Below are 72089 nucleotides of genomic sequence, written 5' to 3' on the forward strand. Positions count from 1 at the left end.
AGTGTAAACAATATCATCTTCTTTTGGATTAACATTATACATAGGTGGAAGGGCACACCAAACAAGAATTGGTCCAGTCAAAAGTTCGAAACATAGCATGCCTTCTCTGAACATACCTCTGGGGTCATTCCCTTCATTCCCTCTCTTTTTTATGCAAAGAGAAACACTTTTACCATAACAGAGAAGCCCCTATTTACATCTCTGAGCCCGGACACAAACCGCAGCTGTATGCTCCACCAGGCTCAGGGCAGAAATCTTTCATGCAGTTACATAGCTATATATCTCTACAAGCGTGCAGACACCTATTAAACACTAGATAACCATGTTTATCTTTCCTATTCTCCCTCACAATACCTAGCTGTTCTCTCATCTCTTGTTAAGTCAAATATTATCCAGTTTCCTCTCTCTCTCTTCAGACGTTCTCTATCCTCTTGCTTGCTTGTTAATTGCGACGAGGCAAAGGGGGTGTGTAGCTGGGTGACCATGACCTGCTTTAAGTTACAATCAACTAAACACTGAATACAGGAAAAAAAGGCATGGGAGACATAAGGCAAACATCAATAAGTTGGTTAAAGATAATTATAATAAATCCTGTAATGCTTTTGAGTCATGGCCCAAAGTTTCCCAGCCGTGAGAAGAGACCAAAGGCATCCCGCCCCTGGCTCTGTTGCAGATCTTTGTTTTAAGGCTTTTGAGTTTTGTATACTTTTGTAAATTAATTCACAGTGGTCACTCAGATTCATGTAACACATCCTATCAAAGTCTTCACACTTGTGTCCCTGTGCTAATAATAAAAATCAATAGCAACTCGGTTCTGTAGCAACATATGATGGACAGAATCAACATCTGTTAATAAGCCAGAAAAAAAAAAGAATAGTATTTGTAGTATTACTTTGTTTAGCAAGCTATCAGCCTAATTTACTAAGCAAGTTAAAAGTGTGTACTATTCTTACAGAAGAGATTAGAGAAGCAAAAATCTGTTATGCTGCATTCCAGAACTCAGCCTGAGAATTACAGTCTGCTGTGAGTTCTGCGTTACAATCATTTGACACATGTTGGGGTTGTGATTGTGAAAGTTGCCCATTTACAATTTTCATTGGCATTATCACAGCTAGTTGTTTTAAAAGCAACCCTTGAGCTTCCTGATGTTCGACTTGTTGCAAAATATTCTGAAGCCAATCAATAAAGTTAGTATTAAAATTAGTGACTCTCTAGGACCCGGCAAGACTGTGGCAAGACTCCCGCATCCGGACTGCCTTAAAAGCCATCTCATTCATTTGCAAACAGTTGTCCCTGGCATACCTTGCCTGAGTCACAGAATCGGCACAGTTAATTGCTCCAGCCAACTGCTCATAGTTAACAGCAATTCCCCGATTAAGGTTTTCAGTCAAGGCCACTACACATAGCTCACAAAAATCAGATAACCACATCATATACTGTATCAGTTAGTACCATACAAAGCAATGAATTCCAATCATGCAGTGTGAGCGTATAAGGCTCTGCCATCACTTCAAGAAGGGACATAGCAAAAGTACTATGAATCCCCCCTTCCCGCAAGTCTTTGCTTAGCACTTTAACAGCCTCGTATTGCACAGGCTGCCACTCTGCAGGTTGATTTGTCTGACAAAATACTGAACATGCCATAGCGACTCCCAAAATCAATCACTGAAGTGTTTCCCACTTGCATTCCTGTCACCAATCCCTCAGATTCCCTTTCACCCCCCCCAAAAAATACAATCAATGCATCGGGAGAGACAAGGGGGTGGGGGAAAGGTCTAGCTCCTTTTCCAGATCTATAGGACCTGGATCAAAAGGTTTATCAGTGTCAATGGAATCATTGTCCGAGTTGTCCTGTTCCCGTGCTTGCTCCTGTGTTGTGAGGGTCCCTGCAATCAGTGACAGAAGCTTTGGGGGCAGAGGAGGTGTGGACGGAATCGCCATCGCTGACGGTGTCTTGAGAAGAGTCGCGCTGTCGGTGGAATTTACAGCTTCCTCTGGTTTAGCACCGTTAGTAGAATTAGTCCACACTTGGCAAAGAGTAGTCAGAATTTGCCACCAAGATGTTAAATGCATTCCCGACACGGAGTTCCCCTCCGCGGCAGCATCATACATTTGGCTGCTGTATGTACACACTTTCATTCTTTCAAAGTCTCTAAAGTTTCTTGGCTGCTCACCCGTCTCGATGAATACAGGTTTTATCCTCGGGGTTTAGGTTGTCCGCCTGGTCCAGACAGCAAGACGATCGTTCAGCCAAGCCGTCTCCTCCGGAACGCAGCCCTCTTCCACGAGCTGTCTTTTTTATCGACCAGTTCCGTCCTTATTCTTCTGAGGCTTCGGAACACCACCATAGGGGTCACCATTTGAGGAGATTGAGGCACGGACTCCCAGATCTGACTAGAAGACCCTTCATGAGTCCATATATGTCTCTTTCTGGGGACGAAGCCTGATTCCCTGTTACGGATTTCCCACAGCTCACCTCTGAACTCCGGAGGGATTTCTGGCCAGCTCCTGCTTCCTTTCAGCAGATCATTCAAAGTTCTGTGGGATTCGCTGCATGTCGCTCAGATAGGCCATTCGAGAGCCCTTCACGTTAGATCCTTAAACGCATCACATCGGGGTCACCAATTTGCGGCGAATGAAGAGACGGGATGCAGCTTGATGCAAGCAAATGCCAATTTATTGTACAGAAGCACGAGTTTTTATACACTTTCAGAAGCTGCGCATTTTAAACAGATTGGTTCTTGAAGCTAAGCCTTGCATACTAGGCAATCCTTGACTGGTGGTTAACTACCATCAATCAACAGCAAGGTGTTACCTTTCCTTGGCGCCATCCTTGGCGCCATCGGTCTCCCACTCCCCTGTGCTCTGTAAACATGTCTCATCATGTTAATTGTTGTCTAGACAAGCTCGAGCACATTCCCCTCAGCTAACTGATTGCCATGCATGGTCCTAGTTTCCAGCCCACTCCTGCATGCCCCCAATACTGAGCCTTAGGGAACACCACTTGTGACTGGGAACACACAGTATGACCAATTGCACAATAATCATTAATGGCAGCTATGCCAGTTAAAATGCTGCCTTTATAATTTAAAAAAAATAAGAAGCATTGTCCCAGATCATTATCATCATCTCTAATTCTCAAATATTAGCACTGGTGTTATCTAGTATTATTGTTAGCTATTGCAAGTCAGAATTGCCTGCTTGCTGCTTTTAAAAGCTGAATTGAATTGTGTCCCTTTGTTTCAAGAGGGAGCTCAACTTTCGAAATGGAGTAATCCTTGGTAGCTGACTTGTCCTTTCTAAAGTATAGAGCACTAAGGGGAAAGTATGGTTTTGCAGAAAGAAAAAAGAACAACTTGGGACTCTAAATCACACAGACCTTTTGGAAGTTGTGTGCAGTGTGTTGAATACTACTGAATCAAGAGCAGATTCTAGTATTTTATGTGTTGAGTGGAAAGCCTTTCTGCAGTGGTATTAAAAAACAAAACAAAAAAAATCAAAACAAAAAAAAACCAAAAACAAACCCAAAAACAAAACCAAAAAAACCCACCAGCGTTCAGTGTTTTTCAGCTTCTGCTTTTTTCATCTGTAGTAGGAATAGTTTCTGGAGTTTGCAGTGTTGTAGAAGCTATAAATTATGTAGCTTTTTCCTAACAGTACAAAATAGTACAGTATTTCCAGCGTAGTATTTTGTTTACCTGTAGCTGCCACTTTTGAAGTGCAGAGTTCTTTCATGCAGTCCTTTGTTGTTCTGCTCTAAGCTGACATTTACATGTTACAAAAAATAATTAGTACCCAAACTTTTAAAAGTTTGAATAATTTCTGTTTCCCATAAAGACTATGGCTTTTAGTTGTAGTGGAAAGGTTTGGTTAGGGTTTTGTTGTTTTCTTTTGTCTCTTTTTTTTGTTGATAGTTTTTGGAGGTTGGTTTGGTTGTTTTTCAAAGCAGAATTCCAAAATTTTTGCAGTAAGGGAGAATAGCTGCCTGAGAGATAAAAGTATATTGTATGCTGATGCTAAAAAAATCACTACCAATATTTCCAAAACCCTTCCTGGTATGATGGTTAGAAAATTGGGTCATCTGTGTGCTTCATTACTGTGCTTTGATTTATATTGCCTAATTACAGCTAGATTTCTGGGACTTTAGAATTGTTCATTCCATTAAGAAAAACAGTAGGTTTCCATTTAAAGAAGAAGAAAAATTTCTGGCAGGAGGCAAGAAAGGCTGTGTATACATCTTCATAAAATTGTCACTGAAAAATAAATGCCTGTATGCATACTTAGAGGCCATTGTTGTGGGTTCCTGGCTGGAAGCAATTTGAGTCCTTGGATAAAATACAGCAATCACTGAAACTGAGTTCCTCAGTACAATCTGTTTTGTTTGATTTTTATTTTTTTTTAATAAGAATATGGTGGCTGCATTCATTCTTCAAGAGAAACGGGGAAATAATTGATGAATTTAATAAAGGGACTTCACAGGGTCTCCTGGTTTCAGCTGGGATAGAGTTAATTTTCTTCTTAGTAGCTGGTACTGATACAAAGATCAGCAGCATCCAAACCCCCTTGCTTTCTAACCTCACCAAAGTGGGAAGCTAGGTGCGGCTGGGTAAGGAGTCTGATATAATAAAACTCAATAACAGCAGACTGTTATTAAGTAAGGTATTCCTTATTGCAGCACTGGGGTAGCACTGGGGATAGCTCCTCCATAAGTGCTCCAACAATCTGACAAACTTTTAGAGACTATATACCATAAAGTTACACATATTCATAAGATTTCCAAGAACTCATTTACATAAACATGAGATTTCCTGGAACTCATTAACATATGCAAATGTCTGGTCTGCATGCACAGTCATCTTCCCTGGTGGTCTTTGGGTGATTGTTGGGGTCTTTAGATGAAGGCCTGTAGTCTTCTTCACTGGGCCTGCTGGCTGATTGACCTTTACTTCTGGGCAAACTCAGTCCTGGAATCAACAGACCATATCCTAAGAGGCTATTGTTGCCATTCTCTTGTAACTTTCTTATCTCTATGGTCCTGTGTATCCTTTCTCAAGATCGAGTTGTTTACCATGAAATTATGGGGTCCCCCCTTGTTTTACACCCATCCCTTATCTTAGTTGACTAAGTATCTAAGGTACTTAAAACATCTTCCTTGTCTTTGGGAACTTAACCCTTTCAGTACAGTGCTGTGTTTTGGATTTAGTATGAGAATAATGTTGATAACACACTGATGGTTTTAGTTGTTGCTGGGTAATGTTTATACTAAATCAAGGACTTTTCAGTTCCTTGGGCCCTGCCAGTGAGAGGGCTGGAGCGGCACAGGGAATTTGGGAGGGGACACAGCCAGGACAGCTGACCTAAACTAGCCAAAGGGATATTCCATACCATATGACATCATGCTGAGTATATAAGCTGGGGGAAGAAAAAGGAAGGGGGGGAAATTCAGAGTGAAGGAATTTGTCTTCCCAGGTAACTGTTATGCATGATGGAGCCCTGCTTTCCTGGAGATGGCTGAACAACTGCCTACCAATGGGAAGTGGTGAATTAATTCCTTGCTTTGCTCTGCTTGCATGTGTGGCTTTTGCTTTACCTATTAAACTGTCTTTATCTCAATCCACGAGTTTTCTAACTTTTACTCTTCTGATTCTCTCTCCATTCCACTGGAGGGGAGTGAGCAAGCAGCTGTATGGTGCTTAGTTGCCGTCTGGGGTTAAACCATGACACAGGGTTTAATTTTATAATAAAACATGATTTGAAAGTTTTGATGTGTGAATTGTACATCTCCGTTTCTCTTTGTGTTCAAAGGACTTATTTGGAAAATAAAGTAGATGCCTTAGAGGGCAGCATAGGATACAATGGAGTACATATGGTCAGGTATAAGTTGGAGTTAATTTTCATTAAATTTTAGTGTTGAGTTCTGTATTTAATTTTGTGCTGTCACACATTATGGATAACGTCTCTGAGATGATGGGCATTAATGTCAGCCCAAGCTTCAGCTTCCTGTTTTAGCATGCTGATAGTATATGAACAGAATACTTGGCACTAGGAGGAGGCAGTGTAGCCCAGTGGCCTGACCACTGCTGGTGAGCATCAAGGACTGACTGTGGTATGTGAAAATGGTGATTTATGATATGGAGTCTTCTGCAACACTTTTATTTGGGTATGCTGCTGTTGTGTGTGTTTGTTAGGGCAGCAAATTCATGGTTTTGTGTACAATTCCTCTGTGGATATCAGAGGTTGGAGGGAAAAAATTATGAAGGAAGATAAATTTCTAGGTTGTCTCACTTCTGTAAATTTTCTGGGTTTTCATATTAATTTTGGAGGAGACAGCTGGAAACCTTCACTCCAAGAGTGCTATAACTCAACAGGCAGCTATTAGTAAATGTGCAGAGGGGAACATCTGCAGCAACCACAAGATGGCTTTCTGTGCCTTTCCTTGAGACCTAGCTTCTATTACAACTTCACTTACAAACTATTAAGACTTTGATGTAGAAAAGAAGCAGATGTAAGATATGATCCTTCTGAATTATTAGTGGGTATTACAAAGCAAAAGAGATACAAATGGCTTAGGAGCTGTTTTCACTTAGCCATAACTTCTTGTGTAACTTGGTGGTGATGCTTTAATCCAGAGAGGGAAGAATATGAGATACTCTTCCACTAATACAATGTAAATATTTGTGCAGAAGAAAAATGATTATGCAGAGTAATATTCTGTGGTATTGTAGTTCCCAAACATAGAATCACAGTGATTATCTTAAAAAAAAAAAAAAAAAAAAGGTTTTGTAAGCTTAATTGGCTAGGTCTCACATATACGTGAGCTGCCTGCATGATCTTTTCCAGGCCATTGATATCTTTTTGTTTTGTTATTTCATCCACTTGCATGCTTTCTGTTTTCACCATGCTTTCTCCCATCTTCAGATAGAGCATAGGGCACTTTCTCCATTTCTCTTGTTTTCCTCATCAGTTTGTCATCATTTTCCTTTGTACTTCCAATGCCAGACAAACTGGAGACATTTGCTTCTTTTATCCATAGCTAAATGTTATGGATCTTAACAGTGAAGTGAAGAATGACCAACAGGACGGGCAGGCTGAGTGGCAGGTTAAGCTTCTGCAGTTGCTCCAGTCTGAGAGCACTCGTGATGAGTTTTATAAAAGACCAGATCAGCCAGCAGCAGCAGAGCTTTTGTTCAGAGGAAAAGGTACATGATTACAAAGAACTGACACCTTTTCTTAGAGACTGAAAATTCTTATCAAAGGTTTTCTAAAAGTTAATGCAGGATCTTTTTGAGAGAGGAGATCTTGCAATGCAAATTTGTTTCTTCCTAAGGATATGCTACAGAGATGTGTTGATAGGCAGATAGGTTTAATATCTGTGAGACAGTGTTAAGAGCATCCACTGGCAAAACCTTAATTACTTGTCTTGCTACTGTTGTGGATCAGTGGTCCATGTTATGATACTGATAGGCCAAGGTCAACCTCACCCTTACAGAAGTGTATGATGACTTGTATAGTGTGTTTTTTAAGTATCTGTGAACTGGTTCTGCATTCTTCTGTTTTATCTGTCTGTTAAAATGTTCTCATACTAACTATTGAATGATGTGATTTAAGGTTTTGATTAACATGTCAAAGTTTTTCCTGTTCTCAGAGCTCAGTTCTTGGCTTTAAATGCAATTTTCAAAAACTCACAAGTCTGGCTCAGATTTTCTCTTGCAGCTTTGAAATGTAAAATATGGCTGGACGCGCTCCTCCCCATAAAGTATTATGGGAAGTGGATTGAACTGGCTAAATCCTGCCTTTGCTGGAACTGAGAGTAAAATCTTACGCATCTTCCAAGTCTGTATTCAATATTGTTAGATTAGGGCTGAAACCTATTTTGTCTGTACATTCAGGTCCTCCATGATGAATAGGAATGCAGCTGGTTGTCTGTGGTCCTGGGCAGTCTTGGGGAAAAAATGTTGACTTCGGACTATGAGGAATGTTCTGCTTAATTTCCATGTCCTTCCCTCTCTGGCCTTCAATTTCTTTGCTGAAATACATTGCTGATTAGTTAATTTCTTAGGATTTCAATTTTTAAATCTACCTTCTAGGCATCAGCTTAGAATACAGTAGGGCTTCCAAACTATCCAGGAAATGTTTTCACATTAGCAAAATCTTGTCATGACAAAATGCATGTGCTAGTGAGTACTTAGTGCTGAAAATAAATGTCAGTTAAGTTGAATAAGTCATTACAAGAATTTGGAACCATGTGACAAACACATCTGAACCATGTATTTTGGCCAAATAGGCAGTGAAATGTCTACTTCAGACTCTTGGACTGGAATAATTCTGCTTATCCCTTTACTTCCCTGTGTAACACTTTCACTAAACTTATTTATTTCTCAGTTCACATTAAACCAATGTTTTTATGTTGAAAATAATTGGGAAACTGTCTCCAGATATTTTACCTACAGATTAATGGGTAAAAACTTTGTTTCAAATAGATTTTTATTCTCTGTTTCACAGTTGAGTCCATAAATAAACTTGAACAATCTGCAGTTTAATCAAGCTTAATCTTTCCCCTAGCATCTGCAGGAACTGACAGTGATGCAACATTTTGGAATTCTATTGTATATACAGTGTTACCTAAATCTTTTCATCTCTCTTGGAGAAATTCTTTCCTGTCTGTTATCTGAAAACAAAAATACTTCCGTTAGTATCAGCTATCCCTGAAGGGGAAAAGGAAAAGGTGATTTATTTTATTTAGATACAAATTTAGCAATGCTCTTCTTATTTTGCTGGAAGCCAAGTCTCATTGCTTTCTTTATTATGTGCACTTATAGACACTTGCAGATGTACTTTGTTTTTCTATACAATATACATCTGCAACATGTTTACGCGGAAGGTTCGGACACAACTTATACGACCAATGTGATCAAGTTAGTGCCACTTTATTAAGGGATACACAGCAATTTATACACTAGCACAAAGCACACACATTGCTTCTAGATTGCTAATAGGCTAAAGCTGCTTGTCTATTCACTCTCCTGCACTCTATGATTGGTCATGGTGTGGTATCCATGCTCCTCGCCTACATTCTGTTTTGACATTCTATTTTCTTATTTTTCAGTCCAACTCCTTTATCTCTTTCCCATGTACAGTTCCTTAATAGTCCAACTTTTTTATCTCTCTGCCAGTACACAGTTTCTTTGTCTCTCTTGGCCTTGCATATGTCCTTCACAACAGCTGCAGCTTGTTGCCTACTTGGCCTGCTATTACAACAAAGTTACTTGGTCTGGATTGCTCATAATATGTCCATTGTCTTCCAGCCACTCCACAGCAACATTTATTAATTTTCTTAATTACATATTTATTGCAGCTGGAACTTTCAGATCTTTCCACATTAATTCTTTAAAACTCTAGGAGGACATACTTTGCATTTAGGATTAGTAAACCCAGCTCCCATGGCTTAAAATATTTTCAATTATGTCTATAATAACAAAATGTGGTGGGTTGACCTTGGCTGGATTCCAGGTGCCCACCAAGCTGCTCTATCACTCTCCTCCTCAGCAGAACAGAGTGAGGGGAGAAAATAAGATGGAAAAAGAACCCATGGGTCAAGATAAAGGCAGTTTAATGAAGCAATAGCAAAGGCCGCATGTGGAAGCAAAGGAAAACAAACGATGTTATTCTCTACTTCCCATCAGTAGGTGATGTTCGGCCACTTCCCAGGAAGCAGGGCTTTAGTACGTGTAGTGGTTACTCTGGAACACAAAAATCATAAATAACGAACACCCCTCCCTTCCTCCTCCTTTCTCTTAGCTCTTATTGCTGAGCAGACGCCATATGGTATGGAATATCCCTTTGGTCAGTTTGGGTCAGCTGTCCCGGCTACATCCCCTCCCAAGATCTTGCCCACCCCCAGCCTAGTGGTGAGGGGGGGAATGTTGGAGAGAGCCTTGCAGTAGTGAGAGCACTGCTCAGCAGTTGCCAAAACACTGATGTGTTATCACCACCTTTCTAGCTACCAATACAAAGCACAGTACTATGAGGGCTGCTATGGGGCTCAGCCAGACCCAATACAATCTGGTCACAGCAGCCCTCATGCTCAGTGTCAGAGCCAAACAAAAGTGGGGCTGTTTGTCCAGAGCCAGAGGTGCTGCTTTTCTGACCACCTCACAGCTGTTATTTTCAAACAAAAGCATTATGAGTGGGTGCTGCATCACCAACACTTTTTTTGAGATAGGTTGTCCTGGTTTCAGCTGGGATGGAATTAATTTTCTTCTTAGTAGCTGGTGCAGTGATGTATTTTGGCTATGATATGAGAACAATGTTGATAGCACACTGATGTTTTCAGCTGTTGCTGGGTAATGTTTATACTAAGTCAAGGACTTTTTAGTTAACGTATGCATATGTCTGGTCTGCATGCACAGTTGTCTTCCCTGGTGGTCTTTGGGTGGTTGTCTGGGTCTTCATATGAAGGCTTGTAGTCTTCTTAACTGCACCTGCTGATTGACTTTTACTTCTGGGCAAACTCAGTTCTGGGATCAGTAGACCATATCCTTCAAGGCTATTGTTGCCATTCTCTTGTCCTGTGTATCTGTTCTCAAGATTGAGTTGTCTACCATGAGATTATCTGGGTGCCCCCTTATTTTACACCCTTCCCTTATCTTACAACCATCCTGAGCCTCTTCAACTAAGCATCTAAAGTACTCACAACATCTTCCTTGGTTTCGGGGCCTTAAACCTTTCAATCTTCTGCAGCAATCTATTCCAGTTCTGAGAAGATAGGCCTGTGAATTTTGGTAAAAGATGTGTTCTCTAGTGCTATATCCAGACCTTTTCAGTCAGCATCTTAAAATATTGCTCAGTACTCAAGCAGGTATCATCAATACTGCAGATGCCATCAGCTATGGAGCCAGTGGCGACAGCTCCACTACCAAAGTCTGGTACATGGAAAGATTTCTAAATACAAAGGCAAGCAATTGAGGTAGATCTCAGCCCTACAAGGGCAAAACCAGTAAGGGCACAGGGTACGAGGAGCAGCTGGGAGAGGACAGCCTGCTGTTGAGGGGCTCCTGCAGCACTGCTGACAGTTCTGACCTAGCAATGTGCGTGTACCAAACAGCCTCTGGGCACATCCCCAGGAGTGTCTGCTTTAAGAGTTTCTCATCTCTGTTTTCCAGCAAAGTCCTCTTTCTAGGAGAGATGCAGAAGAATGTGGAATTTGCAACAGCAATGATATCATCTCGAGTCAGTGTTTTCACAGCTTCACTTCAGATGAGATCATTATCCAAATGATGAGTCAGACCAGTTAAATCTTATGGCATGTTCTGGCTGTGCTGGAAATGGACCAGGCTCCACAGAAAAGCTTGGAAAGCTTCTATTCTGTTACTCCTGTGCCATCTTGACAGCTAAGAGAATACACAGACAAAAGTGATTCCAGGATGAAGGACTCAAATGGTCAGTTCAACCTGTTTGTGTTTTATTTTTTAACTTGGAAAGTTCTTTCTTATCCCAGTGCAGAAAGCGTAGTATACACAAACCAGTATATTTTTGGAATTTATCCTATGCAAAACACCAAATCAATATGTCAATTCTTGTAGACAATGGATTAAAGTTTAAAGGAAAAGAAAGAAACCCAAAACAAATAACCCCTTACTTTTTTAAAGATGGAATTCACTGAACACAATTTAATTAATTATATGTCCAGTATCATGTAGAAATGAATCCCCTGTCATGTAGATAAGATGAGCCTTACTGTGCCATTTTGGCACAAGAGGTGCCAAATTGATGATCTCCTGCATGTGCCAGAGATGCTACTCATCCAACAGTGCTTGGAGACTGTCAGGGTACTGGATGTGCATGGAAGCTGCTTTGTTTCCATTTTGATTTATTGAATCAATGGTTGATTTTGTAGCAGATTTTTTTTTCCTTAGTGTTTTGAGATGATGATCATTGCTGAAGTTCAGCTTTTATATAGGTTTTTTTACTGGATAACTCTAAATAAAATAAGAACTCCAGTGTCCCCATATCTTTTCTCTGCTATAATGAAAAAATAGGTAAATCTCCTGATTCAACTTTTATGCAGGAAGAATTCAAAGTTATTTTGTAAGAAGATAATGTTTCCAAGCTTTTTATAATATATTAAAGGTAAAATTTTAACTGTGACAAATAGCAAGATTTTACATATTATCAGAGATCTAAAGCTCAGTAATGGGTAGCAGTCATTGGAAAGCATTTCAGTATATTAAGCAATGGTTCAGTAAAAGCAAAACAAAACCCTGCTGGCAAAGGAAACTGGCTGCAGAGATGATAATGTTTGTCTTTTGCTCTCTATCTGCACGTTTTTGTCCTCTCCACGTTTAGGTAGTCTATTTTGATTTTTATTTTTTTCTCTCTTGGTGCTTTGGACTGATCTCATAGCTTGATTACTCAACTGAGAGGACATAGGGCTAAGCATCCTGAAAAAGAAAAAAACCCACATAAAATATTGGTTTGCTCAGTATATTCCATTTTAGGCTCAAATGGTTTTGATTATTTGATTGCCTAATCTGAACTATTAATTCTATCATCTTGACATAACCAAATAGTCAAAGACTAGTAAAAGAGCATGCTCTGCCCACCTGAGATAAAGATATAAATGTGCAGCTACATGAACTAGGAAGGCTGTTCCAGAACATAAATGAGATATGTACTGTGTAAAATATCACGAGTAGGAATATATGCAAATGGTGGCACTGTGCACAGCTTGAGATGTGACATTGAAAGATCTTTATGGATTCATGAGATAAGATTCTGAGTAAAATTCTGATAAATATTTAAATAAACATCTGGTCTGCATGACTTTATTTTCTTTTCATCTTACAAATGCTGTTAATGATTTATTCAGATCTGCTTAATTTTGTCCATGCTGAAACAAGTTGGTTCTCTAGGAGGGCATTCATTATGAAATGGAAGATAAAATTAATAATTTGAAGCTATGTACTTTAAAGAACCAACTAATGCTAATAATGGCCATTATAATTTTACAAAATGCAGTGCACTCTTTAGAATTGTTTTGAAACAGCAACCCACATGATGGATAGTTAATAAAACAGCTTCTTGTACTGTGTAGGTACACTGAACTTTTAATTTTGCAATGAAGTTCTATATTTATATAGAACTTAAAATGCAACAAGGAGATCTAATAGGTAATCTTAAATTTAATTTTCATAATCCAATAAAATGTTTGAAACTTGCAAATCAGACAGATTATTTAAAGCTGGTAGTATGCAGAGACTTTTTCTAAGTAATAGATATCTATCTATGCATTTATTTGCCTTTCCTAAGGGGAAGTTATAATCAAGAACTTTACACCTTTTGGCAATAGTATAATCAGATTTACATTTGCACTAGTTTGTAGACTGTATTTGTTTTCAAAAGGATTAATGTCAGTGTAAGTCTTATAAAGAAAACTCACCAACCCAATACATAAAAAGTCTGTCTGTCCTGAAGTAAGTCCACTCCCTCTTTGTCGGACCTGTTGAATATCTGCTATTGTCCTATGGCTTGCTTCTTTTTAATAAGAATAGAATAGAAGAGTTCAGTTGGAAGGTACCTATAACGATCATCTAGTCCAACTGCCTCACTAATTCAGGGCTGACCAAACATTGGGCACGTTGTTGTTAAGGGCATTATCCAAATGCCTCTTAAACACTGACAGGCATGGAGCATTGACCACCTCTCCAGGAAGCCTGTTCCAGTGTTTGACAACCCTCTTGGTAAAGAAATGCTTCCTAATGTCAACTCTGAACCTCCCCTGATGCAGCTTTGAACCATTCCCACACATCCTGTCACTGGATACCTGGGAGAAGAGATCAGCACCTCCCTCTCCACTTCCCCTCCTCAGGAAGCTGCAGAGAGCAATGAGGTCACCCCTCAGCCTCCTTTGCTCCAAATTAGACAACCCCAGAGTCCTTAACCGCTCCTCATAGGACATTCCTTCCAGCCCTTTCACCAGCTTTGTTGCCCTCCTCTGGATGCATTCAAGGACCTTCACATCCTTCTTAAATTGTCGGGCCCAGAACTGCACACATTACTCAAGGTGAGGCCGCACCAATGCTGAATACAGTGGGCTAATCACCTCTCTTGACCAGCTGGTTATACTGTGTTTGATGCACCCCAGGATGCAGTTTGGCCTCTTGGCTGCCAGGCCACACTGCTGACTCATATTGAGCCTGCTGTCAACCAGCACTGCCAGATCCTTTCCTGCAGGGCTGCTCTCCAGCCACTCCTCTCCCACTTTATACTTGTGCCCGGTGTTACTCTGTCCCAGGTGCAGAATCTTGCAGGAGCAGGCTGGAAACTAGGACCATGCGTGGCAATCAGTTAGCTGAGGGGAATGTGCTCGAGCTTGTCTAGACAATAATTAACATGATGAGACATGTTTACAGAGCACAGAGGAGTGGGAGACCGATGGCACCAAGGATGGCGCCAAGGAAAGGTAACACCTTGCTGTTAATTGCTGGTAGTTAACCACCGATCAGGGATTGCCTAGTATGCAATGCTTAGCTTCAAGAACCAATCTGTTTCAAACGCGCAGCTTATGAAAGTGTATATAAAAACTCGTGCTTCTGTACAATAAATTGACATTTGCTTGCATCAAGCTGCATCCCGTCTCTTCATTCGCCGCAAATTGGTGACCCCGACGTGATCCGTTTAAGGATCTAACGTGAAGGGCTTTCGAATCGCCTATCTGAGCGACATGCAGCGAATCCCACAGAACGTTGAATGATCTGCTGAAAGGAAGGAGGAGCCGGCCAGAAATCCCTCCGGAGTTCAGAGGTGAGCTGTGGGAAATCCGTAACGGGGAATCAGGCTTTGTCCCCAGAAAGAGACGTATATGGACTCATGAAGGGTCTTCTAGTCAGATCTGGGAGCCCGTGCCTCAATCTCCTCAAATGGTGACCCCTATGGTGGTGTTCCGAAGCCTCAGAAGAATAAGGACGGAAAAAAGACAGCTCGTGGAAGAGGGCTGCGTTCCGGAGGAGACGGCTTGGCTGAACGATCGTCTTGCTGTCTGGACCAGGCGGACAACCTAAACCCTGAGGATAACACCTGTATTCATCGAGACAGGTGAGCAGCCAAGAAACTTTAGAGACTTTGAAAGAATGAAAGTGTGTACATACAGCAGCCAATTGTATGATGCTGCCGCGGAGGGGAACTCCGTGTCGGGAATGCATTTAACATCTTGGTGGCAAATTCTGACTACTCTTTGCCAAGTGTGGACTAATTCTACTATCGGTGCTAAACCAGAGGAAGCTGTAAATTCCACCGACAGCGCGACTCTTCTCAAGACACCGTCAGCGATGGCGATTCCGTCCACACCTCCTCTGCCCCCAAAGCTTCTGTCACTGATTGCAGGGACCCTCACAACACAGGAGCAAGCACGGGAACAGGACAACTCGGACAATGATTCCATTGACACTGATAAACCTTTTGATCCAGGTCCTATAGATCTGGAAAAGGAGCTAGACCTTTCCCCCACCCCCTTGTCTCTCCCGATGCATTGATTGTATTTTTTGGGGGGGGGTGAAAGGGAATCTGAGGGATTGGTGACAGGAATGCAAGTGGGAAACACTTCAGTGATTGATTTTGGGAGTCGCTATGGCATGTTCAGTATTTTGTCAGACAAATCAACCTGCAGAGTGGCAGCCTGTGCAATACGAGGCTGTTAAAGTGCTAAGCAAAGACTTGCGGGAAGGGGGGATTCATAGTACTTTTGCTATGTCCCTTCTTGAAGTGATGGCAGAGCCTTATACGCTCACACTGCATGATTGGAATTCATTGCTTTGTATGGTACTAACTCTGATACAGTATATGATGTGGTTATCTGATTTTTGTGAGCTATGTGTAGTGGCCTTGACTGAAAACCTTAATCGGGGAATTGCTGTTAACTATGAGCAGTTGGCTGGAGCAAATAACTGTGCCGATTCTGTGACTCAGGCAAGGTATGCCAGGGACAACTGTTTGCAAATGAATGAGATGGCTCTTAAGGCAGTCCGGATGTGGGAGTCTTGCCACAGTCTTGCAGGGTCCTAGAGAGTCACTAATTTTAATACTAACTTTATTGATTGGCTTCAGAATATTTTGCAACAAGTCGAACATCAGGAAGCTCAAGGGTTGCTTTTAAAACAACTAGCTGTGATAATGCCAATGAAAATTGTAAATGGGCAACTTTCACAATCACAACCCCAACATGTGTCAAATGATTGTAACGCAGAACTCACAGCAGACTGTAATTCTCAGGCTGAGTTCTGGAATGCAGCATAACAGATTTTTGCTTCTCTAATCTCTTCTGTAAGAATAGTACACACTTTTAACTTGCTTAGTAAATTAGGCTGATAGCTTGCTAAACAAAGTAATACTACAAATACTATTCTTTTTTTTTTCTGGCTTATTAACAGATGTTGATTCTGTCCATCATATGTTGCTACAGAACCGAGTTGCTATTGATTTTTATTATTAGCACAGGGACACAAGTGTGAAGACTTTGATAGGATGTGTTACATGAATCTGAGTGACCACTGTGAATTAATTTACAAAAGTATACAAAACTCAAAAGCCTTAAAACAAAGATCTGCAACAGAGCCAGGGGCGGGATGCCTTTGGTCTCTTCTCACGGCTGGGAAACTTTGGGCCATGACTCAAAAGCATTACAGGATTTATTATAATTATCTTTAACCAACTTATTGATGTTTGCCTTATGTCTCCCATGCCTTTTTTTCCTGTATTCAGTGTTTAGTTGATTGTAACTTAAAGCAGGTCATGGTCACCCAGCTACACACCCCCTTTGCCTCGTCGCAATTAACAAGCAAGCAAGAGGATAGAGAACGTCTGAAGAGAGAGATAGGAGAGGAAACTGGATAATATTTGACTTAACAAGAGATGAGAGAACAGCTAGGTATTGTGAGGGAGAATAGGAAAGATAAACATGGTTATCTAGTGTTTAATAGGTGTCTGCACGCTTGTAGAGATATATAGCTATGTAACTGCATGAATGATTCCTGCCCTGAGCCTGGTGGAGCATACAGCTGCGGTTTGTGTCCGGGCTCAGAGATGTAAATAGGGGCTTCTCTGTTATGGTAAAAGTGTTTCTCTTTGCATAAAAAAGAGAGGGAATGAAGGGAATGACCCCAGAGGTATGTTCAGAGAAGGCATGCTATGTTTCGAACTTTTGACTGGACCAATTCTTGTTTGGTGTGCCCTTCCACCTATGTATAATGTTAATCCAAAAGAAGATGATATTGTTTACACTTTGAATGTCGATAATTGTCTTTCTGTAGATGCTAATGTAGTAGGAGGCTATGATGGGAACCTGTCGCAGCGGTTCTTCTCTTATCCAGAGTAACAGCAGGGAAAGCATTAAAGAGTTAAATCACCTTGTTTGGTAGGCAGTTCAGAATGTGAGTCAAAATTGCCACTGCTTTTTGTTGTTGCTTCAAGGACATGGCTGTGAGGATTTGGATGGTACGTGCTGCGTGGATTTTAGGCGCCCCATTGCAGCAACATGTTATCAAAATCTGAGAAAATTTCAGCCTTTTTTGGCATCCATTCATTCAATTGGCAGTATTGTTTGTTTGCTATTGCCTTGGTTGCTGTCATGTTTGCAAGGGCCCTGCAGAACATGGCAAACCTGGTACTAGCTGTTCAAAAACAAAAAGGGGAAATTGTATAATTGTACGGAAGAGAGACAGTGGGTTATTTTGACACTGATAATATGTCTCAGTTGGTTTTTTATTTGTTCTATTACTTATACCTTGTTTTTACTCGTTAGGTTTCAAAGGTTCTTTTTGTGCAACAGGAAGGGGGAGATGCAGGAGCGGGCTGGAAACTAGGACCATGCGTGGCAATCAGTTAGCTGAGGGGAATGTGCTCGAGCTTGTCTAGACAATAATTAACATGATGAGACATGTTTACAGAGCACAGGGGAGTGGGAGACCGATGGCACCAAGGATGGCGCCAAGGAAAGGTAACACCTTGTGGTTAATTGCTGGTAGTTAACCACCAATCAGGGATTGCCTAGTATGCAATGCTTAGCTTCAAGAACCAATCTGTTTAAAACGCGCAGCTTCTGAAAGTGTATAAAAACTCGTGCTTCTGTACAATAAATTGGCATTTGCTTGCATCAAGCTGCGTCCCGTCTCTTCATTCGCTGCAGAATCTGGCATTTCGACTTGTTACATTTCATGCCACTGATGATTGCCCAGTGCTCCAGCCATCTAGATCCCTCTCCAATGCCTCTTGTCCCTCGAGAGAGTCAACAGCATCTCCCAGCTTCGTATCATCAGCAAACTTGCTAATGATGCATTCAGGTTCTGCATCCAGATCACTGATAAAAAGGTATGTATGTGGGCAGAAGCTTCCCATTATAGGTGTTATGACTGAAGTTATATTCTATTCTAAAGTACAAGTAGAGAAGGCTAGTTGTAGAGGTTTGTTTCTTTGCAGGTGAATTTGTATCATCTCATATGATGGACAAGCTGTTGTGGTTTGTTACTATGTGAATTATCTATTTCAGCAGTGAATAATGTAGGGAAAAAACCTCACAGTTTAATAATAAGCCTGTTTTTCAATGACCAGGAAGATGAAAATTACTATTGGAGATATAATAATTTCTTTTGCTATCATTTGTCCATGGTTGTAATTGGTGGAGAATGAGGAGTACCTTGGCAGGCAGAAGTCAGGAGTGGAGATTCAAAGTGAGAGAGGAATAGCTGGGGATTGTGTTTGAAAGATGGCAAGAAAAGCTGTTGGCACAGTGTATTGACGTGCGGAATTAGACTCTATAACTCGCAAGTTATAAAGTAGGTATGTTTATTGCGCGCAGATGCACGGGGGATCACTCCTCCACAAGCGTGCATACCCGAAGTGAGGAACCATCTCACATTTATACAATGAACAAATGAATATTCAATTAACGCCTATACATATTCGTTACCTAAACCCCGCTTCGTATGTTAATTAGCTTATCAGTCCGTTTCCTGGAATGTGGTGGTCTTGCAGGTTTGTAGGTGATTCATGTTCTTGTGACCATCCCATCTTCTTCAGCAAGGAAAGGTGATTCATGTCCTTGTGACCATCTGATCTTCTCCAGCAAGGAGACTTAGCACTCCCTCCCTCTAGATAGCATTTGAATGTCTCTCATCCTTTTCTCATTCTCTTTTAAATAGCCCCTTTGTTAGAGGAAGAGGGGCAGGCATCTCCCCGTCTCCCCTTTGTTAGGGGAAGAAGGGCAGGCGTCTCCTCAAAACTGTAATTGTCTCCTCAGAGCTGTGTGCCTATGTGACCAGACACCGCACGCATGACTAGTCACCATACCCACATTCCTGAGCAGACATATACAATCACAGTCCGTGTCCATTGTCCTCATCTCACACTATTTCTCCATATCAATCCCCCCTTTTTCTATTAAATTAAGTAAATTCTTTTACTTAAGCAGTCTTCCCGAATGATATAAAGCATCATACATAAGTGTTACCCTTTTAAACATTCTCCAAACCCACAAATATAACATAATGGTTAGTATTAAGGAAATTCCTAAACTGATCAATAAGATCACAATGGGGTGTACCATAGTGTTAAGAATTCCTGTTGCAGAAGGTGACCAGCCAAAGAGAGTATCCCACTGATATGGAGAAATAATGTGAAATGGGGATAATGGACATGGATTGTGATTGTATGTGTCTGCTTAAGGAATGTGGGTATGGTGACTAGTCATGGGTGCGGTGACAACTACAGTTTTGAGGAGACGCCTGCCCCTCTTCCTCTAACAAAGGGGAGACGCCTGCCCTCTTCCTCTAACAAAGGGGCTATTTAAAAGAGAATAAGAAAAGATGAGAGACATTCTAATGCTATCTAGAGGGAGGGAGTGCTAAGTCTCCTTGCTGGAAAAGATTGGGTGGTCACAATCACCTGAAGAAGATCGGATGGTCACAAGAACATGAATCACCTACAAACCTGCAAGACCACCACATTCCAGGCAAAGGACTGATAAGCTAATTAACATACAAAGCGGGGTTTAGGTAACGAATATGTATAGGCGTTAATTGAATATTCATTTGTTTTATTGTATAAATGTGAGATGGTTCCTCACTTCGGGTATGCACGCTTGTGGAGGAGCGATCCCCCGTGCATCTGCGCGCAATAAACATACCTACTTTATAACTTGCGAGTTATAGAGTCTAATTCTGCACGTCAGTTTGGCGAGCCAGGCAGGAGGATTTCTGCTCGGCTGAGGGACCAGCTGCGGAGCGGACGCTCCTAGGCGTGCCCCGGGAGATTTCCTCGGAGGAGCCTCCTCTTCTCAGCTGTTCACCCGGGAGCAGAAGAGAAACCCCTGGATCCACGGATAAAACGGTATGTTTAGTAACGGGGCGGCTGGTGAGACGCACGGAGACGTCCGGCGCGCAGCGTACTCCCCAGGAGGAAAGGTACCTTGGGAGGGGGTTTGCTGACCAAGGGGTGGCCGCTAGCGATCTTGAGGGCAGATCGAGCAAACCCGAGGTTACTGCCATTCCTAAAAGCCCGGAGGCCTCGTGACGGAAAGCAGGGGGCGGGACGGAATAAGGCGGAATCTCACAGGAACAAGAGGGACCTCACAGCAAAAGTAAAAGGGAAACTTTTGCGTAGGAAAAAGAGGAAGCTAAAAACCTCCTTTAGGTTGTTTTAAGAATTGGGGAATTCCTGGAATGTAACAACTGAAATAGCGCTCTGTGTCTTGTTTGTTCTATGTGTTGTCTTGTTATATGTTCAAAACTCGGAGTTATGAAATGTATGTTGAAAAATATTAACATTCTGGTAATTCGTGGCAAATAGCGGAAAACTTAACACTCTGCTTAAGACCAGTAAAAATTGGTTTTTGTTTATTGTTTGGTTTTTGGCAATTGTTCATTGAAATGCATACTTTGTGAACTGTTAGTGTTCCTAAGAGTTTGTACATAAGTGCACGGTACCGTATAACATACTGCTTGTGTGACTGCGGGCTGCCCGGAGAGTGTGAATGGTGTGATTGAGATGCGCATTTTGATTTTCCGTGTATAGCTTAATTATTTTGACTGAGTGTGAGTGCAAGAGTGCTTGAGACAGGCGTTTGAGTGCAAAACGAGTAAGAAGCTCTATCCGCGTTTCTGACCTTGGGTGGCTAAGGCGGCCGGAGAAAAACAAAGTAATTAAAATTGCAAAATGGGAAATGGAAGGAGTAAGCCCTGTGAAAAATCGCCCTTGGGTTGTATATTAAAACATTGGAGTGATATTGTAGGACATGGTGGTACCGAAAATAGAAGGAAATTGGTTAAATATTGTAATCAGTGGTGGCCTTTGTATAAATTGGAGAGCGATGCGAAATGGCCTCAGGAGGGAGGAACGTTAGATTATAACACTCTCCTGCAATTAATGTTGTTTCTGAGGAGAGAGGAAAAATGGGATGAAGTATCATATGCAGACATGTTCTTCGTCCTCCGGGACAAACCTGAGTGGCAAAAGGACTGTGGATTAGTACCCCCTCGGGATCCTATGGTACTAGCACTAGAAAGAGAGGACAGGAGGGAGCGTAAAGGAAAGTTGAATAGATGTTGCTCAGCATGTAGTATTGGACAAAGGTGTATCAAATTAAACGGAGAACAAGAGCCCGAATTAAATGATTTATTTAATCCACCTTATAGAGTGGAGAGACAAGGTTCGGCCGGGGCTCCCAGTCCACCCCCAGGTGAACAAGAGGAAGAAATTCCACAAGTTATTTATAAAGAAAGCCAAACACCCGGTGCCACACAAGGAAACACAAAAACTGCCATTACGGCTCCAAATAGTCCGGTGTCTTCACGCACCAGACAGAAGTCTATTTTACAGGCACCCCTCCGAGAAGCTGTAAATCCGGACGGAGGAACAATGAAAATAAAAGTTCCGTTCACGGGCGCTGATCTGAGAGAATGGAAAGAGGCTGCCCGAGAATACCGTAATGATCCAATAAAGACGGCACAGAATTTTAAATTTCTAATAAAACAGCACAATCCTGACTGGAGTGATATACAATTATTATTAGATTGTTTGACTGAAACTGAAAAACAATTAGTCATAAAAACAGCGGGGGATCTCGCAAAGGAACATTATAATATAAAGGGAGATAATTATAGAGAATGGTTTCCTTTGTTGGACCCGGAATGGGACCCAAACCGAGCCGCTGAAATGGGAAGATTACAAGCATACCAGGAATGGATATTCAGAGGAATGGAGAAAGCAATTCCTAGAACAATAAATTGGGCAGCGTTATATGAGGTCAGACAGGGTCCTTCTGAAACACCTTCAGAATTCTTAGACAGAATAAGAGATGCAACGCGCCGGCACACGTCTCTGGACCCAAATTCGGAGGTAGGCGCACAGCAACTAATATCCCTCTTTTTAGGACAATCACAGGGGGATATTAGGCGCAAGTTGCAAAAATTGAGACCTCCTGAAAATAGAGACTTGGAAAAATTAGTAGAGGAAGCATGGAGAATATTTAGTAATCGAGAAGAAGGTTACAAGCAGGACCAAAAGAAAATATTAGCAGTAGTAAGAGAAAATGAGAATCAAAAATCTAAAGTTAAATCAAGGAGTGGGCTGACACCCCTGGGTAGGAATCAGTGTGCAATATGCAAAAGGACAGGACACTGGAAAAACGAATGCCCTGAACGCAGACATCAAGAAAACACTAAATGGCGCAATAATCAAGGGAAAACAATAGCTCACATGGAAGAAGAAAATTGACTAGCCGACCCATTAATAAAATTAAAATTAGGAGAACAGGAGGAGGTGGCATTTTTAATAGACACAGGAGCCACCTATTCGGTTTTGAACCAGGCTTTAATGCCTTTGGGAAATGATTATGTTTCAGTAAAAGGTGCAACTGGCCAAACTGAAAAGGCTTATTTTTGTAAACCTTTAAAATATAAGTTGGGAAAACAGATGGGGATCCATAAATTCCTATTTATGCCAAATTCCCCAAAGGCCCTTCTTGGTAGGGACTTATTAGAACAATTGGAGGCAACAATCAAATTTAAAAAAGGGGAAGTTACTCTGGAGGTAAATAATCATCAATACATACAGGTTATGAGCCTATCTCTGGCCAATACTCCTATAAAAAGGGAAATCGATACCAGAATTATTGATCAGGTATATCCCGGAGTATGGGCAATTGACATACCGGGATGTGCCAAGAATGCATCACCTGTAATAGTAAAATTGAAGGATGGACAGAGTGCGGTAAGAATTAAACAATACCCACTGAAAAGGGAAGATAGGGAAGGAATTCGTCCAAACATAGAGCGATTCATAGAACTAAAACTACTAAAAGAATGTGAGTCAGAATTTAACACACCTATCCTCCCAGTTAAAAAACCTGATGGGTCTTATAGGATAGTTCAAGATTTAAGGGACATTAACAAAATAACAGAGGATCTGTATCCTGTAGTAGCTAACCCCTATACCTTACTAACCACCCTGACACCTGACCTAGCTTGGTTCACAGTTTTAGACTTAAAAGATGCCTTCTTTTGCCTCCCTCTCCATGAAGCCAGCCAAAGAATTTTTGCTTTTGAATGGGAAAATCCCAGAAGCGGTCGAAAGACCCAGCTCACATGGACGGTGTTGCCACAGGGGTTTAAAAATAGCCCCACAATTTTTGGAAACCAATTAGCAAAGGATTTGGAGTTATGGGAACCACCGTCAGAAGAAGGGAAAGTGTTACAATATGTAGATGATCTTCTTATTGCAACCAGAACCGAAGAATCTTGTATTATTTGGACTGTGAGTCTGCTGAACTTTCTGGGACTACAAGGATATCGAGTTTCTAAGAAGAAGGCACAGGTGGTGTTACAACAGGTCACATACCTGGGGTACGAGATCAGTGCCGGACAACGGGTCCTGGGGAAGGCCCGAAAAGAAGCCATATGCCAAGCCCCCCGACCACGAACTGTAAAGGAACTGCAGACATTTCTGGGAATGACAGGATGGTGCCGGCTTTGGATATGTAATTATGGCTTGCTTGTTAAACCATTATATTCCCTGATAGCAGCTAATCAGAAGGATCTTCAGTGGGATGCTGAATCAGACAGAGCTTTCCATGAACTGAAGAAAGCCTTGATGTCGGCACCAGCACTAGGACTTCCTGATGTGAGTAAGCCATTTTTCCTATTTTCCCATGAGAAACAGGGAATGGCATTAGGAATACTGGCACAAGATTTGGGACCATACAGACGGGCAGTGGCATACTTCTCTAAACAGCTGGATGCCACTGCAAAAGGGTGGCCTGGTTGCCTGAGAGCAGTAGCAGCCGTCATCCTAAACATCCAAGAGGCCCGGAAGTTTACCCTGGGCCAGAAAATGACTGTCTTAGTATCCCACACAGTGTCTGCAGTCCTTGAAACAAAAGGGGGGCATTGGCTCTCCCCACAGAGATTCCTAAAATACCAGGCCATAATGGTGGAACAAGATGATGTTGAGATCGTGACTACAAACATCGTCAATCCGGCCTCATTTCTTAATGGGAATATTGGAGAATCAGTCGATCATGACTGTCTAGAAACAATCGAAGCCACTTATTCTAGTCGGACGGATCTCAAGGATGTTCCTATTAATGGAGCTGAACATTGGTTCACGGATGGGAGCAGCTATATGCTGAATGGAAAGCGACATTCCGGATATGCTGTTACAACCTCTGAAGAAGTGATAGAATCGGGGCCGCTACCGGCTGACACTTCGGCACAGAAGGCTGAAATCATAGCCCTTACTCGAGCTCTGGAGAGAGCTCGGGGAAAACCTATAAATATTTGGACTGATTCTAAATATGCCTTTGGAGTGGTACATGCTCATGGAGCAATATGGAAAGAAAGGGGACTGTTAAACTCCCAAGGAAAAATCATCAAACATGCGGAAGAAATTTTGAAACTCCTAAATGCGGTCCAGCTTCCTGAAAGGGTGGCAATTATGCACATTAAGGCACACCAGAAAGTGAGCACAGAACTGGAAAGAGGAAATGAACTGGCAGACAGGGAAGCAAAACAGGCAGCCTGAAAAGCAATCAAGGTAGAGGGTGCGCTAATACCCGATGGACAAATATCTCTAGAAGGTAAACCAGACTATACTAAAGAAGATCGCAAACTGATTTCCGACCTAAAGGGATCATATAATGAGGAAGGGTGGGCTATAATCTCACATGGGAGAATAGTGATTCCTTCCTACATGGTATGGTCAGTAGTCAGGGAAGAACATAGAAAAAGGCACTGGGGGGCAGAAGCTCTATATAAGGATCTCACTAAAAACATAATAGCACGAAATTTGTATACTACTATTAGACAAGTAACCCAACAATGTGATCTTTGTCTCCAGACTAATCCTAAGATTACCAAGGGGCCAAAGTTGGGAAAAATTGGGAGAGGAAATGTTCCTGGGCAACATTGGCAGATCGATTTCTCGGAACTTCCTAGAAAAGGGGGGTATCGATATTTATTGGTACTAACAGATACCTTTTCAGATTGGCCAGAAGCCTTCCCGTGCAGAACTGCTAAAGCCTGGGAAGTGACCAAAATACTACTCCAAGAGATAATACCTAGGTTTGGAGTCCCAGCGGTAATGTCCTCGGATAGAGGACCACATTTTGTGTCCAGAATAGTGCAACAGATTAGCCACCATCTAGGAATAGATTGGCAATTACATACCTCATACCGACCACAATCGAGTGGCCAGGTGGAAAAAATGAATCATCTAATCAAACAAATGATTGTCAAGTTAGGCCAAGAAACAAATCTAACTTGGCCCCAGTCTTTGCCATTAGCTCTTACACGAATTCGAACTAGACCGAGAGCAAAAGAGGGGCTTAGCCCATTTGAAATTTTATATGGACGACCCTATGGGGTACAAAAGGGGATGTCTTCACAAATTGGTGAAGAAAAAATGACTTCCTATATGGTGGCACTAAACAAACAATTAATAAGAATTGAGAAGCATGTGATGGGAACACGCAGTAGGGGTCTGGATGGACCTGTTCACGATATACAACCAGGAGACTATGTATACGTTAAGTGTTTTGCAGATAAAACCCTGGAACCACAGTGGACCGGAACTTTTCAAGTCCTACTCACGACCTACACTGCAATCAAGGTTGAGGGACAGAATTCTTGGATTCACCATACCCGGATTAAGAAAGCCCCTGCAACTTCTTGGAAAGTAACCCCAGATAAAAAAGAACTGAAACTCAAATTTACTCGGACAAATGGGAACAATGTGGGTGGCAAGTAAGTGAACCTGAGCGGTTGCGGATCCACCATATGGGAAGGGCACCACAACAAACAATATAGAACAAAAGAGTCGGGGACTGAGCCAGTGGCCAGTCTTGCCCAACTTGTTATCAGTAAGCCCCAACTCAAACAAAGATATTTTTGATCAAAACAGATTTTAACGTTTAGATTCTTAAAATGATCAATAGTGGGTTTAAACCATTTGTGGTTTTTTGCACCCTCTCTCTTGCCTACAACCAAGAGCCTGATAATTGGCCTTGGAATCATGCCCAGAAAAAACACACTGGAATAATGGGAAAGGTGGACTCAAAGACGAAACTAGCTATGGTGATTTTTTCTGAAAATGAGGTGTACCAAAGGAATCAATGGGATCGGGAGGATGTACACAAAGTCGACCAATTATGGGGAAAATTAGGAGATAGGATAAAAGTAGGATGTCAAACATATAATGAAAAGGATAACACCAAGATTTCAGGAGACACCCTGATTAATGTCAGAAAGGTAGATAAGGAATTTACCCTTCTAAATACAACCATGTGCTTTAATTCACGGGAATGTTGGCACAATTTTACCTTAACCGAGCCCATCTTTATAATATGCCTAGGAAAGGAATCCCCAAGAACAGCTCTGACTTATAAGATCAAAATAACAATCATGCTAACCACTGTTCCTACCACCACCACAGTTACAACAACCCCATTAACGCTTGATCTTAAATTAACTAAACCAGATCCAAAAATTTATACAATTGGACCATATGTAATCAGAAATACAGGTCAGCAACAAATGTTGGTTAACCCAGAATGGTCTCTTAAAAGAATAGAGTTAAAAATACAAGTCAATGTTTCTGATGTTAAGCCATCCTGTTCCCCCTTCTTACGAACCTCTTATGAGGGATGGACAACTTGGTTAAGAAAAAGGGGAAATATTTATCGAAACAGAATAGTGAGAGATGTAACTGGAATGTTGGGAACAGGACTCGGAGTATTAAATTCCATAGACTCAGAGGTGATAATGAATAAATTAGCCGCCACCACGGCTGATCTATCAAAACTACAACAACCACTAAAATCTTCATTATTGGCATTAGGGGCACATCAATGGTTGATATCGAAGGTACTCCCCAGGTGGGAACAAATAAACATGGAAGATCATCAACTCATCACTAAGGCATTAGGTGGTTTACAGGACGACGTCGCCCCGGCTCTAAGTTGCATCCAAGCCCAAATGTGGGTGCAATCAATAGCTGCATCCATAATAAGAGAAGGAGAGGAAGGCATATTTCCTACAGAAATTCGAAAGATGGTTTGGGACAATGCTACGGAGGTAGAAAGAAAACTCCAGTCATGGTGGAATATGGTGAACTTTACCTATGACCCCAACACACACACCATCACAGCTTTTGTGTTAACCATACATAATGCAGTAATAATTACCGTACACCCCATTGTAGCCCTTGGAATTAACCATAATGGGGTGCTCCTATACCCTTTTGAACATAGAACATGGGCCAGAAAGATAGGAGACAAGTGGCAAACAGTAGATTTAGAATCTTGTATTATGCGAGAACAGCAGGGCTTCCTCTGTGAAAGCAATACTATAATGGCTCAGGATACTTGTTTAGATACAGGTCAGAAAATATGTCATTTCGAGGCCCGACCAAATGCAAACTTGAAAACAGTAATTATATATGCAGGGAAGGGATGTGCGTGTTTGAGAACTAAGTGTAACACAATAACCATAGATGGGGAGGTAAAAGAGACTGCAGAGTATTCAAATTATTGTATTTGTAATTTTACTACTATCACAGGATGCGATTTTAGTTACTCAGCCCCAGTAGTGTCTCATCAATTCTTAAAATCCAATTTTACCCTATCACAGATAATAATTCCTACCCCCATAGGACTAAATGTAAGCAGTATAAAAGAACTATTAAAACATGCAGGTTTACAACGTATACTGGAAGAAACCAAAGAAAAGGGACATGAAACTCTTCTTATGATCCATCATGATGTAGAGGGGATCAAGAAAGTTTTAAAAAAGGTAGAACAGGATGGAAACCATAATTGGTGGCATACTCTCTTTGGCTGGTCACCCTCTGCAACAGGAATTCTTAACACTATGGTACACCCCATTGTGATCTTATTGATCAGTTTGACGTGCGGAATTAGACTCTATAACTCGAAAGTTATAAAGTAGGTATGTTTATTGCGCGCAGATGCACGGGGGATCGCTCCTCCACAAGCGTGCATACCCGAAGTGACGAACCATCTCACATTTATACAATGAACAAATGAATATTCAATTAACGCCTATACATATTTGTTACCTAAACCCCGCTTCGTATGTTAATTAGCTTATCAGTTCGTTTCCTGGAATGTGGTGGTCTTGCAGGTTTGTAGGTGATTCATGTTCTTGTGACCATCCGGATCTTCTTCAGGTGATTCATGTCCTTGTGACCACCCGATCTTCTTCAGGTGATTGTGACCACCCAATCTTTTCCAGCAAGGAGACTTAGCACTCCCTCCCTCTAGATAGCATTTGAATGTCTCTCATCTTTTCTTATTCTCTTTTAAATAGCCCCTTTGTTAGAAGAAGAAGGGCAGGCGTCTCCCCTTTGTTAGAGGAAGAGGGGCAGGCGTCTCCCCGTCTCCCCTTTGTTAGAGGAAGAGGGGCAGGCGTCTCCTCAAAACTGTAGTTGTCACCGCACCCATGACTAGTCACCATACCCACATTCCTTAAGCAGACACATACAATCACAATCCATGTCCATTATCCCCATTTCACATTATTTCTCCATATCAATCCCCCCTTTTCTATTAAATTAAGTAAATTCTTTTACTTAAGCAGCCTTCCCGAGTGATATAAAGCATCATACATAAGTGTTACCCTTTTAAACATTCTCCAAACCCACAAATATAACATAATGGTTAGTATTAAGGAAATTCCTAAACTGATTAATAAGATCACAATGGGGTGTACCAGAGTGTTAAGAATTCCTGTTGCAGAGGGTGACCAGCCAAAGAGAGTATCCCACCAATTATGGTTTCCATCCTGTTCTACCTTTTTTAAAACTTTCTTGATCCCCTCTACATCATGATGGATCATAAGAAGAGTTTCATGTCCCTTTTCTTTGGTTTCTTCCAGTATACGTTGTAAATCTGCATGTTTTAATAGTTCTTTTATACTGCTTATATTTAGTCCTATGGGGGTAGGAATTATTATCTGTGATAGGGTAAAATTGGATTTTAAGAATTGATGAGACACTACTGGGGCTGAGTAACTAAAATCGCATCCTGTGATAGTAGTAAAATTACAAATACAATAATTTGAATACTGTGCAGTCTCTTTTACCTCCCCATCTATGGTTATTGTGTTACACTTAGTTCTCAAACACGCACATCCCTTCCCTGCATATATAATTACTGTTTTCAAGTTTGCATTTGGTCGGGCCTCGAAATGACATATTTTCTGATCTGTATCTAAACAAGTATCCTGAGCCATTATAGTATTGCTTTCACAGAGGAAGCCCTGCTGTTCTCGCATAATACAAGATTCTAAATCTACTGTTTGCCACTTGTCGCCTATCTTTCTGGCCCATGTTCTATGTTCAAAAGGGTATAGGAGCACCCCATCATGGTTAATTCCAAGGGCTACAATGGGGTGTATGGTAATTATTACTGCATTATGTATGGTTAACACAAAAGCTGTGATGGTGTGTGTGTTGGGGTCATAGGTAAAGTTCACCATATTCCACCATGACTGGAGTTTTCTTTCTACCTCCGTAGCACTGTCCCAAACCATCTTTCGAATTTCTGTAGGAAATATGCCTTCCTCTCCTTCTCTTATTATGGATGCAGCTATTGATTGCATCCACATTTGGGCTTGGATGCAACTTAGAGCCAGGGCGACGTCATCCTGTAAACCACCTAATGCCTTAGTGATGAGTTGATGATCTTCCATGTTTATTTGTTCCCACCTGGGGAGTACCTTCGATATCAACCATTGATGTGCCCCTAATGCCAATAATGAAGATTTTAGTGGTTGTTGTAGTTTTGATAGATCGGCCGTGGTGGCGGCTAGTTTATTCATTATCACCTCTGAGTCTATGGAATTTAATACTCCGAGTCCTGTTCCCAACATTCCAGTTACATCTCTCACTATTCTGTTTCGATAAATATTTCCCCTTTTTCTTAACCAAGTTGTCCATCCCTCATAAGAGGTTCGTAAGAAGGGGGAACAGGATGGCTTAACATCAGAAACATTGACTTGTATTTGTAACTCTATTCTTTTAAGAGACCATTCTGGGTTAAACAACATTTGTTGCTGACCTGTATTTCTGATTACATATGGTCCAATTGTATAAATCTTTGGAACTGGTTTAGTTAATTTAAGATCAAGTGTTAATGGGGTTGTTGTAACTGTGGTGGTGGTAGGAACAGTGGTTAGCATGATTGTTATTTTGATCAGAGCTGTTCTTGGGGATTCCTTTCCTAGGCATATTATAAAGATGGGCTCGGTTAAGGTAAAATTGTGCCAACATTCCCGTGAATTAAAGCACATGGTTGTATTTAGAAGGGTAAATTCCTTATCTACCTTTCTGACATTAATCTGGGTGTCTCCGGAAATCTTGGTGTTATCCTTTTCATTATATGTTTGACATCCTACTTTTATCTTATCTCCTAATTTTCCCCATAATCGGTCGACTTTGTGTACATCCTCCCGATCCCATTGATTCCTTTGGTACACCTCATTTTCAGAAAAAACCACCATAGCTAGTTTCGTCTTTGAGTCCACCTTTCCCATTATTCCAGTGTGTTTTTTCTGGGCATGATTCCAAGGCCATTTATCAGGCTCTTGGTTGTAGGCAAGAGAGGGTACAAAAAAACACAAATGGTTTAAACCCACTATTGATCATTTTAAGAATCTAAACGTTCCTCATATTTGATCAAAAATATCTTTCTTTGTTTGAGTTGGGGCTTACTAATAACAAGTTGGGCAAGACTGGCCACTGGCTCAGTCCCAGACTCTTGTTCTATATTGTTTGTTGTGGTGCCCTTCCCATATGGTGGATCCGCAACCTCTCAGGTTCACTTACTTGCCACCCACATTGTTCCCATTTGTCCGAGTAAATTTGAGTTTCAGTTCTTTTTTATCTGGGGTTACTTTCCAAGAAGTTGCAGGGGCTTTCTTAATCCGGGTATGGTGAATCCAAGAATTCTGTCCCTCAACCTTGATTGCAGTGTAGGTGGTGAGTAGGACTTGAAAAGGTCCGGTCCACTGTGGTTCCAGGGTTTTATCTGCAAAACACTTAACGTATACATAGTCTCCTGGTTGTATATCGTGAACAGGTCCATCCAGACCCCTACTGCGTGTTCCCATCACATGCTTCTCAATTCTTATTAATTGTTTGTTTAGTGCCACCATATAGGAAGTCATTGTTTCTTCACCAATCTGTGAAGACATCCCCTTTTGTACCCCATAGGGTCGTCCATATAAAATTTCAAATGGGCTAAGCCCCTCTTTTGCTCTCGGTCTAGTTCGAATTCGTGTAAGAGCTAATGGCAAAGACTGGGGCCAAGTTAGATTTGTTTCTTGGCCTAACTTGACAATCTGTTGTTTGATTAGATGATTCATCTTTTCCACCTGGCCACTCGATTGTGGTCGGTATGGGGTATGTAATTGCCAATCTATTCCTAGATGGTGGCTAATTTGTTGCACTATTCTGGACACAAAATGTGGTCCTCTATCCGAGGACATTACCGCTGGGACTCCAAACCTAGGTATTATCTCTTGGAGTAGTATTTTGGTCACTTCCCGGGCTTTAGCAGTTCTGCACGGGAAGGCTTCTGGCCAACCTGAAAAGGTATCTGTTAGTACCAATAAATATCGATACCCCCCTTTTCTAGGAAGTTCCGAGAAATCGATCTGCCAGTGTTGCCCAGGAACATTTCCTCTCCCAATTTTTCCCAACTTTGGCCCCTTGGTAATCTTAGGATTAGTCTGGAGGCAAAGATCACATTGTTGGGTTACTTGTCTAATAGTAGTATACAAATTTCGTGCTATTATGTTTTTAGTGAGATCCTTATATAGAGCTTCTGCCCCCCAGTGCCTTTTTCTATGTTCTTCCCTGACCACTGACCATACCATGTAGGAAGGAATTACTATTCTCCCATGTGAGATTATAGCCCACCCTTCCTCATTATATGATCCCTTTAGGTCAGAAATTAGTTTGCGATCTTCTTTTGTATAGTCTGGTTTACCTTCTAGAGATATTTGTCCATCGGGTATTAGCGCACCCTCTACCTTGATTGCTTTTCTGGCTGCCTGTTTTGCTTCCCTGTCTGCCAGTTCATTTCCTCTTTCCAATTCTGTGCTCACTTTCTGGTGTGCCTTAATGTGCATAATTGCCACCCTTTCAGGAAGCTGGACCGCATTTAGGAGTTTCAAAATTTCTTCCGCATGTTTGATGATTTTTCCTTGGGAGTTTAACAGTCCCCTTTCTTTCCATATTGCTCCATGAGCATGTACCACTCCAAAGGCATATTTAGAATCAGTCCAAATATTTATAGGTTTTCCCCGAGCTCTTTCCAGAGCTCGAGTAAGGGCTATGATTTCAGCCTTCTGTGCCGAAGTGTCAGCTGGTAGCGGCCCCGATTCTATCACTTCTTCAGAGGTTGTAACAGCATATCCGGAATGTCGCTTTCCATTCAGCATATAGCTGCTCCCATCCGTGAACCAATGTTCAGCTCCATTAATAGGAACATCCTTGAGATCTGTCCGACTAGAATAAGTGGCTTCGATTGTTTCTAGACAGTCATGATCGACTGATTCTCCAATATTCCCATTAAGAAATGAGGCTGGATTGACGATGTTTGTAGTCACGATCTCAACATCATCTTGTTCCACCATTATGGCCTGGTATTTTAGGAATCTCTGTGGGGAGAGCCAATGCCCCCCTTTTGTTTCAAGGACTGCAGACACTGTGTGGGATACTAAGACAGTCATTTTCTGGCCCAGGGTAAACTTCCGGGCCTCTTGGATGTTTAGGATGACGGCTGCTACTGCTCTCAGGCAACCAGGCCACCCTTTTGCAGTGGCATCCAGCTGTTTAGAGAAGTATGCCACTGCCCGTCTGTATGGTCCCAAATCTTGTGCCAGTACTCCTAATGCCATTCCCTGTTTCTCATGGGAAAATAGGAAAAATGGCTTACTCACATCAGGAAGTCCTAGTGCTGGTGCCGACATCAAGGCTTTCTTCAGTTCATGGAAAGCTCTGTCTGATTCAGCATCCCACTGAAGATCCTTCTGGTTAGCTGCTATCAGGGAATATAATGGTTTAACAAGCAAGCCATAATTGCATATCCAAAGCCGGCACCATCCTGTCATTCCCAGAAATGTCTGCAGTTCCTTTACAGTTCGTGGTCGGGGGGCTTGGCATATGGCTTCTTTTCGGGCCTTCCCCAGGACCCGTTGTCCGGCACTGATCTCGTACCCCAGGTATGTGACCTGTTGTAACACCACCTGTGCCTTCTTCTTAGAAACTCGATATCCCTGTAGTCCCAGAAAGTTCAGCAGACTCACAGTCCAAATAATACAAGATTCTTCGGTTCTGGTTGCAATAAGAAGATCGTCTACATATTGTAACACTTTCCCTTCTTCTGACGGTGGTTCCCATAACTCCAAATCCTTTGCTAATTGGTTTCCAAAAATTGTGGGGCTATTTTTAAACCCCTGTGGCAACACCGTCCATGTGAGCTGGGTCTTTCGACCGCTTCTGGGATTTTCCCATTCAAAAGCAAAAATTCTTTGGCTGGCTTCATGGAGAGGGAGGCAAAAGAAGGCATCTTTTAAGTCTAAAACTGTGAACCAAGCTAGGTCAGGTGTCAGGGTGGTAAGTAAGGTATAGGGGTTAGCTACTACAGGATACAGATCCTCTGTTATTTTGTTAATGGCCCTTAAATCTTGAACTATCCTATAAGACCCATCAGGTTTTTTAACTGGGAGGATAGGTGTGTTAAATTCTGACTCACATTCTTTTAGTAGTTTTAGTTCTATGAATCGCTCTATGTTTGGACGAATTCCTTCCCTATCTTCCCTTTTCAGTGGGTATTGTTTAATTCTTACCGCACTCTGTCCATCCTTCAATTTTACTATTACAGGTGATGCATTCTTGGCACGTCCCGGTATGTCAATTGCCCATACTCCGGGATATACCTGATCAATAATCCTGGTATCAATTTCCCTTTTTATAGGAGTATTGGCCAGAGATAGGCTCATAACCTGTATGTATTGATGATTATTTACCTCCAGAGTAACTTCCCCTTTTTTAAATTTGATTGTTGCCTCCAATTGTTCTAATAAGTCTCTACCAAGAAGGGCCTTTGGGGAATTTGGCATAAATAGGAATTTATGGATCCCCATCTGTTTTCCCAACTTATATTTTAAAGGTTTACAAAAATAAGCCTTTTCAGTTTGGCCAGTTGCACCTTTTACTGAAACATAATCATTTCCCAAAGGCATTAAAGCCTGGTTCAAAACCGAATAGGTGGCTCCTGTGTCTATTAAAAATTCCACCTCCTCCTGTTCTTCTCCTAATTTTAATTTTATTAATGGGTCGGCTAGTCAATTTTCTTCTTCCATGTGAGCTATTGTTTTCCCTTGATTATTGCGCCATTTAGTGTTTTCTTGATGTCTGCGTTCAGGGCATTCGTTTTTCCAGTGTCCTGTCCTTTTGCATATTGCACACTGATTCCTACCCAGGGGTGTCAGCCCACGCCTTGATTTAACTTTAGATTTTTGATTCTCATTTTCTCTTACTACTGCTAATATTTTCTTTTGGTCCTGCTTGTAACCTTCTTCTCGATTACTAAATATTCTCCATGCTTCCTCTACTAATTTTTCCAAGTCTCTATTTTCAGGAGGTCTCAATTTTTGCAACTTGCGCCTAATATCCCCCTGTGATTGTCCTAAAAAGAGGGATATTAGTTGCTGTGCGCCTACCTCCGAATTTGGGTCCAGAGACGTGTGCCGGCGCATTGCATCTCTTATTCTGTCTAAGAATTCTGAAGGTGTTTCAGAAGGACCCTGTCTGACCTCATATAACGCTGCCCAATTTATTGTTCTAGGAATTGCTTTCTCCATTCCTCTGAATATCCATTCCTGGTATGCTTGTAATCTTCCCATTTCAGCGGCTCGGTTTGGGTCCCATTCCGGGTCCAACAAAGGAAACCATTCTCTATAATTATCTCCCTTTATATTATAATGTTCCTTTGCGAGATCCCCCGCTGTTTTTATGACTAATTGTTTTTCAGTTTCAGTCAAACAATCTAATAATAATTGTATATCACTCCAGTCAGGATTGTGCTGTTTTATTAGAAATTTAAAATTCTGTGCCGTCTTTATCGGATCATTACGGTATTCTCGGGCAGCCTCTTTCCATTCTCTCAGATCAGCGCCCGTGAACGGAACTTTTATTTTCATTGTTCCTCCGTCCGGATTTACAGCTTCTCGGAGGGGTGCCTGTAAAATAGACTTCTGTCTGGTGCGTGAAGACACCGGACTATTTGGAGCCGTAATGGCAGTTTTTGTGTTTCCTTGTGTGGCACCGGGTGTTTGGTTTTCTTTATAAATAACTTGTGGAATTTCTTCCTCTTGTTCGCCTGGGGGTGGACTGGGAGCCCCGGCCGAACCTTGTCTCTCCACTCTATAAGGTGGATTAAATAAATCATTTAATTCGGGCTCTTGTTCTCCGTTTAATTTGATACACCTTTGTCCAATACTACATGCTGAGCAACATCTTTTTAACTTTCCTTTACGCTCCGTCCTGTCCTCTCTTTCTAGTGCTAGTACCATAGGATCCCGAGGGGGTACTAAGCCGCAGTCCTTTTGCCACTCAGGTTTGTCCCGGAGGACAAAGAACATGTCTGCATATGATACTTCATCCCATTTTCCCTCTCTCCTCAGAAACAACATTAATTGCAGGAGAGTGTTATAATCTAACGTTCCTCCTTCCTGAGGCCATTTCGCATCGCTCTCCAATTTATACAAAGGCCACCACTGATTACAATATTTAACCAATTTCCTTCTATTTTCGGTACCACCCTGTCCTACGATATCACTCCAATGTTTTAATATACAACCCAAAGGCGATTTTTCACAGGGCTTACTCCTTCCATTTCCCATTTTGCAATTTTAATTACTTTGTTTTTCTCCGGCCGCCTTAGCCACCCAAGGTTGGAAACGCGGATAGAGCTTTTTACTCGTTTTGCACTCAAACGCCTGTCTCAAGCACTCTTGCACTCACACTTAGTCAAAATAATTAAGCTATACACGGAAAATCAAAATGCGCATCTCAATCACACATTCACACTCTCCGGGCAGCCCGCAGTCACACAAGCAGTATGTTATACGGTACCGTGCACTTATGTACAAACTCTTAGGAACACTAACAGTTCACAAAGTATGCATTTCAATGAACAATTGCCAAAAAACAAACAACAAACAAAAACCAATTTTTCCTGGTCTTAAGCAGAGTGTTAAGTTTTCCGCTATTTGCCACAAATTACCAGAATGTTAATATTTTTCAACATACATTTCATAACTCCGAGTTTTGAACATATAACAAGACAACACATAGAACAAACAAGACACAGAGCGCTATTTCAGTTGTTACATTCCAGGAATTCCCCAATTCTTAAGACAACCTAAAGGAAGTTTTTAGCTTCCTCTTTTTCCTACGCAAAAGTTTCCCTTTTACTTTTGCTGTGAGGTCCCTCTTGTTCCTGTGAGATTCCGCCTTATTCCGTCCCGCCCCCCGCTTTCCGTCACGAGGCCTCCGGGCTTTTAGGAATGGCAGTAACCTCGGGTTTGCTCGATCTGCCCTCAAGATCGCTAGCGGCCACCCCTTGGTCAGCAAACCCCCTCCCAAGGTACCTTTCCTCCTGGGGACTACGCTGCGCGCCGGACGTCTCCGTGCGTCTCACCAGCCGCCCCGTTACTAAACATACCGTTTTATCCGCGGATCCAGGGGTTTCTCTTCTGCTCCCGGGTGAACAGCTGAGAAGAGGAGGCTCCTCCGAGGAAATCTCCCGGGGCGCGCCTAGGAGCGTCCGCTCCGCAGCTGGTCCCTCAGCCGAGCAGAAATCCTCCTGCCTGGCTCGCCAAACTGTCAAACTGACGTGCGGAATTAGACTCTATAACTCGAAAGTTATAAAGTAGGTATGTTTATTGCGCGCAGATGCACGGGGGATCGCTCCTCCACAAGCGTGCATACCCGAAGTGACGAACCATCTCACATTTATACAATGAACAAATGAATATTCAATTAACGCCTATACATATTTGTTACCTAAACCCCGCTTCGTATGTTAATTAGCTTATCAGTTCGTTTCCTGGAATGTGGTGGTCTTGCAGGTTTGTAGGTGATTCATGTTCTTGTGACCATCCGGATCTTCTTCAGGTGATTCATGTCCTTGTGACCACCCGATCTTCTTCAGGTGATTGTGACCACCCAATCTTTTCCAGCAAGGAGACTTAGCACTCCCTCCCTCTAGATAGCATTTGAATGTCTCTCATCTTTTCTTATTCTCTTTTAAATAGCCCCTTTGTTAGAAGAAGAAGGGCAGGCGTCTCCCCTTTGTTAGAGGAAGAGGGGCAGGCGTCTCCCCGTCTCCCCTTTGTTAGAGGAAGAGGGGCAGGCGTCTCCTCAAAACTGTAGTTGTCACCGCACCCATGACTAGTCACCATACCCACATTCCTTAAGCAGACACATACAATCACAATCCATGTCCATTATCCCCATTTCACATTATTTCTCCATATCAAGTTTAGGAATTTCCTTAATACTAACCATTATGTTATATTTGTGGGTTTGGAGAATGTTTAAAAGGGTAACACTTATGTATGATGCTTTATATCATTCGGGAAGGCTGCTTAAGTAAAAGAATTTACTTAATTTAATAGAAAAGGGGGGATTGATATGGAGAAATAATGTGAAATGGGGATAATGGACATGGATTGTGATTGTATGTGTCTGCTTAAGGAATGTGGGTATGGTGACTAGTCATGGGTGCGGTGACAACTACAGTTTTGAGGAGACGCCTGCCCCTCTTCCTCTAACAAAGGGGAGACGCCTGCCCTCTTCCTCTAACAAAGGGGCTATTTAAAAGAGAATAAGAAAAGATGAGAGACATTCTAATGCTATCTAGAGGGAGGGAGTGCTAAGTCTCCTTGCTGGAAAAGATTGGGTGGTCACAATCACCTGAAGAAGATGGGATGGTCACAAGAACATGAATCACCTACAAACCTGCAAGACCACCACATTCCAGGCAAAGGACTGATAAGCTAATTAACATACGAAGCGGGGTTTAGGTAACGAATATGTATAGGCGTTAATTGAATATTCATTTGTTCATTGTATAAATGTGAGATGGTTCCTCACTTCGGGTATGCACGCTTGTGGAGGAGCGATCCCCCGTGCATCTGCGCGCAATAAACATACCTACTTTATAACTTGTGAGTTATAGAGTCTAATTCCGCACGTCACCACCAATTATGGTTTCCATCCTGTTCTACCTTTTTAAAACTTTCTTGATCCCCTCTACATCATGATGGATCATAAGAAGAGTTTCGTGTCCTTTTTTTTGGTTTCTTCCAGTATACGTTGTAAATCGCATGTTTTAATAGTTCTTTTATACTATTTATATTTAGTCCTATGGGGGTAGGAATTATCATCTGTGATAGGGTAAAGTTGGATTTTAAGAATTGATGAGACACTACTGGGGCTGAGTAACTAAAATCGCATCCTGTGATAGTAGTAAAATTACAAATACAGTAATTTGAATATTGTGCAGTCTCCTTTACCTCCCCATCTACAGTTACTGTGTTACACTTAGTTCTCAAACACGCACATCCCTTCCCTGCATATATAATTACTGTTTTCAAGTTTGCATTTGGTCAGGCCTCGAAATGACATATTTTCTGACCTGTATCTAAACAAGTATCCTGAGCCATTATAGTATTGCTTTCACAGAGGAAGCCCTGCTGTTCTCGCATAATACAAGATTCTAAATCTACTGTTTGCCACTTGTCTCCTATCTTTCTGGCCCATGTTCTATGTTCAAAAGGGTATAGGAGCACCCCATTATGGTTAATTCCAAGGGCTACAATGGGGTGTACGGTAATTATTACTGCATTATGTATGGTTAACACAAAAGCTGTGATGGTGTGTGTGTTGGGGTCATAGGTAAAGTTCACCATATTCCACCATGACTGGAGTTTTCTTTCTACCTCCGTAGCATTGTCCCAAACCATCTTTCGAATTTCTGTAGGAAATATGCCTTCCTCTCCTTCTCTTATTATGGATGCAGCTATTGATTGCACCCACATTTGGGCTTGGATACAACTTAGAGCCGGGGCGACGTCGTCCTGTAAACCACCTAACGCCTTAGTGATGAGTTGATGATCTTCCATGTTTATTTGTTCCCACCTGGGGAGTACCTTCGATATCAACCATTGGTGTGCCCCTAATGCCAATAATGAAGATTTTAGTGGTTGTTGTAGTTTTGATAGATCAGCCGTGGTGGCGGCTAGTTTATTCATTATCACCTCTGAGTCTATGGAATTTAATACTCCGAGTCCTGTTCCCAACATTCCAGTTACATCTCTCACTATTCTGTTTCGATAAATATTTCCCCTTTTTCTTAACCAAGTTGTCCATCCCTCATAAGAGGTTCGTAAGAAGGGGGAACAGGATGGCTTAACATCAGAAACATTGACTTGTATTTTTAACTCTATTCTTTTAAGAGACCATTCTGGGTTAACCAACATTTGTTGCTGACCTGTATTTCTGATTACATATGGTCCAATTGTATAAATTTTTGGATCTGGTTTAGTTAATTTAAGATCAAGCGTTAATGGGGTTGTTGTAACTGTGGTGGTGGTAGGAACAGTGGTTAGCATGATTGTTATTTTGATCTTATAAGTCAGAGCTGTTCTTGGGGATTCCTTTCCTAGGCATATTATAAAGATGGGCTCGGTTAAGGTAAAATTGTGCCAACATTCCCGTGAATTAAAGCACATGGTTGTATTTAGAAGGGTAAATTCCTTATCTACCTTTCTGACATTAATCAGGGTGTCTCCTGAAATCTTGGTGTTATCCTTTTCATTATATGTTTGACACCCTACTTTTATTCTATCTCCTAATTTTCCCCATAATCGGTCGACTTTGTGTACATCCTCCCGATCCCATCGATTCCTTTGGTATACCTCATTTTCAGAAAAAATCACCATAGCTAGTTTCGTCTTTGAGTCCACCTTTCCCATTATTCCAGTGTGTTTTTTCTGGGCATGATTCCAAGGCCAATTATCAGGCTCTTGGTTGTAGGCAAGAGAGAGGGTACAAAAGCCCACAAATAGTTTTAAACCCACTATTGATCGTTTTAAGAATCTAAACGTTCCTCATATATACATATAAAATCTGTTTTGATCAAAAATATCTTTGTTTGAGTTGGGGCTTACTGATAACAAGTTGGGCAAGACTGGCCACTGGCTCAGTCCCAGACTCTTTTGCTCTATATTGTTTGTTGTGGTGCCCTTCCCATATGGTGGATCCACAACCGCTCAGGTTCACTTACTTGCCACCCACATTGTTCCCATTTGTCCGAGTAAATTTGAGTTTCAGTTCTTTTTTATCTGGGGTTTCTTTCCATGAAGTTGCAGGGGCTTTCTTAGTTCGGGTATGGTGAATCCAAGAATTCTGTCCCTCAGCCTTGATTGCAGTGTAGGTGGTATACTTGTTAAAAGTTCTTCTGAAGTTCCGTGAAATACTCATATTGACTGCCTTTGTATTTCTCAGCAGGTGAAGGGTTGAGCCTTGAGAAGCAGGAAAATCAGTACAGGTCCCATCATCAGCTTTTGGTGGTGATCCCCCTAGTATTGCAAACTTGGGAGCTCGCGAGCTCTGAGAGGATTTATAGGTTAGGAGATGATTGACTTTAGTCACCAGTAATTTTCCATCCTGGCCACAATCCAATTTGGTAATTAATGGATTTTTTAAAAAAAATTCTAGCGACAGTGGTACCATACCATTCAGTCATAATAAAGAATGTTCTCAGGCTTGTTAGGGATGTTGTGTTCCAGATAAGGAATCCTCCAAGGCTAGCAGGTGGTGGTGGTGTGCAGATAAGGGATGTTTCTGGTACAGCCAGTGCAGTTTCCCACCTCAGCTGTGCGAGAGTTGCTAGAATGGTCAAGGGACACTTAACCACCCAACTCATTATACAGAGGCTAAGTCCTAACAGGGATTCCTGAGGTGGTAAAGTGGCCCAGGGGAGGGGGTGACATGTACCACTACAAATATAAGGTTCATGCTTCTGGGACAGAATTAGATCCCTAAGTTGGTTCAAGATGCTTCTGTTCAGATGACATACAATTAGCAGATTAATTATCTACTTTATCTGATTTACCCTTTAGATAAAAATTATCTGATTTATCCTTTAGATAAAAATTACAAGTTTTGCTGTAGTCACTCCAGGTTTACAGGATTTGTCAGCACCAGTGTGACAAGTAAGCAGCTCTGCAGCGCAGATTAGAGCCAGGAGAAGGTTTTATCTCCTTGCTTTCTTACCCTGTACTTCAGAAATGATTCATTGTCCTGCTGTAGTAATTCCTATAACATGAAACTCAAATCATGGGTGTTTTGCTGATTGACTGGATACCAAGCAAAAATGAATTCCAAATCAAATACAAGAATAAATGCAGTTTATTATATTACACTATAAAGGAAAAATAGCATGCAATGTGATAAAAGGAAACAGTACTACTTATTATGCACAATATGATAAAAGAGCAATAGAAGTAAAGCATCAGATCATTACTGCAAAGCATTACAGAGACTAAGAAAAGAATACATCACCAATTATCGCCTTAACATCATCCAGGCCCACACTTTGGCTGGGAAGCCCCATTGCAGCTGGCACCAGGAGTGTCTCGGTAACTGGGAAAATTCCTACGTGGTGCGTCCACCCATAGGTGAGGCTTCTGGCCCAGTCCCAGAGCTTGCTCGCCTTTATATTCAGTGAAAAACAAAAACAGTTTTACACACCTAGTGTATGCAATACTTTTAAGTTTAGGCTAAGTGCCGGTGTGCACTATTCATGATTTGTAAGGTTTCACACATGCCAGGGATGTTGGCCAGATGCCCGGCATGGTGGAGATACTGTCAGGACATAGCTGCAAACAATATTTATTGTCTGGATGGTCCTGCTTCACATCTTGCTTGTTCAGGGGACTCAAGACAAACACCACCTGCTCATTAAAGTTGCCCGTGAGCTCCCTGAGCTCACTGTCCAAGTTAAGCGATCCCTAAAGACAAAGGCTTTTTCATAAGCAGTAATCAATTTAATAAAATTTTACCACAATAGGTTAAAACAATTTAAAGTTATATCCATTACAATCAACACCCCTGGTCCCTTAGGACCAGCCCATAGGGTTTAACATGGCAATAAATTCCTCCCCTTGCCCCTGCTCTGGCTTGGACTTATCAAAAGACTGCTGTCCCTTAGGGTTGTACCTGCTACAAGTGGAGCCTCAGCTATGAACCACAGTCTCTCCAGCAGCATACCTGCTGCGGCATAGACTCATCCACAGCCACAGTCACTTCAAGGTGCACCTGTTCCAACATGGCCTTATCCATGGGCCATCACCATAGGCCTGCTCCAGTGTGACCTTACCCACAGCCGTAGTCCCTTCAGCAGTAAATCTACTCCAGAATGGCCTTATCTCTGACTGTAATCCCTCCAGAGGTATACCTGCTATGTTGCGGGCTTATCCATGACCACATGCTTTGAGGTGCTCCAGCATGACCTCATGCACAGCCACAGATACTTTGAGGTGTACCTTCTCCAACATGGACTTGCCCTTGGGCCACAATTCCTCCAGAGGCATACCTGCTGTGGCACAGACATAACCATGGCCACAGACGCTCCAAGATATACCTGCTTGGGCATGGACTTCTTGGCCACTTATGCTTCAAGGTGTACCTGCTCCCACGTGGACTCATCCACAGGTCACAGTCCCTTTGAGTCAAGTTCACACTGGAGTTCCAGCCTGTCCAGTACAGCAGCACGGAAACAGCAGTGATGCCCTGGCCATCTGCCAGCTCCGGTGCATTGCCATTGCTGTTATCAAAATGTTCCTGGGCCCAGCACAGTGAGATGATAAGCAGTACAGCAAGCAGTGAAAGCAAGAAGCAGCCACTAGCAAGCACTAGACTAATATACAGTAAGACAAGCAACCCCCATGGTAAGCACAGAAACCTGCCCCTTCATAGCTAAACAGCAATAACAGCTATTAATTTGAATTAGCACATTCCAATCAAGTCTGTTATTATCTCGAACCCTTCGAGCCCCACGTTGGGCACCAAAAAGGACTGTTGTGGTTTAATCCCGGCCGACAACCAAGGACCACGCAGCTGCTCCTTTACCTTCCACAGTAGGATGGGGGAGAGGATCGGAAGAATAACTGAGAAAACTCAAGGGTTGAGTGTTGGGGCTCTTGCTGTATTGAATGATTATACTGAACTCTGAAGCAAGTGGAAAAATACTGAAGAAATAAGACGAGGTTACGGCCAGAACAGTGGGATGAAGAAAAAGGAGCAAATTGCAGATGTTGGCATAAAACCAAGGCCAACGGGACATGATAAGAGGAGCTGGGAAACCGCAGAAAGGAGCCTACATGCCAGAACAAGCAGAAACAGAAATCTTCCCAGTAAACAATTGTTAACCAATCATATTATTATACGCTTGTAAAATAGCCAATCACATTATTGCACGCTTATAGAATGCCTTATAAAAGTCTACCTGGTTTGTACAATAAACGGATCAGATCTTGAACTCTGTGAGTATTTGAATCTGACTCCCGCTCGCCCGAAATGCCCGCAGCATCTGGTGACCCCCCGACGTGATCCGATGAGGGTCGACAGGATCGGTTAAAAGGTCAGGAGGATTCATTAAGGATCGTGTTACGAGCTGCGGAGCCGGCGAGGATCCTGCTGCCAGCGGAGAGAGAGCTGGGCGCCCGAAGAAAGGCGGAACGTGCACGGCTGACCGGTGAGTCAGGAAATTTAAGCAGGATGGGAATCACTGCATCAGTGGTGGAAAAAGCAATCGTAGACAGTTTGATGAAACTGGCAGAAAAAACTGAAACGCCAGTCTCACGGCAGGCAGTAGTTGATCTGCTATGTTGGAGTCGCCGCCGTGGTTACCTTGCTTCTACGCAAGATGTATATAATAATGAAACATGGAAGAAAGTAGGAGAGGACTTATGGGAATCTGTGCAAGTTGGGACTAAGGGGGTAAAGACTTTGGCTCGCACGTATCGAGCTGTACGGGGTATGGTCGCGCAGTTACATGGCGAGGCTCAAGTCGCTGCAGCTGTTAAGGCTGCAGTGCGGTCTCCCGGCGATCCTACTGCTCAGTCGGAGGAAGAGCCAGAGGGACAACCTCCGTGTGAAAATTCCCCCGATTATACATCCAAAGCTTATCCAGTACTGACCACTGCTGAACGAATAGCGTGGGGATTAGATGTTGAATTACCACCCTGGTGTCCTGAAAAGGAACAAGCGGCGAGCAGCGGCGTGCGGCCCGGCAGGCCCCGTCCCGGCCGCGGTTTCTCTCCAAGGCGGCACCCCCCCCTCCACCCCCCCCCCCCTCCGATCGGCGCCATGGCGATGCAAGCGGCCAAGCGAGCTAACATCTGGCTGCCCCCAGAGGTCAATCGGATCCTTTATATTCGGAACCTGCCGTATAAAATCACAGCGGAGGAAATGTATGATATCTTTGGGAAATACGGACCTATTCGACAAATCAGAGTTGGAAACTCTCCTGAAACAAGAGGAACAGCTTAAGCTTCTCAAGGAAAAATACGGACTTGATTACAAACCCGCCCCCCCCAAAAAAAAAAAAAAAAAAAAAAAAAAAAAAAAAAAAGGAAAAAAAGAAAAAAGAAAAAAAAAGAAAGAAAAAAAAGAAAGAAAAAAGAAAAAAAAAAGAAAGAAAAAAAAGAAAGAAAAAAAAAGAAAAAAAAAAGAAAAAAGAAAAAAGAAAGAAAAAAGGAAAAAAAAAGAAAAAAGAAAAAAAAAGAAAGAAAAAAAAAGAAAAAAAAGAAAGAAAAAAGAAAGAAAAAAAGAAAAAAAAGAAAGAAAAAAAGAAAGAAAAAAAAGGAAAAAAAAAAAGAAAAAAGAAAAAAAAAGAAAGAAAAAAAAAGAAAAAAAAAGGAAAAAAAAAAAGAAAAAAAAAAGGTGCTTCAGATGTCACCTACAAGAAATGTGTTTCTGCTTTGAACTAGCTTTTGAGCCTTTGGGAGTAAACTATAGGGCTATAAATCAATCATATTGGGGTTGGTTAGATAAGAAGTATAATGACACGAATTTTGGCTTTAGTGATAACTGTACCTGGTGGAATACTACACTTGTTAAAAATACGTATTTTTTGCAACAGTTGATTTACCGTTTAAATGTATCAATTTATTTACCTCAACAAGAATTGAGGGTGGTTGAGGGATTTATTGAAACAAGGTCTGTCTATATTGTTGTTTGTTATTCTTTTGTTACTTTTAGTGCCTTGCTTTTTACAATGTTTTCAGAGCTGTGTGGAACGCAGTATTAATGCTGTATTTAAAAAGAAAGGGGGAGGTGTTGGGGCTCTTGCTGTATTGAATGATTATACTGAACTCTGAAGCAAGTGGAAAAATACTGAAGAAATAAGACGAGGTTACGGCCAGAACAGTGGGATGAAGAAAAAGGAGCAAATTGCAGATGTTGGCATAAAACCAAGGCCAACGGGACATGATAAGAGGAGCTGGGAAACCGCAGAAAGGAGCCTACATGCCAGAACAAGCAGAAACAGAAATCTTCCCAGTAAACAACTGTTAACCAATCATATTATTATACGCTTGTAAAATAGCCAATCACATTATTGCACGCTTATAGAATGCCTTATAAAAGTCTACCTGGTTTGTACAATAAACGGATCAGATCTTGAACTCTGTGAGTATTTGAATCTGACTCCCGCTCGCCCGAAATGCCCGCAGCAGTTGAGATAAGAACAATTTAATAGGTAAAGCAAAAGCCACGCATGCAAGCAAAGCAAAACAAGGAATTCATTCACTACTTCCCATGGGCAGGCAGGTGTTCAGCCATCTCCAGGAAAGCAGGGCTCCATCATGCATAAGGGTTACTTGGGAAGACAAACGCCATAATGCCAGATGTCCCCCCTTCCTTCTTCTCCCATTTTATATACTCGGCATGACGTCATATGGTATGGAATATACTTTGGCTAGTTCAGGTCAGCTGACCTGGCTGTGTCCCCTCCCAGTTTCCCGTGTCCCCCCAGCCCTCTTGCTGGCAGGGCATGAGAAACCGAAAAGGCCTTGACTTAGTATAAACATTATCCAGCAACAACCAAAAACATAAGTGTGCTATCAGCATTGTTCTCACACCAAATCCAAAACACAGCACTGTACTAGCTTCTAAGAAGAAAATTAACTCTATCCCAGCTGAAATCAGGACATCCATGAGACCTGATTTTCAAGAAATGACATTACTTCTTTTCTGTTGGAAATGTATTTGTATGGGATAGATTGGTTAGCAGCATAAGTTGATGTTTGGCACGTCAGACTTGGGTCTGTTGAAAAGATATCCTTACTTACAACTCTGATATCACCTCAAGATATCTAGTCGAACATCAAGATTCACAGGAAGTAGATTTGCGTATTTTAGAAAACTCTTCTGGAGACCACGTATTTGTGAGAAAATATGTGCAAAGGCAGTTTTATGTTTTATTATCTGAGGAGATTGAGACACGGACTCCTGAATCTGACCAGAAGACCCTTTATTAGTCCAAAACCCATTTATATATCCTCGTTCATTGTTCACGTGCAACATACTAAAATATTGGTTAATTAATACTGTTCACATGCTACTTGGCTACTTATAATTGGTTAATTACTAAGCTCCAAACACACTGAATTTGTTGCATTTTTTTTCTCTCTTCTTTCTTATCTCTGCGAGTTTTGTGTTCTAAGCCAGCCGCTTAGACATGGCATCGCACATCTGTTTCGGCCTCACTTCATATCCCATTTTTCTTCCAGGCGTCCAGCCAACCTTATCTTACTTTCTTTCTTGTTTAGCCTTCAAGGTCCTTCACAGGCATCATGGCCTCCAGCACTTGTCATAAAACTCTCTACAATTATAGAATTGTTTTGGTTGGAAGGGACCTTTAAAGGTCATCTAGTCCAGGGGTCCTCAAATTTTTCAAACAGGGGGCCGGCGTGCGGATGAAGTGGCAGGAGGTCATCTGCGGCTGCTTGGTTTCTCCCCCCAACCCCCGGCAAGGGGGGGGGGGGGGGGCAGAGGGTTCTGTAAATACCAGGGGCCAGATTGAGGACCCTGGAGGGCCGTATCTGGCCCGTGGGCCGTAGTTTGAGGACCCCTGATCTAGTCCAACCCCTATCAAACCAGATGTACCTGTAAAGGGACTCATGGCCTCAAGAATTGAACAATATGGTAGACAAAGCATTTCTTACATGTTAGGGGATAGATAAGTCCATTTTTGAGCTGTTCTGAGGATAGAAACACTTCCCTTCTTATAATTCAGATAAATAATGACACAGCATGAAACTGGTTAATTGAAAGTTCATATTACTGAAACCATTGCTATTAGAAGTATGCCTGCCAGTATTTGCAGCCAGGCATCTTGTGGCTAGCAATTTGGTTTCTCAAGATTAATTGTATTGGGTCCACTGCTACTTTTGTGATAGTAGCATTACAGCATCTGATTTGCTTACTTAGTTGAAAGTATTTTCCTTATGACTTATCACAACTTTCTCAGTTCTTGAGTTTTGGAAAACACTTAAGCAATTTGTTCAAGGACAGTTGTTGGCATGGTTAATCCATACAAGGATTATAATAGCTAGACTAATGCCCTGACTGAAGAACAAGATAAAACCCAGCCTTAATCATTTTAAGCATAAGATCATTCTTTAAAATGTGAACAGTTATAGGTTTTTAGGAAGTGTAGGAGAAGAATTCATGAAATCATTTTGTTTATCAGCCTATATCAGTCTAATATTTGCAAGTATGTCAAACATCTAATTTCCAAAGATGGAATGCACCCACAGCAGAGTCATCTACAGGAACTCAGGATCTTGCAGACTTAATCTCATTTAAAATCTCTATAACTTTGCTGTGGAGATTTAATTTAATTAAAAACATACTACAAGTTAATTTATTCCTGGAATTCACAATGAAAAAACAATAACAGATACTGGATATATCTTTTCAGTTTAGCAACATTGGTTGTGACCTGGATGATGCCTATGATGAAATTACAGAACACACAGCCACATCTCTTCTGTTACAGCCCTTGGAGAAACATGCAAATTCTCATTTAAGTCAACGGGAAGGAGACATACACATATCTGGTCCACAGAGGTTTTTTGTTTGGTTTTTTTTTTTTTTTTGTGGCAGAAAACTAGAAATACAAAGTTATAATGGAAGAAAATTGGCTCTTGTTAAAACTCCTGTAACTCATTTGTTGTAGAGCAAGACTTTCTACTCTTTATTTTCAGACTGCAGGGTCTTTCATTCTGGAACTGCAGAAATAGTAATCAGTTGCCCTGTTTTTGGAAATGTTTGAGGATTATTTCATCTGGAAAAGCATATTTTATCTGCAATAGAGAGTGCAAAAAATGGAGCCATGTAATTAAATAGATAATTACTACCCAGCAGCAAGAAGGCCAGGCAGACTTTCATTTGAATGTCTTTTGGGGGAAAGCATTCTCTTTTTACAGTCTGTGAATCACTTGAAATGCTGAGGCTAGAAGAGGCAATATGTTATTATATGGTACCTGATAAGAACCAATTCAAAGTAAATTTTTACAGTAATCAGCTAGATATAGGAAATAAATCATTGATGATCCCCTATTGACATATTTTGGTATGTATATAGGATAGTTGTATATATGTTTACAAGTCTTGTTTGGGCTTTGGTACTTCACTGTAATATAATCTAAACATATCCTGGCCTCAAAAGGAAGGTAGGGGGGAGCTTAGGACAGAGGCTAAAATAGGTTCAGCCTTCTGTCTCTGACACAATTTCCTTTATGAAGTTCATCAATCAACAACTTTTCTTGACTTTTTTTTTTTTAACTTTTAAGGGCACAGCTCAGCACAGCTGGGCCCTGGTTTTGTGGTTGGGCAGACACAGCCCCTTCCCCACAGCTGATAGTGTGGCCAGCAGCTGACTGACATGAAGGTGAGCCACGGACTGCCAGCGACATCTTGACTGTGTGTCAGGAAGCAGAAGCTAAATTACGTGCATATACCATATCTCAACCTCAAAACTTGAGCAGACCCCTGTGTTTCCTTGTGGGGAACTACACTATTCTGTGCCTTAGAAAGCTTTGGCAAGAGCAGAGGGGAAGGGGTGCTGGCATGTTAGGAAGGGAGCTCTGTTTGGGAATTCAGTTTTGGTTATTCCTGCTTTTCCATGCCAGAGCACGACTATATTCCCAGGCAGGTTTACCAAAAGGGGATAAAATAGCTCCTGTTACCTAAAGTCTTTCCAGAGTGTTGATGACTTCATCTTGGAGGCCTCTTACAGGTCACCCCTCCTCTCACCACTTTCTCTGTTTGCAATCCACAGTCTCCTAGTTCAAACAGGGTTTTTTGCTGTCTTGTGACTTAGCAGACTGGGCCACTGACAGTTACAGCTTTAACAGATATATGTTCAGTCAGATGAAGCAGAGGCTTTTATCTTCAAAGGCTGCTGCAGGCAGGCTGGGAGTGTTAGGTTCCCCCAGCCACTTTCAGCTTGGACTGAACGCTGCAGGTTTGGGATTCCCTCCCTCACCTCAGTAGTTTCTCCACCATCATTGCCAAGAAGATGACTTGGCTTCTTCCCACAAGAAACCTTTGTTGGGTCCCACTTTAGTATTCTCTTCTCATTTTCCAGCACTGAAGTTTCTGTAATACTTTACCCTACTTTATTCCTGCTCAGCATTTCCTCTTGTACTCCTGCTTTGTTCTGTGAGGCTGTTTCCCCCCCCCCCCCCCCCCAGCACTTGTCCTGCTCAGTCCCAAGCAGTGAAGTCTCTTCCCTGGTACTTTCTCTTTTCAGGTATCCTCACAAGCTCTCCTGCATTAATTCTTCATTTCTTATTTTTCCCTTGTATTACCGTTCATGCCTTCTCCTGTTCCCTGCTATGGTACTGGGGTGGGGTGGGGGTGGGGGTGTCCTTAATCAGAAACTACTGCAGTACCTGGGCAATAGTTCAGTTACAGGAGTACAGCTTTACCCTCAAATGCAAGGAAACGTCTTGACAATTTTCTAAAATGAAGAGTTGAAACCCAGTTTGAAACCAGCTGTGTCTGTAACAGTCCATCTTTTCTGCTGGAAAGATTTGTTTTACATCTCTTGCACTAAGAAATAATTTAGCGTGTTATACTTATTGGTTATCATTTCCATTTGGGAAGTTGGGTGATTACAAGATGACCTGAGCAGAGCATGATGGAAACCATCTGAAAGGGAAAAGGATCTGGAGCTGCTTGTGGAGGTGTACAAAGTAGGATCCATCTGAGCAGGGAGGGCTGGGCAATTTCTGAGGACTTTGGGTGTGTGGAGCTGTGCAGCTGTGTGCTCCTGGCTGCTGGGAGATAAGGAGGCTATTGGGAGTTGCAGAGGAGGAAGATGAAGAGGAAGCAAGAGGTCAGCCAGGACTTTCCTCAGAGAGGTGAGAAAACACAGAAGGAGAGCAAACTCCTGTGAAGAGGGCATGAGGCTGCCAGAGCTCTCTGATGCTCAGAGCATGACATGAAAGGTTATCATAGTTGCAGAGTAGTTTAGGATATCCGGTTGTAGGCAGCGGCACACTGTAAAGATGCATTATTTTGTCTGAGAAAGGGCCAAGCTGGCAAGCAAGGGAATGCTAGCACAACATCTAATACACACTTGGCTGCTGAAAGTCCAAGCTAAGGGGACTACTGTGTTGGAATATGGCAGGGAAGGAAAATGAGATAAAGTGCTAAATTGCCATTGAGCATGGGGGAGAGTATTAGTAACTTCAAAGAAATAAAGTGAAGGTTTCAGTGTTTGGTTAGATTGGTCAGCTCATCTCCAGTGGTACCAAGATGGGCATGTGGGAACCAGTAGAAACCCAGCAGATTGTAAATAGAATAGAAAAATAGACAAAAATTCAGGTTTTCACTGATAAAGTTTTGCAGCTGATGTTCTCAGCAACCATAAATTTCTTCCATCAAACAGTGCTCAGTGTGAGACTCTTGTGCTACCCACTGAGAAACGTTTTACTGTGGCATATGTGCATGCCAAGGTCCCTTACCTCTATTGGCGTAGGTGAGATGCTGAGAACTTCTTTACACCCCCCTGTCCTAGTGATGCAGAGTAAGAGAGTGCTGGCTGCCCCCCAAGAGGGTGGGGGGATAGTGGGAGAGTAGCAGAGCTCCTTTTTAGTTTGATTTTTGCTTCCAGGCCTCATATCCAAGACTGTTAGTGCTGTTATATATAGGTTGCAAACATTAGGAGAATATTTAAATTCAACAATGGCTGTGTTTTCACTGAAATGCAATAAAAAAGATGGAAGTGGCTCTTTCAAGATGGGGGGGCTAACTGATGCTTAGCTCCTCTCTTCAGTGTGCCTGGTGCGGTGGTGAAGGAAATCGGTGGGTTTGAGCTGTGCTTCCTTCCACAACACAGGCAGCCGGCACTCTGATGCTGTACAGCCCACCAAGCTACCCAAAATTCTCCCCTTCCTGTGTCGCCCTTCACCTTTTCCTTCTCACTGAGCCTTAGTTCCTCTGCAGCCCACTCCAAGGTCTTTGCTCTGAAGGATCAGTATTGAGGGAATGTAATGCCATGAAAAAAAATGGCCCACAGCCTTTTTACCTGTTTAAGCTGAGGCAGGTTGTTGCTTCAGCCTCCTTTATAGAACTGTGGTTGTGAGGTGGTGGTTTTCTTTCCTTTTCTGCTGATTCAGAACAAGCAACTGATGGTTTGGAGGGCACTGATTCTCACCAGTTGGATGGCAGTGGAAAAGGTTATGGCAAATGTTGTGAAATGCATCTTGTCTTCTCTGCTTCTTTTGGGGACAGAATAATTAACACAGCCTGATATTTCCTTCCCTAACTCAGGAACCTCTCAAATTTACTATCCATAATTTAGTTACTTATTTAGCAGTTTCAGACCTGTTATTGGGCTGTCCTGAATAGAACCACTTGATGCTTCATTGGCTTTTGAAGCCAAACATGGGCAGTGACCAGCCCTCATAGCTGTGCCTGAGCAATGGCCCCACAAGAAGAGAAGTCTTCCATTACCTCTGTGTTGCTGAAAATTCAGAAGCATTTGGCTTTTCCCCTATACAGTGCTTGATCTTGACTTAATTGCAAAGCTGGTGTCTGCTGCACAGAAACCCCATGCAGTGACATGACCTAATATGGCTGATAGCCAGCAAAGGAGCTTCGGTATCATTTCAGGGCTTGGTGTCCTGATTTCAGCTGGAATAGAGTTAATTTTCTTCTCAGTAGTTAGTACAGTGCTGTGTTTTGAATTTGGTGTGAGAACAGTGTTTATAGGACACTGATGGTTTTAGTTGTTGATGGGTGATGTTTATACTAAGTCAAGGGCTTTTCGGTTTCTTGGGCCCTGCCAGCCAGAGGGCTGGAGAGGCACAGGAAATTGGGAGGGGACATAGCCAGGACAGGTGACCCAAACTAGCCAAAGGGATATTTATTCCATACTATATGACGTTATGCTGAGTATATAAACTGGGGGAAGAAGAAGGAAGGGGGGGACATTTGGCATTAAGGTGTTCGTCTTCCCAAGTAACTGTTACACATGATGGAGCCCTGCTTTCCTGGGGATGGCTGAACACCTGCCTGCCCATGGGAAGTGGTGAATGAATTCTTTGCTTTGCTTGTGTGTGCAGCTTTTGTTTTACTTATTAAATTGGTCTTATCTCAACCCTTGAGTTTTACATTCTTTTCTTTTCCCCATTCCTCTGGATGAGGGGGAGTGAGCAAGTTGCTGCATGGTGCTTGGTTGCCGGCTGGGGTTAAACCACAACACTTGGGACGATCTTTGAGTCTCCACATTTCCTTCCCTCCCAACTAATGGGGACTCTCACCACATATATAAAATTTGTTAAAAGCTAATGGGAAATTTGCCCTCCCCTCTCCTAAAAACAGGAGTCTACAGGCTCATGCTTTGTTTTAAGAGAAGTCCAATAAGTAAGATCACACCAATATCAAAAAAACAAATCACAAATCCTCCACATGCTGTCATTTTGCCAAAGCAACCCACATGAAGGCTTATAAATTGACTCTTTTTTGGCTTTTTCTGTGGGTAGCAAAATATACTTAATAGTCTGAGTCTCCCATCAGTAGCTTTCCCTTCTACCTCCTGTCCCCTGTGCTGTATTCCTGTCCCTGTTTCCATATTCTAACATCAGTAATGCCATCAGAAATAGTATTTTTACATGGGTTTGGTCATGAACAAGCATCTTTTATTTGCTTAATAAATGGGAAAAGATGCATGAGCAAATGACATAGTTAATTTACTGTTGAAAAGAGCAGGGGTCTTATCCTTTTCCTCAGCTTGAAGTAGGCAGTGGTAACCTCTTATGGTAAGTGCTTCACCTTATATGACCCTAAGACAATTTTAAAGGGAAAAAAAATTGTGCAGGTTTTGAGAGATCATCTGTTTATAATTTTAAACAATTAATTCTCCTGCCTCAGCTTAAGGTATTTCAGGTACATCGAAATCTGCATATGGCTGCAGTCCTCTGAAATGACTGCAGGTATGGAGGTATGGACTTTGCCTTGGAGCATTGTCCATGAGCAACCCTTCCCAATGCCAACAGCCATGCTTCCAACTTAATCCCAAATCCCCTCTGCTTGTGTCAACCTGCACTGAGTACGGTGTCCAAGTAGGCTTTTTAATCATTGATCTTCTTATTGTTAGGAATTTTTCTTCTGTTTGTTTTGCAGCATTTCCAAGCGGGCCAGGGGTGATCTCCAAGGTGCTTGGGCTTGCAGAGGCTCCCCTTTCTTTTTGTGCAAGGACCTTTTTGCCTCTGGTCAGCTTCTTGTGTTCAGTGGGGCCTACAGTCATCGAGGTGGATGGAAAGCAGCTGTGGAGGCAGGTCTTAGGCACCACTCTGTGGGTAATGGAACTAGTGCTCCATTCAGCTCCTTGGCACTACCCTCACCCCTTTTCCTATAACCAGTGTGGAGTGCTGTGACCACCACATCAGCTGGTCTGTGCCTGCCTCGTTAGCTCTGGTCTGATTAAAATGGGATTCCTGAATCATTTCACAGGGCTGAAGGCATCTGTTATGCATCTGCTGAGTAGGAGGCCATCACTTTGGTTGTCTGTTGGTGGATGAAGCAGTCAAAAGCACATGAATGGTGACCTGGTGGTATTCCTGCTGGATAGGAGTTTGTCAGGGAAAGTTTGCATATGTGAAAGCCTCCTTGGGTTAAAGTAGCATAGTGCGTATGTACAAATATTTTAAGCATGAAATTATTCAGGTAGCATATTGACACATTTGGAAATATAAGCAATAAAGGCAGGTTTATTTTGCCTGGCTGGTGCAATGCCCTTGGGCTGAAGCGTTAATCTCTTGCAGTTGTGCAGAATGATCAGGATCATTGCCACTGAGGAAGCGACCTGCCTGTGCAGTGTTTGGCAAGGCTAATTCCTCCCTGCCTGTACCCTTTTATCTCTTCATCTCTTAAAATGTTGTTCAGTTGTGCTGCTCCATGGGAGCCTGTTGCGTTGCCACCTCATTGATCACAGCTGCTAAATTTCTTGTTTCTTCAGCAGCATTTAAAAGCTTTTTTGCTATTTTTCTAGGAAATGAGCAGATAGTTTCAGGCTTTGCAATGAAAATTGGCTTTGTTAGTATACACTGTTGTTTAATATGGCATGACAGCAACTGTGCAGGAGACTGTCAAAACTAAATAGCATGCCTTCACTTAGCTAAACAAGCACCTGCCTAACCCCTGTCTCAAGCGTTTGCAAGGATGGAATGAAAAAGCTTTTACTCAGAACTGACCCCAGCACTGACCAGCCTATAATATGACATACAAATGCACAATCAATAGATCAGTCTGTTGGTTTTCCATGATGTTAGCCTAGCAGCACTACTGCAAAAAAAACAAGGAGGAGCAATTGCTTCCTGCAGTTCCAGGCCCTTAGAAGAGGAAAAGTTCTTGGTGTACAAATACAAAAAGGATTCTCCTTTAGAAAAAGCATTACTAAACTGTCTTCAGAAACGTCTCACAGTGGTGCATTCTGCCATATTCATGTTGTTATTTAACAGTATGCTGCATTGTTTTGCTTTGGTGTTTTAGGAGAAAGGAGTTGCTTTTACATCATTTGAATATAGAAGGCCTGATGTTTAATAGGTTGTCTATGTTGTAATCAGGATCAGTAATTTTAGTCTAGTAATCCAAATAAAATCTAAACCTCATCAATTTTTTTTTCTTTGAAAGCAGGTAATTAGGAATTGATAATAAAATGTTATGTGGTCAAATTGCCTTCAGTGAAACATGGTAAAATGGTATAAGTCTGTCAGCAGAGAACAAAGAGTTTTAGACGAGGTCTCTGGTTTAAAAAAGTCACTTAAATAGTTTTCTGTTGTCATTCCTAGGCATCTGGTGGCATTGTGTAGCAGTCTTTCAGACCTCTATTTTAAGGTAACTGAGAGCTGGCAACAACTAAAAAGAAGTAAAATGTAGTTATGAAAAATTATCATACTGATTTTAAGAAGTGGGATAGAGCTAATTAAGAAGTAGAAACAAGAGTATGCATACAGCAGAAACTGCAACTCCCAGTAGTGAAGCTATGCTCAGAGAGAGGGTTAAATCTAGAACAGAGAAAGCCTGAGCTCTGAGAGCCTGTAAAGAAGCATAGTGACAAACAGTCTGTAATGTTCTCAAATGAATTTGTTCCTCCCAGAAGGTGGAACAAACAGTAATTAATCCACAGGTAGATTGGCTGTGAATTAAAACTCTCATTTACTGTATGTTAGCACGAGGAACTGGAAGTATTCCTTGCAGAAAACATTTATTCAGAGCACCAAATTTTTGTTCCCTGTTCTTTCTCTTGAAGATTGAACACAAAGACACTGGGACAAGAGTAGAAACTGATTTATTAAGAAAAAGAAATCTGTATCATTAATATTTACTGTCTTCCTGCCAGATCTGTCTCAAGGCAAACTGTCAACAGGAGATAACTATTGCTTCATCAGATTATGCTGACATAAAATTATACAACACAAAACTGAGCTTTGTACTTCCACAACTAACAAAAGCTTAAGTGCTTTAACCTTAATGTACAGCATTAAATGGCTTAGAAAGCAGCACAATCAGATTAAATATAGAATATTTGAATGAGTTAAATTTAAGAATAAGTAAAATTTAAGAAACCTGAGAGTTATAATAGTTAATTGAACCAGAAAGCAACTTTTATACACAAATCAGTAGATTGTGCTAGGAGCTGGTCTTGTGTTCCTGTGCACTGTGAGTGTAAATGAATGCCAAGGATAAGGTGCTTCGCTCCCCTTTCTGGTCCCTTACAAACTCCAGGCCATGCTCTCTGACAACTTTCATTCATTAGTGGGATACTTTGCTCTCTCCTCCACCACCACCACCCCCCATCCCCCATCCCCCAGGGACTCTTCAGAAAACAAAACCATGCACCCCCATGCTGCTTTTTGCTGTCCACAAGCAACTTAAAACCCATATATCTTCCTTTAACATTGTGGTGGGTTGACTTTGGCTGGATACCAGGTACCCACCAAGCTGCTCTATCACTCCCCTCCTCAGCTGGACAGGGGGAGAAAAATACTATGAAAGACTTGTGGGTCAAGATAAGGACAGGGAGAGAACACTCACTAATTACCATCACAGACAAAACAGACAACTCAGGGAAATTAATTTATTACCAATCAAATCAGAATAGGGCAATGAGAAATAAAACCAAATCTTAAAACACCTTGCCTCACCCCTCTCTTCTCCCTGGGCTCAACTTCACTCCTAATTTCTCTACCTCCTTCCCCTGAGGAGTGCAGGGGGATGGGGAATGAGGGTTGCAGTCAGTTCATCACACATTGTCTCTGCTGCTCCTTCCTCCTCACACTCTTCCCCTGCTCCAGCAATGGGTCCTTTTCACTTATCCTTTTCATGGGGTGCAGTTCTTCAGGAACAGACTGCTCCAGCGTGTGTCCCCCACAGGGTCATAGGTTCTGCCAGGAGCCTGCTCCAGTGCAGGCTCTCCACAGGTTCACAGCTTCCTTCAGGGCACCTTCACCTGCTCCACCATGAGGTCCTCCACAGGCTGCAGGGTAGATATCTGCTCCACTATTAACCTCCATGGGCTGCAGGGGGACAACCTGTTTCACTACAGGCTGCAGGGGAATCTCTGCTCCCATGCCTAGAACACTTTCTCCTCCTCCTTCTTCACTGACCTTGGTGTCTGCAGAGTTCTTGCTCTCATTTATTCTCACTCCTCTCTTATGGCTGCTGTTGCACAGCAGTTTTCCTCCCCTTTCCTTCTTAAATATGTTATCATGAGGTGCTACCACCATCGCTGATTGGCTCAGCCTTGGCTACCAGTAGGTCCATCTTGGAGGCAGCTGGCATTGTCTCCATTGGACATGGGGGAAGCTTCTAGCAGCTTCTCACATAAGCCACCCCTGTAGCCTCCCTGCTACCAAAACCTTGCCACACAAACAATATATAATATTTTCTTGTCTTGTTGCAAAGTCTGTAAAATAAAACCTTGGTAATCATTGGGTTATGGATGTGATGAAACTATTGCTGGTGTACTGGTTGCGGTTGTCTCACTTCTGCCTTGCACTCTATGTGTCTCATCTGAAAAGTAGGTTGTCAGCTATTGGAGGCAGAAACTGTGAGCAGAGCTGCCAGGCTCTGCAGTAACACAAATAAATAACCAAAATGAGAGATCTTCAGGCAGGTGAGTCCCAGGGACTGAGCAGTGGCTACAGAAAGGCAGGGATATAGGTAATTAAGCAAAAACTTCTATCAAAGCAGCAGAGATGTAAGGGACCTGGCCAGGCTCTGCCCTGTGGATGCTGGTATGAGAAATCAGTGCTGAGGATTTACCATGGTTTCCCCTTGTGGATTGTCTAGCCACAGACTGGCCTGTAAGTGGTTTTTGCTCAACTGCAGTTGCTTGGATGTGTGTTAGATGTAGATCAAGGCTACAGCGTTAGCCATAGAAACAGCTCTCTGCCTTTTTCATGTTGCATAAAATGGTTGTGCGATGCTCCTTAGGTCAAAGGTGGAAGAGCATAGAGACTGCCGAGCTAGTTGTATCACATTTAACCATTTTGCCTGTTTAAAAGCAGACCTTGCCTTTCCAAGCATCATCATAACTTCTGACCTTGCTACCCCTGCTATATATTATCTTGTTATTTCCACATGGGTATTTTTCCTTCCCTTCCCAGGAGCACAGAGGTGTTGTGGGTTTTTTGGGGTCTTTGGAAGCTGCTGCTCTGGTTGAGATGGTTGGACAGTTAAGTGCTTTGAATTGCTGGCTTCTGCTTTAGCCCACAGTTTGCTCTGTTTGTGAGTGGTAAAGCATCTTGTGTGTATTTTGATTAAGCTGCAGAAATCATTGAAATGAACTCTGTGGCTCTTTTGTAGTTACTAGGAAGCAGGAAGCAAAGCTCCTCTTGATCTTTTTATACACACACCCCTTTTTGGGCAGGGAGAGAGAGTCAGGAAGGGATCTTTGTACCCTGTGCAGCTCAGCCATTGTGCTGGGTACTGGAGCTTTGAGCTGAATATGTGAAGAGGAGTCTGTGCCTCGCCACTTGCTGTTAGTCAGCATGAAATCCAAAGAGTGTTGTTTCTGCTGTGGGTATGTTGAATTGGCTTAAATGAATTATCTTTGTTCACTTTTCCTAGCAAGTAGGAACCAGGTATTAATGAAATGAGAAATTATAATAAATATTAGTCATATTGAGAAGAGGTGCATGTCCTGAGAAGCTTTCTGTCTGCACTGAAATGGAGTAGAAGTGTGGTTCAGTAGTGAAAACATTATATATTTTTTTCTTTTATTATGCTAGGCCAGTATAGGATTCACAAAATTAGCTATCTAAAGGAAAAAAAAACAACCCAGGTGAGAATCTGACTGTATTGACGGCCCATAATTAAGACTTTTCTCCACATTTTGTTTTCAGCTGTGAGAAAACAGCTGTAGTTTATAAAATTGTAAGCTGTAGTCAATATATATCCAGGATTTTTCTATACTCTTAAAAACTAATTCAGTAAAGTCCTGATGAATAGACTTGACAGTGCTGCAGCCTTTTGAGGGGGCTGGGTTTTGGGTAATGGCTTTTCAGCTTGGGGTATACATACAATGAACCAGTAGCTTTTAAGAGTTGTTCAGTGCTTTGTGGCATCTAGGTTTGTTAGTGACGGGAGGGGTAAACTTCAAAGGCTTCCTTGGTGACAGCAGCTACATTGATGTTTCAGATTCGGTTTCTTACTTCAGTGATGGTGATATTTAACTAACAAAGGGCTTGTAATCATTAGAGAAAAATGGCAACTGGACCATACCAATGTACAGTCAGAAAAATACATTGTGTAGTCATGCTTGTTATGCAGAACAGGAAACTAGTGATGAATAGAGGAGAAGGAGCCATTGGTTTTCAGTCTGAAACAGCTGCTGGGCTCAGCAGGATGAAAGCACAGCTTATCTGGGTCTGTCCAAGATAAAGCAGTACTTTATACTTAATGTAGTTTGGCCAATCAGCCAGGAAACACTACATAAAATTTGTCATTGGCTCTTAAATGTAAGCAGTGATGAAATTCCTTCACAGAGAATGGATATCATTCACTAATAGATTTTGCTGCCATGAATAATGACATTTAGTTTATTCATGCCCCTGGTGTTGTATCATTGTTAGAAAAACACTGGAGGAAGGACTCCCTTTTGTGAACTGTCTGGCATTCATAGACACTAATTTTAGACAATTGGATGGTAGGTTTTGCATTTTGTGTATATTAACTGCTTACTAGCTAGGACCCAGTTTTTCTTTCTCAATGAGAAAGGTTTTTTTGCATCTGGCTGAATTTCTTTAAACAAACAATTAAGAAAACCTAATATACTGCAGAATGGGCTAGTCTAACTGAATTGAAGAAGATGCAAACAAGTCTTTACAGCTGTTCTTGGTAATCTGTTAGTATAGGGTAGAAAAAAGACTACTGTTTTATTACTTAGTAGAAATTTTGGGATTGGATGAAATCTATGGATGAACCAGTGCCGTACATAAAAAGCACAATTTTCAGCCCACTTCTAGAAGATGATAACACCTTAACCAGCTATTTTCCTCAAGGTGCCAGGTTGAATAAAGGGCTTTACAGTGCAGGAAAACTAAATCAGTAACATTTATGGGATCTGGAAGGCTGTATTCATTTTCTGGATAAACTGGTTGTGTTTAAGCAAAAACTATTTTGCATAATTGTTCCTCTTCTTATAAGTAAAGTGTTAAAGAAAACAGAAATAAAGTTTTGATAACTATGAGCTGTCCTGATGTTTGGTTACATACCTTGTAGGAAGGAGATCTGTTTTTATCTCATTGTGTCTCACAGAAGCCACCCCTGTAGCCCTCCTGCTACCACCTTGTTGTGCAAACCCAGTACACAGGGCTCTTATGAGAGCATTGTCACCACTAGCACATTAGGCATTTTGATTAAATCTCTTACCTTTGTACAAAGACACATCACATGTACAGGGACTCTAACCTATAACGTGACTTTTAATTTCCTTAATGAAGCCCTTCACTGCTTGTATACAGACTGGTCCTCATAGGAGAAAAAATTATCCATATGAAAAACAATCAGAAGGGCAAAACATCTAGTTTCAGCTTTTTACTTCCTGGCTGAGGCACAGCAGAGTGTTCAGGTGGTTTAGCAAGATCAGGAGTTGAGGGTTTTGCTCATGCATGCTAGAAACGTGCTTTCCTTCTGCAGCAGTTGATCACCTGTTTAAAGGATCCCAGTGTTACCTATGCACTGGTGGTGGGTACTTAAATCCATTAGTTTGTCACTGACTCCAGAATCCCTTCATTGTGAAAGCAGCTTATTGAACTGGCTGTATTATTTGTCTACTATGTCCTACTGTGGCCAAATAAGCAGATGCAGTTTGAGATTTTATTTTTTCCAGGCAAAAAAATCAAGGTAGGAAAAATCCAGAGGAAAAAGGCAAATATGTTTTTCATGAATGACTACATGTCATGGTTTAACCCCAGCTGGCAACCAAGTACCACACAGCCACGTGCTCACACCCCCACACCCAGAGGGGTGGGGAGGAGAATCAGAAAGGAATGTAAAATTCAAGGGTTGAGATAAGAACAATTTAATAGGTAAAGCAAAAGCCGCACACACAAGCAAAGCAAAGCAAGGAATTAATTCACTGCTTCCCATCGGCAGGCAGGTGTTCGGCCATCCCCAGGAAAGCAGGGCTTCATCATGCATAACGGTTGCTCAGGAAGACAAACACCTTTATGGCCAGATGTCCCCCCCCTTCATTCTTCTTCCCCCAGTTTTATATACTCAGCATGATGTCATATGGTATGGAATAACTCTTTGGCTAGTTCGAGTCACCTGTCCTGGCTGTGTCCCCTCCCAATTTCCTGTGCCCCCCCAGCCCTCTGGCTGGCAGGGCCCAAGAAACCGAAAAGCCCTTGATTTAATATAGATATCACACATCACCAACTAAAACCATCAGTGTCCTATAAACATTGTTTTCACACAAAATCCAAAACACAGCACTATACTAGCTACTAAGAACAAAATTAACTCTATTCCAGCTGAAACCTGGACACTAAATGTTGTGGTTTAACCCCAGCTGGTAATTAAGTACCACGCAGCCGCTCACTCACTCCCCCCTCACCCAGTGAGATAGGGAGAAGAGTTGGAAAGGAATGTAAAACTTGAGGGCTGAGATAAGAACAATTCAACAAATGAAAGAACAAAAGTAACAATGATGACAATAACAGTTAGAATGAAAAGGGGGAGGGAAAGAATAAGATCCAGAGGGAAAGGAAGAAAGGAACATGTGGTGCACAATGGAACTGCACACCACCCACTGACTGATGCCCAGCCAGTCCCCCCAAAAATGACCTGCCCGCCCTGGCCAACCCCCCAGGTATGACATCCCATGTATATACCAGGCATGACATCCCATGGTATGGAATACCTCTTTGGCTAGTTTGGGTCAGCTGACCTGGCTGTGTCCCCTCCCAATTCCTTGTGCCCCTCCAGCCTTCTTGCTAACAAGGCCTGAGGGACTGAAAAGTCTCACATCAAAACCCAAACACAGCAGGGTACTAGCTCCTAAGAAGATAATTAACCCCATCCCAGCTGAAACCAGGACAATAAATAAAGGTGAAAAGGACTACCTAAATATGAATTCAAAAGTGGATGCAAACATTCCTAAGTATTTGAAAAGTGAAAGTACAAACAGTAGGTAGAGATGCTCGAATGTTTTGTAAGTTCTCTATACCTAGCAATGATGTGTGAAAACAAAGGATGTAGAAAGAATACAGGTATTAAAATCAAGAACAAAATAATGAAATAAGCCTTTCATAAGAAAAATTGTAGGATAGCTCCAAGTTTAGATAAAACACTGCATGGTATATACTAGGGAACAATCAGTAAAGGAAGAATGGATGGGGAAAAGTCACCTTCTCCCATTCATAGTACTTATGAGTGAGTAGTCACCATGATAACCATTACTACATGTGCTGTGTTTGATGTTAAACTGTTCATTTGTTAAACTCTTTTCTTTCTGTTTTTATTTTTAGGCCTATTCCTTATGTTAGGATTGATACTTTACCCTGCAGGTTGGGGATGCCAGAAAGCAATAAGCTATTGTGGACCTCATGCTTCTGCTTACAAGCTAGGAGACTGCTCCTTGGGCTGGGCTTTCTACACAGCTATTGGTAGCACTATTACATTCATCTGTGCAGTCTTCTCAGCACAAGCTGAAAAAGCCACATCCAGTGACAAAGTGCAAGAAGAAATAGAAGAAGGAGAAAACCTTATTTGCCTCCTTTAACTCCAGTGGGAAAAACACCAGCATGTAGATCTTAATTTGCTTTCCATTGACTGGATAAGCAGATCTGCTTACCCGTTTCCACCATTTGTGTGATTGAGCCCCATGCATTCCAGCCCTGAACTACTGAAATGGTCTTTCTTCCTTGCTGGGTAATAAGGATCAAAGGATCCCAAGAAAGCAGTATGTATTGGGAATTTTTTAGTTTCCTTCTATTATCAGGACACAGTGGAATTTATTAATCAAGTTGGGGAGGTGCAGAATCGTGTGTATATAGCAGAAATGTTGTTATAACTGACAAATTCTGATTGATTGGATTGCCTTACCTACCTTGGTCACTTTGAAGAATTTGGATTTAAAATAATAAAAGCCAGCACATTTTTTTTCCTTATACAAAGAAGCCAGCCTATTTTAATTAGGCTTTGTTTCCAAGGGCTCCCCTCACCTGTGAATATTTTGCCACCACCTGATTTGATACCATACTTTTCATTGAGGTGCTTTTTGATACTGAAATTCCTTAAAGTACAGTGCCTTCTTGGATAGTAAGTATATGAAAGAGAGAGAAAGGTTGATGTGACACCATTTACACCAATTTTCAAGCTGTTAAAGTTGAGTCTGCCAGGTTTCTTTGTATTGAAACTTACAGTGCAAGGTGTGTGACACTAGTTACTTAGCAGGTAACTGACTCTGGTTTTATTGACTGGGCAAAGAAGCTATTGTTACACTGGCTTTCACCTGATTCTGATAAAATTGTTAGAAATCCCATTGTTAAAAATATTTCTACAGCCTTTATTAGAAACTTCTGAAATCCCAAGCAGATACCTGCTCACCATGGCACAGCTGGGCTTTATGTTGTGAGAGCCAACAGCCTGGTTTGGGCTTTAGCTTCTCCTACAGATGTAGACCACACATTGGACAGTATTATTCTTTCTCTTGCCAGTGAAATCTCATCCCTAGTCTACAGATCAGTATGTTCCATGTCCCAGAGCCAGCCGAGTCCTTAAGAAATTTACATTTTTTCAAGAAGTCATGCCAAATTCTAAATGGCTAAGAAGATATTTTCCCTTTTTTTTTTTTTACCACATGTAGTATGGACCCTTTTTTAACTAAATCAGCAGAAATAAAACAGACCTTGCCACAAATGACATTCCTTTCTCAAAGGCAGTTGGTTGTATTATTTGTGGTGTCGCATCACTTACTAGAACTATTTCCAAAACCAAATATAAAAGGTATTTTTTAAAAAAAAAGAAAAGGAATTATACAACTGTGGCTTAGAAGCACTGGGAAGAATTAATCTGAGAAGTAATTTTAATGAAATACTAAGTGAATTTTAGACTCCTCTTCTTACTTCTTGGTAATTTTTAACATCTTCCAATGTCACTGTTGTTCTCCATCACTTCACTGTATAATATGGAGCAGAGATTCTAATTTACCCCTGATCAGTCCGTTAAAGCATGCCACTAGTTAGTTATAGATATTAAAATGAAGAGGATCCCCGTGGAGAGTCGGCCAAGAAACGACAATCACACCAATATGGCTACATGCCGTGCTCACTTTATTAAACAAACAGGTCATATTTATAACTTAAACCGACTGCTCACATGACTTTACACACAGGTGATTGGATAAGAGTCTCTGGCCACATGGGCGTCCGTGTCGATGATTGGTGAGCATGCTGCAGGCGCCTGATCAGAGTGTGCTGATGATTCTGCGGTTCCCAGGGCCTGCTCTTCGCCTGGCTTCTTGTTTGTGCAGAGCTTGTTTTCTTTCTCAAACTGCTTGTTTCAAGGACAATATAAAGTTGCTCTGCAGCTTCAACTAACAGGCCTGGGTTGTCCAACCCGGACAATGGTAACATATGTCTTCAGTCCTTTAAAAATCCCTCTACACATCCCCCCTTTTCTTTTTGGACAACCCATGTCTGTTTCACAATAGATGTTAAACCTTTCGTCTAACAAGAAAATAAACAGTTAAAAACTAAAAATATTACAACAATGATTATAACAAAGCGTATTCCTTCCATCAATAATGTCTTTAACCAACCTGTTATCCCCAATTCTCTCAACCATTCATCAAAGGGCTTATCATCAGCAAGAATATGCTTCATGTTTCCCTGCAGTTGTGACAACTTCTTGTGCATCGATATGGAATGATCAGAAAGGTTCATACAACACATCCCTTCAAAATCCTCACAACCGTGTCCATGTGCTAATAACAAACAAATCTATTGCAGCTCTATTTTGTAACGTAGCATGCCTAACACTACCTACATCAAGCAATAACAAACTTAAAATCTGCGATGTAAGATTAAATTGTTTCTCTCCCCAGCATGCTAACCTTTGTATATTCTTAGCATTTAATGCTGCCATTGCCCCCGGCATAAATATGGAGGCCAGGACATTTACTGTTACTGAATGTAGATCGACTCGGTCATTTCATGTTTCATTAAAGGTGCTCAGCGCCCTCCATGATCTGAGATTTTTGAGCCATTTTCAATAATTTTCATATGTGGAGCAAAGTCAAATGCCCTAAATAACATGGTCCACCAACAGGATACAAAGGAATCCCTGGCCACGCTCTGTCCCCACATATTAAAAAGTCTCCCGGTGGCAACTGATAACCCCCCGATGCATCTATATGGAAACCCCCAGTTTTTAATTCACCCCAAACAGGTGAACCGGTTAGATTTTGAAACCCTGTATAAAACCCCTGTTCACCTTGATGTGTTAGCCATAACTGCCATGGGTCACCAAACCAAATTACTCCAGTGCCATTCACGGGTTGAAGTGGTGATGACATGTGGGTACAGTCTGCCATATCAGTTGCAGTAACATTAACATATTCAACAGGTACAACGCTAGCCAATAGGTCTAACTCCTGCAAAGGCAAATGATGTGGCTGATTTAAATTCTCAATAACCGTCTTCTGCCACGCTGCATTACGCATAGAAGGCCAAACATATTGCCCATTTGGACTCATGCATGTACCATTCTGATTGGAAGTCAGATCCACTGTTCTAACATTCCAAAAAACATCAAAACTTGTTTCATTCTCTTGCAGGGGAATACCAATTAAACAAGTTCTGAAGGGGTTGTCTGCCTGTTGCAGACTTTAAACAAAAGTTTGTTACTCCCGTGGTATTTGCCCATGTCACCCATATGTTTGTCCTAGGCAAGATGTCAAAAATACTTTGGCCGATGGGTAAAAAAGTCATCAAGACCGTAAACCAAGTCCACCACTCAAACATGTTTACTCCTGCAATTTCCACTTTTTTTTTTCTTTTTCTTTTTTTTTTGAACTACATTCCACCCCACAAATCTGTGCCTTCATAGATTCTGTTGATGTATACTGTCTCCAATCAGCATGGTATTACACTAGTCATATGTTTTCTCTTGCTTCATGCCCAGTTACTAATCAAACACATACACTTTTTACACCATTTACATTTAAGCTTTAGCTTACAGAACCGCTTTACCCCACATAGAATACATTGGCGTAATACCCACAGGTTACATCCCTTACAACACAGACAGCTTATTCTGTCTGCTCGCTTTGAGTCTTCTCTTCCGTCTTCTGATCTTGACATACAGGTCGCACAAACTTAGTAGGGACCCATATAGGTCCTTTATCTGTGGAGATACAAAAAGAGCCTCTACCGATAAATAACACCGGACTAGGTCCTTCTCATATACCTGAAGCCGTATTTTTATACAAAACATTCAAACCAGGAACTGTAGTTGTTTGGTTCCCTCGCGCTGTTTGGTGATGTATAACAACAGGTGGTCCCTCTCTATCCTCCGTAAGGGAGAGATAGTTTAAGGTAAACCACATCTTAGTCAACCATTTAGTTACATCGATGTCCTGCGATACTTTCTGTCTCTGAAAATAATCCTTCAGGGTACGGTTTGCCCTTTCAACAACTGCTTGCCCCGTTGGGGAGTGACGAATCCCTTTAACGTGTTTAATTCCCCAAGTTGTCATAAACCTAGCGACTCGTTGGCTACTATACGCTGTGCCATTGCCTGTCTTTATTTCTACAGGAACTCCCATGACAGCCAAACAAGACATTAAGTGTCTCTCCACATGTAATGCCTTTTCACCGGTTTGTGCAGTGGCCCATATAAAATGAGAATAGGTGTCAATTGTGACATGCACATACTTAAGCTTCCCAAAGTCAGGTACATGTGTTACATCCATTTGCCAAACCTGAAGTGTCTTCAGACCTTTTGGGTTAGTGCCCACCCCTAAACCAGGTCCATGATAACTACATGGAGGACAGGAGCGGACAATACCCTTTGCATCTGCTATGGGTATTCGATACTGTCAATGTAAAGACTTTGCATTCTGATGAAACATCTCGTGGCTGTGACGAGCTTCTTCAAACTTCTTTGTTGGAGGAGTTATTGCCAGACAGCTGACTGCTTCATCAGCTCTAGCATTACCTTCGCCCAACCCAATGATCCACTGATGACTTCTAATATGCATAATACAAAATTCATGTTTTCTCTGTCGAAGAGTACTATGCAGTTGTATAAACATGTCACCAAGATGTTGGTTCTTTGTCTCTCTCAACAAGGCATCTTCAATGCGCTGTGCTACACCAACTACATACAATGAGTCTGATACTATGTTTACAGGTATATTGTTCCAGCTTCCCAAAGCCCAACACACTGCTTTCAGTTCTAAGGTTTGAAGGTTGTCCCCTGGTTCACACCCGGTGATCACTTGTTTCTGCCACTGAATATCGGATTGCCAAACACACGCAGCCTTCTTCATCTTTCGTCCTGCATCTGTAAACCATGTTGGACCTTCAACTGGTCTTTTTGAGCATAACGGTCTCACAATCCACTGATAATGTTCTAACATCTTCCAGAGGGGTCCTTTTAGCCGGTTGTTGTGTACAACACCTGTATAGCCCATCAAGGCTTCCTGTATGGCTGTTGAATGTCTCAGGAGCCACTCATAATCATCACCACGGACTGGAATACTGATATCTGCCAGTTCAGTCCCATCAATTTCAACAATCCTGTCTCTTCCTTTACTCACCAAGGCCGCTATTGCTTCAGGACAACTTAAAATACGATGTCTGGGTTGCAATGGCAAAAATAACCACTCTAAAATGATCGCCATATTCTCCCCCTTTTTCTTTTGCCATTGTAAAATAAGGGCAAAAGGTGAAGTGGCAACATTACAAACCAAAAAAGATAACGGATGTTTTGCCATTTGGCGACCACACCAACCAGTCTGAATCTTGCGGGACACAACTTCCAGGGCAGCCCTCTGTTCTGGTGACAGGTTCGAGGACTGTTGGTTTCGGTGCCATGCAACCAGGATCGGAACGATAGCAAATCATCATTAGTGAGGCTCTTTGCATGTCAACAGGGTGTAAGGGAATCGTAAAGAAACAGTCTTTCAAGTCTAACACAACAATTTTGCCAAATCTAAGGGATCATCATAGGAGTTGGAAGACCAGGTTGCAACACTCTCATCGCTAACATCTGATCATTAACCTTCCGTAAATCATGTAAAAGTTGCCATTTCCCAGTTTTCTTTTGTATCACAAAAATAGGAGTATTCCAAGGACTTGTAGAAGGTAGAATATAACCTATTCTCAGTTGTTCCTGCACCAATTCCTCAGCAATGCGCAGCCGTTCTTTTGTTATAGGCCACTGGTCTACCCAAATTGGCTTTTCTGTTAACCATGTAATCTTCAGAATGGGTGGCTGTCGATCAGTGGCCATGGTGCAAAATGCTGATCAGTTGTCATAACTAGTCCCAATTGTGACAAAACATTCCGTCCTATCAACCCAGATAATGTGGGTGGGAGTTGCATTACGTATAGCCGAGTTACAATAGCCTGGCCATCTTCAAACTGCAATGTAATCAAGTCTTTACTCTGTTTTGGGACTTTTGCACCTCCTACTCCTACCACTTGGGTGATTGGAGCTTGCTGTTCCCAATTCTGGGGCCATAGATATTGATTAATGATGGTGACACCTGCCCCAGAGTCTAATAGAGGTTCCAGACTAATTTGCTGACTGCCTTTCTTCAATTGAATCTTCTGATATGGTCTTTGATTAAGATCTAATGTGAAAAACACCTCAGGTCCAGTAGATCCAAAACCGTCTTCTCCTCTTATCTTAGATGTCTGGCCTTGTTGTCTGAGTTGCTCATAAGATTGTCGATGCGCAACAAGACTCTCATAGGGAAGTATTTGAGCAATTTTACTTCCTTTTGGAAGAGTAACAGGTGGTTGTAATGCATAGGCCATAACTTGTACGTGTCCTGTAAAATCTGCATCAATTACTCCAGGTAAAACAATTACTCCTTGCCTTCCTGTGGAAGATCTCCCTAATAAAACTCCTCCAACTGGAGAATTCACGTTAGACAAAGGTCCTTTCACTTCAGTTGGAATTAAAGTCACTTCTTTATTATTCAAAGTTACTTCTACTGTGGTTGCCACGTCCACCCCGAGGCTCCCCCGGGTGGGTGGGATGAATTGGTATAAGAAACCACATTACTCATCTGCGTTGTTGGGGCCTGTACTTGTGTCTTCGTGCGTAGACCCGACACGCTGCACTGCATGTTTCCTGACCTGTGATATCTATATACAGCAGTAGCATGTGTATCTAAGTTACATTTGTGACACCAAACAGTCTTTGAACAAGTACGCCTCATGTGTCCAGATTCACCACATCGATAACAAATACCAAATCCTGATTTACCATTGTTCCCCTTTCAATGTTCACCTATATGATTTGTTAAGGCTGCTGCGATTATATGCCCTTGCTCCCTCAATGCAGCAGTAAAGGCAGCAGCTTGATTACTTTGTTTGGCTCGAGTAGCTCTAATCAACATTTCATCTACGGGACTTCCTTGGGGTAGTGTTGCTAAGATTGCCCTTGATCTTGGGTTAGCCCCTTCAAAGGCGAGGGTGCGGAACAAATGTTCCTGCAGGTCCAAAGGTAAATCAGAATTGTCCTTTAACGCTGCAGACAAATGGTCTACAAATTGTCCATAGGGCTCCGTTGCTCCCTGACGAACAGTGGTATAGGAAGCAGGTTTCTTCTTGTCTGGCACAGACAAAAGGGCTCGATGGGCTAAAGTTTGAACAAGTTGATGCATTTGTACAGGATACTGCAACTGAACCTGCGTAGTAGAATAAGGTCCTTGCCCAGTTAACATATCTGCCTGTATACCATAAAGCGGATCTCCTATATCTGGATCTTGATGTCTATTTGCTTCCTCTACGGCTAGTCTCTTCCACTCCCTCTCAAACATTAAATATTGAGAAGGAGTCAATAACAGAGAAGCAAGTCCAGCACAATCAGCAGGTGAGAGAAAGTCTGCTGTGAAAATAAACTGTATGATCTGTCGCGCAGCCTCTGAATGCAGGCCATGAGTAGTTGTTTTGCTTGTTGCAATATTTTCCAATCATGCGGCTCCCATTGTACACCAAGGTTATTAACCACTATTGGACAAGCTAACGAGCTAGTCACCTGCCAGTCACCCTCCAAAATAGCATCACGAACAACACCGGACCAACACTGTAGAATTGGATCTTTTCTCGAGTTCAGCATCGGAGGGGTAGTTGGGCTAACTGGAGGAACTACAGGTATTGAAGTAGTAGGCAGGTTCATTTCAACTCGCTTTTCCAGGTTTCTTAATTTATCTATTACCTCCTGTAAAGATTTCTCTGTATTGTTATCACAAAGCTCCTCCCTGCCTTCCTCCTCAAATTCATCCGATGATGTTTCAGGAAGAGGAGGATATGACATCAGACAGCGCTTTTGCCCTCCCTGATTTGACCAATGAGCTGTAGCCACCCTCCGTTTTGGCCTTGCTCCACCCGCAGCTCCGATTGGCGCAGCATTACTTGCTGCTCCTCCTTCCCGGGGAGGCTCAGCCGCCTCTTCCGGTTTCGGCTCAGTTACAACAGACCCCCGAGGAGTAACTTCCGGTTTGTCTGCTGTCTTACCTAAAAGCTCCGGCACTGTTGAACACGCAGGGGCGGACATACCCTTCATAGGATGAGTATGCCCAACTCTGAAAAATGTAGCCAAGAGAGAAGGCTTAAGCGAATCACCCTTCTGCTCTATTGGCTTTTCTACCACATCTCTCCCCAACGCTTCTATGGCTGCTGCTGCTACTTTTTTTCCCGCCTTCATAGTTTCCAGAGTGTTAACTATCGACCACCACGTAGCTCCTAACGCCTTAGCTTCTTTTCCTTCTTTACCTCCCTCGATCGTAGTATCCCAGAGGCAATTCCCCACTTCTCTCCATTCTGTAATACTAAATAATAATGCGGGGTCAGGGGTCTTATCCTTTTTTCGTGCCCAGTGAACTAGTGTCTCCTCTTCTGTTTCTTTAATACTCTCCCTCTCTTAAAGAGGATGCTAGTTAACAGTTTAATTGCCGCGTCTAATTCCATCGTGGTGGTCCTCAGAGCTCCCCTCTCTCACAGAAAGGATATCAACAGGGAAGCCCTGCCACACTCGTCGCGGTCTTTCTTAGTGCCCGCCCCCCCGAGAGGAATTTAGCGGAGAGCCCTGCTGCGCTTTACTCGTCGCGGTTTTACCACCGGAGGGGGTGCAATCTGCAGCTCTACACCGAACTCTGGACTCCGCTTTTCGCC

General features: G+C 42.0%; 3 protein-coding genes, 1 long non-coding RNA gene and 1 pseudogene across 4 annotated transcripts in view; 4 read left to right on the forward strand and 1 right to left on the reverse strand.

The window, feature by feature from the left end:
- The first annotated feature begins 21531 nt into the window (after positions 1–21531).
- LOC129783211 (uncharacterized) lies at positions 21532–25156 on the forward strand. The gene is made up of 3 exons (XM_055793088.1): positions 21532–22566; positions 22774–25002; positions 25118–25156. Exons 1-3 carry the CDS (start codon positions 21532–21534, stop codon positions 25154–25156), a joined length of 3303 nt encoding a protein of 1100 aa, XP_055649063.1.
- A 45-nt stretch (positions 25157–25201) lies between these two features.
- Positions 25202–25887, forward strand: LOC129783165 (protein NYNRIN-like; the record flags this gene model as incomplete). The annotated part of the gene is made up of 1 exon (XM_055793022.1): positions 25202–25887. A coding segment is annotated over exon 1 (654 nt), but the record flags the coding sequence as incomplete, so codon positions are not given.
- Positions 25888–26725: 838 nt separating this feature from the next.
- LOC106113023 (uncharacterized) lies at positions 26726–35771 on the reverse strand. The gene is made up of 3 exons (XM_055793089.1): positions 35109–35771; positions 31423–34901; positions 26726–26771 (listed from the first exon to the last, which is right to left on the reverse strand). The coding sequence occupies exons 1-3, from the start codon at positions 35769–35771 to the stop codon at positions 26726–26728; spliced, it is 4188 nt and encodes a 1395-aa protein (XP_055649064.1).
- A 27814-nt stretch (positions 35772–63585) lies between these two features.
- LOC129783212 (uncharacterized) lies at positions 63586–64788 on the forward strand (annotated as a pseudogene).
- Positions 64789–72041: 7253 nt separating this feature from the next.
- LOC129783176 (uncharacterized) overlaps positions 72042–72089 on the forward strand; it is a 2804-nt gene continuing 2756 nt past the window's right edge. The window contains exon 1 of the long non-coding RNA XR_008745150.1: positions 72042–72089. This exon is cut by the window's right edge and continues 332 nt beyond it. This is a non-coding gene — a long non-coding RNA (uncharacterized LOC129783176).

The sequence above is a fragment of the Falco peregrinus genome, chromosome W (genome assembly GCF_023634155.1).
Source record: "Falco peregrinus isolate bFalPer1 chromosome W, bFalPer1.pri, whole genome shotgun sequence".
NCBI lineage: Eukaryota > Metazoa > Chordata > Aves > Falconiformes > Falconidae > Falco > Falco peregrinus.

Excerpts from the sequence above, each read along its gene's own strand:
- LOC106113023 (XM_055793089.1), bottom strand. The coding sequence starts at position 35,771 with ATGAAAATAAAAGTTCCGTTCACGGGCGCTGATCTGAGAGAATGGAAA. Across the intron at positions 34,902-35,108 it reads AAAAGAAAATATTAGCAGTA|TTAATAAAATTAAAATTAGG; the intron begins GTAAGAGAAAAT and ends CTAGCCGACCCA. Across the intron at positions 26,772-31,422 it reads AAAAAAGAACTGAAACTCAA|GGTGTCTCCTGAAATCTTGG; the intron begins ATTTACTCGGAC and ends GACATTAATCAG.
- LOC129783211 (XM_055793088.1), top strand. The coding sequence starts at position 21,532 with ATGGTACTAGCACTAGAAAGAGAGGACAGGAGGGAGCGTAAAGGAAAG. Across the intron at positions 22,567-22,773 it reads AAAAGAAAATATTAGCAGTA|TTAATAAAATTAAAATTAGG; the intron begins GTAAGAGAAAAT and ends CTAGCCGACCCA. Across the intron at positions 25,003-25,117 it reads ACATTAAGGCACACCAGAAA|AAGGTAAACCAGACTATACT; the intron begins GTGAGCACAGAA and ends AAATATCTCTAG.